Raw genomic sequence first — 72,089 nt, forward strand, 5'->3', positions numbered from 1 at the left:
ACAGCGGCCAGCCGCATTCTCTAACTCACGCGCCGTGGTGGACATGGCCTCCTTGTCCTGGCGCCGCGCGGCTTGTTCGGCCTTCAATTCAGTCGATGCCTTCTCGGCAGCCGCATTACTAAACCGGGCCTGCTCCTTGGCCCGGGCTAGCTCCGCCCGAAGGGCTTCTACGATGGCAGCACTATCTGCATTCATGCACATTCCATATAAAACTCTTTTCAGAGTCAAGCTTACATTACAAGCACATTGGTGTAAGGAATGCCCACAATACATACCTTGCGAGTCGTCAAGACGCGTGTTGATCAATGCAATGTCATCCTCCGCAGTATCCAGCTTTCGCTACAGTTCGGCCACTTCCGTACCACGGGTAGCCGCAGGAAGCGAGACAACCTGCATTCCAGGTTAAACCAAGGTCAGTACCCGAGCGTGTCTTTTTCAATCCTCCGATCGCTTCTTTTTGGAAGGCAATCCGAGTCTCAGGGGCTACTGTGTATACAACAGGTGCATTCGGTCAATAACATTCCATTGACAAAATTACATCACAAACCTCAAAATCCCTTAGAAGGCTCATGAAGGCCTCATTCAACCCGCTCTTCGCGGAGAGAACCTTTTCGACCACTGTAGCCATTAAGGCACGGTGCTCCTCTGAAACGGACGCCTGTCGCAGCATGTCTGTCAGCGTCTCCGGCACTCCTGGGTCTTCGGACACCATTGCCGGAGCATGACATTCCTTTAAAGGAATCCGCTTACCTGCCTCCAGAATCATCTCCGATTGTAAGCCGGACAGTTCGGGGCCGCCATTCTTGACCCCCGAACCTAGAGTGACAGAGGCACCACCTTCGGGTAACTCCTTCCTCGTTTCCTATGCTACTTGCCGGCGGGAGGGGCCCTCCGGGACGACACCTCAAGATTATCCGCCCTATTGGGCGAGGAGGCCGGAGAAGGCGTATCACTCTCCATCATCTCTGGAAGAAGGTCCCCCGAGGAGGAGGACGATTGAGAAACACTAGGCGTTAACCTACGAGGACGTGCACATATCGGAGAACTACTTCAGTAATAAGAAAAGAATGAGGTATGGTTAAAGTGCCCCGCTTCACTTACGGTCTGGCCGAAGGTTCGTCCTCATCATCAGGCTCTACATTCACATAGCTTGCCCAGCTCAAGCCGACCGATGATGGCATTTTTCCTTTCTTGGAAAGTTTCCCCTCCTGGCCTCCAGAAGCAGCCCACTTCTTGTCGTGGCAGGCATCTCCTTTGGGCTCCCCGCTGTCACCCCCCTCTGCAAACATCCGGTACGGTGTCGGAATTAACATCCGCGTCAGCAGGGTGGACGCGGGATCTTCGGGAAGGGGCTCCGGACTCCAGATTAATACTGCTTTCTTTATCCAGTCCTGCGTAGGGACGGATTTCTCAGTATCTTGTCAAAAGATGTTGGAATAAAAGGTGTTGAATAGTTACCGAAGTGTCCGGATGATTGCAGTCGAGGCCAACATCTTCGGTGGTGTCCGGCCATTGCTCTCGCTCCCCGAAATATAATTTCCACATTCCTTCGTGCGTAGTGCCGAAGAAGTGCTGAAGAGTCCGCCACCCTTCTGGATTAAACTCCCACATACGGATAGGCCGCCGCTGACATGGCAGGATCCGGCGGACTAGCATTACTTGAACAATGTTCACAAGCTTGATGCCTCTCTCGGTAAGGCTTCGGATGCGACTTTGCAGAGTCTGCACCTCATTAAAGGATCCCCGGTTCAATACCTTGTAGATCAATGAAGCGAGTTGAATTGGAGGGTCGGGTCGGAAAGCAGGAGTAGCCATCCACTTGGAGCCTCGCGGCTCGTTGACATAAAACCATCCCTGCTGCCATAGTTCGGAAGACTCGGCGAAAGATCCTTCAAACCAAACCGCGCTGGCAAGCTTGCTTATTGCAACGCTGCCGCACTCCGCCTGCTCCTCCTCTGTCACATGTGGTCTCACATGAAAAGTATTGAGCCACAAACCAAAGTGCAGAGGAGTCCGGAGGAAGGCCTCACACGTGACGATGAATGCTGAGATGAGAAGAATGGCGTCCGGGGCCAGATCGTGAAAGTCTAGCCCATAGTAGAACATGAGCCCCCGGACAAAGGGGCTAAGTGCAAACCCTAGACCATGAAGGAAGTGGGACACAAATACTACCCTCTCGCCAGATTTGGGGGTGGGGATAATCTGCCCCTCGGCAGGAAGCCGATGAAGGATTTCTGGGGTCAGGTACCTCGCTACGTGGAGCTTCGCAATATCCTCCTCCGTGACGGAAGAGGCCACCCACCGGCCTGAACGGCTGGGCCCGGACATGATTGGGGCAGCTGGTGATTGGAACTCGAGGGCTAGAACTCAAGGTGGCTGGGATTGAGGAAGAAGCAGGTGTAGAAGAGAAAGACAAGCCCGGGCCCCTATATAAAGGCCCAGAATATCGAGCGTCCCCTCCTGGGTCTCGAAACTTGCCTATTCTCAAAGAGTTGTACCCAGGGGACGGTTGGGTTACCCATACCAACATTATTGAAAATCCCGTGAATAAGGGGACACGATCTCTGCTTTGACAAGATGTGCCAATAAAACCGCTTCCCGAGACGTGGGGCGATAGGATAGCCAACGGTTGGAAATAATAACCGGGCAGGCGTGATGCAATGTCGTAACAATTGTCGACCGATTGGGCTCATGGAGTATTGTATTTTCTGTAATTATGTACACAGGTCCGGATACAATCATCACATCCGAAGAACTGTATTGGAGTTCGGAAGAAGGGGAACCCGCCTTGCAATGCCGAAGACAATCTGCGCGCCGGACTCCTCGTCATTGAAGCCAAGTTCAGGGGCTACCGAGGGAGTCCTGGACTAAGGGGTCCTCGGGCGTCCGGCCTGTTACTCATTGGGCCGGACTGATGGGCTGTGAAGACACGAAGACCGATGACTATACCCATGTCCGGGTTGGACTCTCCTTGGCGTGGAGGACAAGGCTGGCGACCAATTATGAAGATTCCTTCCTATGTAACCGACTCCATGTAACCCTAGGTCCCTCCGGTGTCTATATAAACCAGAGGGCGTAGTCCGGATAGGACAGATTCATTACCATATACTCATAGGCTAGACTTCTAGGGTTTAGCCATTACGATCTCGTGGTAGATCAACTCTTGTAACACTCATATTCATCAAGATCAATCAAGCAGGAAGTAGGGTATTACCTCCATAGAGAGGGCCCGAACCTGGGTAAACACCGTGTCCCCCGTCTCCTGTTACCATCGATCCTAGACGCACAGTTCGGGACCCCCTACCCGAGATCCGCCGGTTTTGATACCGACAGAAGCCTTGCTCGATGATTCTCCAAAGATTGTTGAGTTTTGACTCAAATGAGACTTGATGCAAAAAACCCAATTAGCAAAATCACCCTTAACAAGCTTAGGAAGAGGACCAAGATGGTTAATATGAGGTGTAGGAACCGGTCCTCCATAGATCGGGGGAGGGGGAACCGAGGCAAAGGTTCCTGTCCCATTCTTATTGTGAGGGGAAGAAGTTTGAGTACCTTTAGCCACTTCCTTGCCGGAATTGGCCTCCGACTCCGATGCGGTGGGATTAACCACAAGCAAAGGACCGGGAGTAGCTTTCAACCCATCAAGCAACTCTTTAAGCATGGACTTGACTTCGGTCGTCATAAGTGAAGCCATAGCTTCATTTATGTCGTCTTGTGTGACCGAAGTCAACTCCACGGCCTCAGGCACTTCCTCCCCGGTGTCAACCATACTCTTTGAATGGTGAAACCCTTAAAAAGAGATGAGGCTCTGATACCAATTGAAAGGATCGATATGGTTGACTAGAGGGGGGTGAATAGGCAACTACCAATTTTTAGCTTTTCTTCAAAAATTTGGTTAAGCAATAAATAAGTTGTCTAGAAGTGTAACTAGGTGAGTAACCTATATGATGCTAACAACAACTTCAACAAGTGCAAGCAAAGGATACAACATAATAAAGCTTTGCACAAATTAAAGGTAAGAGATAACCACAAGTGGAGCCGGTGGAGACGAGGATGTGTTACCGAAGTTCCTTCCCTTTGAAGGGAAGTACGTCTCTATTGGAGCGGTGTGGAGGCACAATGCTCCCCAAGAAGCCATTAGGGCCACCGTATTCTCCTCACTCGCTCACACAATGCGAGATGCCATGGTTCCACTAGAGGTGCCCTTGAAGGCGGCGACCGAACCTTTACAAACAAGGTTGGGGCAATCTCCACAACTTAATTGGAGGCTCCCAACAACACCACGAAGCTTCACCACAATGGAATGTGGCTCCGAGGTGACCTCAACCGTCTAGGGTGCTCAAACACCCAAGAGTAACAAGATCCGCAAGGGATTAGTGGGGGGAATCAGTTTTCTCTTGGTGGAAGTGTAGATCGGGGCCTTCTCAACCAATCCCTAGAAAATCGACAAGTTTGATTGGCTAGGAAGAGAGATCCGGCGAAAATGAGCTTTGGATCAACAATGGAGTTTGGGGGAGGAAGAGGTAAGTCTTCTTGGAGAAGAAGGCCCCCTTTTATAGTGGGGAACAAATCCAACTGTTATGCTCTTCTCAGCCCGCGCACAAGAGGTACCACCGCTCCTAGAGCGGTACTACCAATTCTTTTAGAAAGCCAAGGAGAATGAAGAAATAGGGGAGAACACAGGACTAGGGGGTAGTAGCAGCGGTGGTAGGGGCGGCACTACCGCCCACAGGCGCTACTACCGCCGCTACTACCGCTCCTGTTGGGGAACGTAGCATGCAATTTCAAAAAAATTCCTATGATCACGCAAGATCTATCTAGGAGATGCATAGCAACGAGAGGGGAGAGTGTGTCCATGTACCCTCGTAGACTGAAAGCGGAAGCGTTTACTTAACGCGGTTGATGTAGTCGAACGTCTTCTCGATTCAACCGATCAAGTACCGAACGTATGACACCTCCGAGTTTTGCACACGTTCAGCTCGATGATGTTCCTCGATCTCTTGATCCAGCAAAGTGTCGAGGGAGAGTTTCCTCAACACGACGGCGTGGTGACGGTGATGGTGAAGTGATCTGCGCAGGGCTTCGCCTAAGCACTATGACAATATGACCGGAGGAGCAAACTGTGGAGGGGGGTGCCGCACACGGCTTGGAACAACTGATGTGAGTTAGAGGCGCCCCCACCCTCGTATATAAAGGGGAGAGGGGAGGAGGCCGGTCTAGGCGCGCCCCAAGTGGGAGGAGTCCCACTTGGGCTCCTAGTCCAATACGCCCCCCCCCCTTTCCTTTTACCAGAAGGGGAAAGGGGGAAGGAGAGAGAGAAGGAGAAGGAAAGGGGGGCGCTGCCCCCTCCCCATGTCTAAATCGGACTCCTCCCTTGGGGGGCACCCCTTGTGGGCTGGCTTGCCTCCCTCCTATGGCCCATATCTTCCCCCGGGGGGATCCGGTAACCCCCCCCCCCCGGTACTCCGATATGTACCCGATACATTACGAAACACTTCCGGTGTCCGAAACTATCGTATAATATATCAATCTTTACCTCTCGTCCATTTCGAGACTCCTCGTCATGTCTGTGATCTCATCCGAGACTCCGAACAATCTTCGGTCACCAAAACACATAACTCATAATACAAATCGTCATCGAACGTTAAGCGTGCGGACCATACGGGTTCGAGAACTATGTAGGCATGACCGAGACACCTCTCCAGTCAATAACCAATAGCGGAACCTGGATGATCATATTGGCTCCTACATATTCTATGAAGATCTTTATCGGTCAAACCGTAATGACAACATACGTCATTCCCTTTGTCATCGGTATGTTACTTGCCCGAGATTCGATCGCCGGTATCTTCATACCTAGTTCAATCTCGTTAGCAGCAAGTCTCTTTACTCCTTTCATAATACATCATCCCAAAACTAACTCAATAGTCACATTGCTTGCAAGGCTTATCACGATATGCATTACCTAGAGGGCTCGGAGATACCTCTCCAATACTCTGAGTGACAAATCCTAATCTCGATCTATGCCAACCCAAAAAACACTTTCGGAGATACCTGTAGAGCATCTTTATAATCACCCAGTTATGTGTGACGTTTGATAGCACACAAGGTATTCCTCTGAGATATTCGGGAGTTGCATAATCTCATAGTCAAAGGAATATGCATAAGTCATGAAGAAAGCAATAGAAATAAAACTTAACGATCATTATGCTAAGCTAATGGATGGGTCTTGTCCATCACATCATTCTCCTAATGATGTGATCTCGTTCATCAAATAACAACACATGTCTATGGTTAGGAAACTTAACCATCTTTGACTAACGAGCTAGTCTAGTAGAGGAATACTAGGGACACTGTGTTTTGTCTATGTATTCACACATGTATCAAGTTTCTGGTTAATACAATTCTAGCATGAATAATAAACATCTATCATGATATAAGGAAATATAAATAACAACTTTATTATTGCCTCTATGGCATATTTCCTTTAGTCTCCCACTTGCACTAGAGTCAATAATCTAGATTACATTGTAATGATTCTAACACCCATGGAGTCTGGGTGATGACCATGTTTTGCTCGTGGAAGAGACTTAGTCAACGGGTCTGCCACATTCAGATCCGTATGTATTTTGCAAATCTCTATGTATCCCTCCTTGACTTGATCACGGATGGAGTTGAAGCGTCTCTTGATGTGTTTGGTTCTCTTGTGAAATCTGGATTCCTTCGCTAAGGCAATTGCTCCAGTATTGTCACAAAATATTTTCATTGGACCCGATGCACTAGGTATTACACCTAGATCGGATATGAACTCCTTCATTTGCTACTTCCGAAGCAGCTATGTACTCCGCTTCACACGTAGATCCCGCCACAATGCTTTGCTTGGAACTGCACCACCTGACAGCTCCGCCATTCAATATAAATATGTATCCGGTTTGCGACTTAGAGTTATCTGGACCAGTGTCAAAACTAGCATCGACATAACCATTTACGATGAGCTCTTTGTCACCCCCATAAACGAGAAACATATCCTTAGTCCTTTTTAGGTACTTCAGGATGTTCTTGACTGTTGTCTAGTGATCCACTCCTGGATTACTTTGGTACCTCCCTGCTAAACTTATAGCAAGGCACACATCAGGTCTGGTACACAGCATTGCATACATGATAGAACCTATGGCTGATGCATAGGGAATGACTTTCATTTTCTCTCTATCTTCTGGAGTGGTCGGGCATTGAGTCTGACTCAACTTCAGACCTTGTAACACAGGCAAGAACCCTTTCTTTGACTGATCCATTTTGAACTTCTTCAAAACTTTATCAAGGTATGTGCTTTGTGAAAGTCCAATTAAGCGTCTTGATCTATCTCTATAGATCTTGATGCCCAATATATAAGCAGCTTCACCGAGGTCTTTCATTGAAAAACTCTTATTCAAGTATCCTTTTATGATATCCAGAAATTCTATATCATTTCCAATCAATAATATGTCATCCACATATAATATTAGAAACACTACAGAGCTCCCACTCACTTTCTTGTAAATACAGGCTTCTCCAAAAGTCTATATAAAACCATATGTTTTGATCACACTATCAAAATGTTTATTCCAACTCCGAGAGGCTTGCACCAGTCCATAAATGGATCGCTAGAGCTTGCACATTTTGTTAGCTCCCTTTGGATCGACAAAACCTTCGGTTGCATCATATACAGCTCTTCTTCCAGAAATCCATTCAGGAATGCAGTTTTGACATCCATTTGCCAAATTTCATAATCATAAAATGCAGCAATTGCTAACATGATTCAGACAGACTTAAGCATCGCTACGGGTGAGAAAGTCTCATCATAGTCAACCCCTTGAACTTGTCGAAAACCTTTCGCAACAAGTCAAGCTTTGTAGACAGTAACATTACCGTCAGTGTCAGTCTTCTTCTTGAAGATCCATTAATTCTCTATGGCTTGCCGATCATCGGGCAAGTCAACCAAAGTCCATACTTTGTTCTCATACATGGATCCCATCTCAGATTTCATGGCCTCAAGCCATTTCGCAGAAGCTCGGCTCATCATTGCTTCCTCATAGTTCATAGGTTCGTCTAGTAACATGACTTCTAGAACAGGATTACCATACCACTCAGGTGCGACACGTACTCTGGTTGACCTACGAGGTTCGGTATTAACTTGATCTGAAGTTTCATGATCATCATCATTAGCTTCCTCACTAATTGGTGTAGGAGGGAATGGTTTTCTGTGATGAGCTACTTTCCAATTCAAGAGAAGGTACAATTACCTCATCAAGTTCTACTTTCCTCCCACTCACTTCTTTCGAGAGGAACTCATTCTCTAGAAAGGATCCATTCTTAGCAACAAATATCTTGCCTTCAGATATGTGATAGAAGACGCACTTCTCCTATTTGGGTTCGAGCTTATCAGGCTGAAGCTTTTTCACATAAGCATCGCAACCCCAAACTTTAAGAAACGACAGCTTAGGTTTCTTGCCAAACCATAGTTCATACGGTGTCAACGGATTTAGATGGTGCGCTATTTAACGTGAATGCAACTCTCTCTAATGCATAACCCCAAAATGATAGTGGTAAATCGGTAAGAGACATCATAGATCACACCATATCTAATAAAGTACGGTTACGACGTTCGGACACACCATTACGCTGTGGTGTTCCAGGTGGCGTGAGTTGTGAAACTATTCCACATTGTTTTAAATGAAGACCAAACTCATAACTCAAATATTCGCCTCCGCGATCAGATCGTAGAAACTTTATTTTCTTGTTACAATGATTTTCCACTTCACTCTGAAATTCTTTGAACTTTTCAAATGTTTCAGACTTGTGTTTCATTAAGTATATATACCCATATCTGCTCAAATCATCTGTGAAGGTCAGAAAATAACGATACCCGCCGCGAGCCTCAACACTCATCGAACTGCATACATCGGTATGTATTATTTCCAATAAGTCAGTGGCTCGCTTCATTGTTCCGGAGAACGGAGTCTTAGTCATCTTGCCCATGAGGCATGGTTCACAAGCATCAAATGATTCATAATCAAGTGATTCCAAAAGTCCATCCGCATGGAGTTTCTTCATGCACTTTACACCAATATGACCTAAACGGCAGTGCCACAAATATTTTGCACTATCATTATCAACTTTGCATCTTTTGGCATCAATATTATGAATATGTGTATCACCACGATCGAGATTCAACAAAAATAGACCACTCTTCAAGGGTGCATGACCATAAAAGATATTACTCATATAAATAGAACAACCATTATTCTCTGATTTAAATGAATAACCGTCTCGCATCAAACAAGATCCAGATATAATGTTTATGCTCAACGCTGGCGCCAAATAACAATTATTTAGGTCTAAAACTAATCCCGAAGGTAGATGTAGAGGTAGCGTGCCGACGGCGATCACAAGGAGCTTGGAACCATTCCCGAGACGCATCGTCACCTCGTCCTTAGCTAATCTTCGTTTAATCTGTAGCCCCTGTTTCGAGTTGCAAATATGAGCAACAGAACCAGTATCAAATACCAAAGCGCTACTACGAACATTAGTAAGGTACACATCAATAACATGTATATCACATATACCTTTGTTCATTTTGCCATCCTTCTTATCTGCCAAATACTTGGGGCAGTTCCGCTTCCAGTGACCAGTCCCTTTGTAGTAGAAGCACTCAGTTTCAGGCTTGGGTCTAGACTTGGGTTTCTTCCCGGGAGTGACAACTTACTTGCCATTCTTCTTGAAGTTCCCCTTCTTTCCCTTGCCCTGTTTCTTGAAACTAGTGGTCTTGTTAACCATCAACACTTGATGCTCTTTCTTGATTTCTACCTCCGCAGCTTTGAGCATAGCGAAGAGCTCGGGAATTGTCTTATTCATCCCTTGCATATTATAGTTCATCACGAAGCCTTTGTAGCTTGGTGGCAGTGATTGAAGAACTCTGTCAATAGCACTATCATCTGAAAGATTAACTCCCAGCTGAGTCAAGTGGTTATGGTACCCAGACATTTTGAGTATGTGTTCACTGACAGAACTGTTCTCCTCCATCTTGCAGCTATAGAACTTGTTGAAGACTTCATATCTCTCAACTCGGGCATTTGCTTGAAATATTAACTTCAACTTCTGGAACATCTCATATGGTCCATGACGTTCAAAATGTCTTTGAAGTCCCGATTCTAAGCCGTAAAGCATGGCACACTGAACTATAGAGTAGTCATCAGACCGCGTCTGCCAGACGTTCAAAGCGTCCACATTAGCGGGAGGGGGCTTTTCACCTAGCTGTTCATCAAGGACATAATTCTTATGTGCAGCAATGAGGATAATCCTCAAGTTACAGACCCAGTCCGTGTAGTTGTTACCATATCTTTCAACTTAGATTTCTCTAGGAACACATAAAATTCAAGGGAACGGTAGCACGGGCCATTGATCTACAACATAGATATACAACGGTAGTATTACTTAAGAACTCCCACTTAGATAGACATCCCTCGAGTCATCAAAATGATCACGTGATCCATATCAACTAAACCATGTCCGATCATCACGTGAGATGGAGTAGTTTTCAATGGTGAACATCTCTAGGTTGATCATATCTACTATATGATTCACGTTGGACCTTTCGGTCTTAGTATTCCGAGGCCATGTCTGTACATGCCAGGCTCGTCAAGTTTAACCCGAGTATTCCGCACGTGCAAAACTGTCTTGCACCCGTTGTATGTGAACGTAGAGCTTATCACACCCGATCATCACGTGGTGTCTCGGCATGACGAACTGTTGCAACGGTGCATACTCAGGGAGAACACTTATACCTTGAAATTTTTAGCAAGGGATCATCTTATAATGCTACCGCCGTACTAAGCAAAATAAGATGCATAAAAGATAAACATCACATGCAATCAAAATATGTGACATGATATGGCCATCATCATCTTGTGCCTTTGATCTCCATCTCCAAAGCATCGTCATGATCTCCATCGTCACCGGCTTGACACCTTGATCTCCATCGTAGCGTCATTGTCGTCTCACCAACTATTGCTTCTACAACTATCGCTAACGCATAGTGATAAAGTAAAGCAATTATATGGCGAGTGCATTTCATACAATAAAGAGACAACCATAAGGCTCCTGCCAGTTGCCGATAAATTTTACAAAAAATGATCATCTCATACATCAACGTATATCACATCATGTCTTGACCATATCACATCACAACATGCCCTGCAAAAACAAGTTAGACGTCCTCTACTTTGTTGTTGCAAGTTTTACGTGGCTGCTACGGGCTTCTAGTAAGAACCGTTCTTACCTACGCATCAAAACCACAACGATGTTTCATCAAGTTTGATGTTTTAACCTTCAACAAAGACCGGTCGTAGTCAAATTCGATTCAACTAAAGTAGGAGAAACAGACACCTGCCAGCCACCTTTATGCAAAACAAGTTGCATGTCTGTCAGTGGAACCGGTCTCATGAACGTGGTCATGTAAGGTTGGTCTGGGCCTCCTCATCCAACAATACCGCCGAATCAAAATAAGACGTTGGTGGTAAGCAGTATGACTATGATCGCCCACAACTCTTTGTGTTCTACTCGTGCATATCATCTACGCATAGACCTGGCTCGGATGCCACTATAGGGGAACGTAGCATGCAATTTCAAAAAAAATCCCACGATCACGCAAGATCTATCTAGGAGATGCATAGCAACGAGAGGGGAGAGTGTGTCCACGTACCCTTGTAGACTGAAAGCGGAAGCGTTTACTTAATGCGGTTGATGTAGTCGAACATCTTCTCGATTCAACCGATCAAGTACCAAACGTACGACACCTCCGAGTTCTGCACACGTTCAGCTCGATGACGTCCCTCGAACTCTTGATCTAGCAAAGTGTTGAGGGAGAGTTTCGTCAACACGACAGCGTGGTAACGGTGATGGTGAAGTGATCCGCACAGGGCTTCGCCTAAGCACTACGACAATATGACCGGAGGAGCAAACTGTGGAGGTGGACGCCGCACATGGCTTGGAACAACTGATGTGTTTTAGAGGCGCTCCCACCCCCGTATATAAAGGAGGGAGAGGGGAGGAGGCCGGCCTAGGCGCGCCCCAAGTGGGAGGAGTCCCACTTGGGCTCCTACTCCAGTTCGCCCCCCCCCCCTCTTTCCTTTTACCGAAAGGGAAAAGGGGCAAGGAGAGAGAGAAGGAGAAGGAAAGGGGGCGCTGCCCCCTCCCCTTGTCCAATTCGGACTCCTCCCTTGTGTGTGTGGGGGGGGGGGCGCCACCCCTTGTGGGCTGGCTTGCCTCCCTCCTATCGCCCATATGGCCCATATCTTCCCCCGGGGGGTTCCGGTAACCCCCCGGTACTCCGATATGTACCCGATACATTCTGAAACACTTCCGGTGTCCGAATATTGTCATCCAATATATCAATCTTTACCTCTTGACCATTTCGAGACTCCTCGTCATGTCCGTGATCTCATCTGGGACTCTGAACAATCTTCGGTCACCAAAACACATAACTCATAATACAAATCGTCACCAAACGTTAAGCGTGCGGACTCTACGGGTTCGAGAACTATGTAGACATGACCGAGACACCTCTCCGGTCAATAACCAATAGCGGAACCTGGATGCTCATATTGGTTCCTACATATTCCGCGAAGATCTTTATCGGTCAAACCATAATGACAACATTCGTCATTCCCTTTGTCATCGGTATGTTACTTGCCCGAGATTCGATCGTCGGTATCTTCATACCTAGTTCAATCTCGTTACCGGCAAGTCTCTTTACTCGTTCCGTAATACATCACCCCGCAACTAACTCATTAATCACATTGCTTGCAAGGCTTATCATGATGTGCATTACTGAGAGGGCCCAGAGATACCTCTCCGATACTCGGAGTGACAAATCCTAATCTCGATCTATGCCAACCGATACATCTCCAACGTATCTATAATTTATGAAGTATTCATGCTATTATATTATCCATCTTGGATGTTTTATGGGCTTTACTATGCACTTTTATATTATTTTTTGGGACTAACCTATTGACCCAGAGCCCAGTGCCAGTTCCTGTTTTTTTCCTTGGTTCAGTGTTTCGAAGAAAAGGAATATCAAACGGAGTCGAAACGGAATGAAACCTTCTGGAGAAGTTATTTTTGGAAGGAAAGCAACTTGATAGACTTGGAGTACACATCAGGAAAGAAACGAGGGAGCCACGAGGTAGGGGGCGCGCCCACCCCCGTAGGGCGCACCCTCCACCCTCGTGGGCCCCTCGTGGCTCCCCTGACGTATTTCTTCCTCCTATATATATCAATATACCCTAAAACCATCGGGGAACATAATAGATCGGGAGTTCCGCCGCCGCAAGCCTCTGTAGCCACCAAAAACCAATCGGGACCCTGTTCCGGCACCCTGCCGGAGGGGGAACCCTCACCGGTGGCCATCTTCATCATCCCGGCGCTCTCCATGATGAGGAGGGAGTAGTTCACCCTCGGGGCTGAGGGTATGTACCAGTAGCTATGTGTTTGATCTCTCTTCTCGTGTTCTTGATTTGGCACGATCTTGATGTATCGCGAGTTTTGCTATTATAGTTGGATCTTATGTTGCTTCTCCCCCTCTACTCTCTTGTAATGGATTGAGTTTTCCCTTTGAAGTAATCTTATCGGATTGAGTCTTTAATGATTTGAGAACACTTGATGTATGTCTTGCCGTGTGTATCTGTGGTGACAATGGGATATCACGTGATTCACTTGATGTATGTTTTGGTGATCAACTTGTGGGTTCTGCCCATGAACCTATGCATAGGGGTTGGCACACGTTTTCGTCTTGATTCTCCGGTAGAAACTTTGGGGCACTCTTTGAGGTTCTATGTGTTGGTTGAATAGATGAATCTGAGATTGTGTGATGCATATCGTATAATCATACCCACAGATACTTGAGGTGACATTGGAGTATCTAGGTGACATTAGGGTTTTGGTTGATTTGTGTCTTAAGGTGTTATTCTAGTACGAACTCTAGGGCTGTTTGTGACACTTATAGGAATAGCCCAACGGATTGATTGGAAAGAATAACTTTGAGGTGGTTTCGTACCCTACCATAATCTCTTCGTTTGTTCTCCACTATTAGTGACTCTTTGTTGCATGTTGAGGGATAGTTATATGATCCAATTATGTTATTATTGTTGAGAGAACTTGCACTAGTGAAAGTATGAACCCTAGGCCTTGTTTCCTAGCATTGCAATAGCATTCGTGCTCACTTTTATCATTAGTTTCCTTGCTGTTTTTATATTTTCAGATTACAAAAACCTATATCTACCATCCATATTGCACTTGTATCACCATCTCTTCGCCGAACTAGTGCACCTATACAAATTACCATTGTATTGGGTGTGTTGGGGACACAAGAGACTCTTTGTTATTTGGTTGCGGGGTTGCTTGAGAGAGACCATCTTCATCCTACGCCTCCCACGGATTGATAAACCTTAGGTCATCCACTTGAGGGGAATTTGCTACTGTCCTACAAACCTCTGCACTTGGAGGCCCAACAACGTCTACAAGAGGAAGGTTGCGTAGTAGACATCACCAACCCAACAAACACTTTCGGAGATACGTGTAGAGCATCTTTATAATCACCCAGTTACGTTGTGACGTTTGATAGCACACAAGGTATTCCTCCGATATTCGGGAGTTGCATAATCTCATAGTCAAAGGAATATACATAAGTCATGAAGAAAGCAATAGCAATAAAACTTAACGATCATTATGCTAAGCTAACGGATGGGTCTTGTCCATCACATAATTCTCCTAATGACGTGATCTCATTCATGAAATGACAACACATGTCTATGGTTAGGAAACTTAACCATCTTTGATTAACGAGCTAGTCTAGTAGAGGCATACTAGGGACACTGTGTTTTGTCTATGTATTCACACATGTATCAAGTTTCCGGTTAATACAATTCTAGCATGAATAATAAACATTTACCATAATACAAGGAAATATAAATAAAAACTTTATTATTGCCTCTAGGGCATATTTCCTTCAGCTCCTACTTTCGCTTGTCCTCCAGGGTCAAAAAGGTGGCATGGTAGAGACCCAGAGGTACTACCGTAGAACCCGACACGAAAAGTCGAGACCCTGGCCACGAGCGGTACTACGAGCGGGACTAGCAACGGTACTACCGCTGTTGCCCGCGGTACTACCGCTTGCAGCTCTTCACCACTTCTTCAGCACAAAATATGGACAACTCCAAGGAAGCGGAAAGTGGTGATGGGTGCAATATGAGTGTGTACGTGTTGATTCCACCCAAACCTTTTCGAAGCGGACCCCCTCTTGATAGTATGGTTTTCCCTACGGCTCAAGTCCACCAAAAAGAGATGCAGGAAAGAAAACCGTCTTCACTTGAAACTCCGAGGGGCACGAATCATCTTGTGCCATATGCTTGATAGTCTGAAATGCTCAATGCACACGATTAGTCCGCGAACGCATTGTCAACAATCACCAAAACCACTTAGGGAGAAATATGCCCTAACAACCATGCTCGTTCAATATCCGCCCGCCTGTCTGTCGTCATTAAACAGACTCGCCGACGGAGAAACCAACTTCGATACTCCTCAGTGACGCGTCCAGACGCTTGGCCTCACCGGCATCCGCTATTTGAAGGAGGAGACACCCGACTCACACCACACCACAACTCATCTGCTCCTCCCGTACACCACATCCACCATGACCGTGAGCGGAAACGCGTTGTGGGAGAGCCTCTCAACGGAGCAGAAGCACGAGGTGGCAGCCCTTGCGGCCGCCTGGTAGAGCCGCCGTGCCAGGCAGGTAGATGCCGACATGTTTGCCAGCTCTCCGACGATGACCCCACGATGGAGACCGACTCCGACGATGACTCCATGCCGCAGCCCACGCTAGTGCATGCCGGCTTGATGATGGAGCAAACGCAGGTGCACTTCTACATCGCCATGGCGGAGGAGAAGTCAGCGCCGATGCCTATGCCGGTGTTCCGACAGGTGCAGGAGGAGCAGCGATACAACATGTTCCTCCCTGAGAAGCACCAGCTGACGGAGGGCTAGATCTACAGTGAGCGTGCGACCGAGGAAGCCGTGGCGGCCATGGTCACAGTGAAACCCAACTTCTCACCGAGCGGCAGGCGCTCTACAAGGCCACCCGCAGACAAGCCATGGCTCGCAACGTATAGGTGGCGCAGCTGGATGCTTTGGCGATGCAGACAGACGCGTTGGCTGCGCTGGCGATCGCGAACGGAACAACGCCAGCTGCGCGTCCTATGCGCCGCCAAACAACTTTTGGCCACCCCGGTGGGTTGACGAGCATGCCATCCCCTTCATGTCCATTGTGGACCTCATGTCCATTGACGACGGGCAGGTCGCAGACTCCGACGAGGATGAGTAGGGCATGGGAGATGGCGGGGCCTCGAGTCCCAAGTGAGCCGCCCGTCTCTCATGTTCTACTCTTCCTCGCCGGCGACCACACCTTCACTGCACGGGTCTTATTGCCGCCGCTCATGGAGACGGCGAGCTGAGCCCGATGATCGTCGAAAGGGAACAAGGGGGACGGCCGCCGCCATATGCTAGGTTTAGGTTTGGTCGCTTTTTTTAATTAAAAATGACGAAAATGTAATGAATGTGTTGTGATTTAGATGAAAATCGCCTGCTTTGCATGTAATTCGTCCGGTTTGTTGAAAGCTGGTTTGAAACGTATGCGGATAGTTTTGGATGGTCGGCTCCCGCATCCGTATCCACAGACTGGTCCCCTCGCCCGTGGACGTATGCGGTGTCCGGTTTGAGAGGAGATGCCCAACTCAGCAAAATGTAGAAGTATTAAGCAAACTAGGCCTCTTTCTAAAGAATGGGCCGCACCCCTGATGTTCCGCTGCTCGCTCGGCCTGGCCTGAACGAGCCCCTGGGCGCGAGACGAGCAGGCGGCGCAAACCGCAAAGCCATTCCGACGGCTTCCCTCCAACTGTAGCACGTCGCGCGCCGCCGGCTACTCGCCCCCGACGACGGACTCGGTGGCGCGGCGCGACCGTCCACACAGCCAGCCAGTCAGCCGGCGGGAAGCATTGCGGGTGCGGCCACCGGACGCCACTCGCCAAATCCCCAATCCCGCCTCGGCCGTGCCGTGAGTTCCCCAATCTAGCTTCCAGTTCCCAGTTTCTAATCGGAGTAGAACTTGTGAATGTTCAAACCATCAGCTGGTGAGGTGATTGCTCTCTTTTCTTGCCACTTTATTTCGTGTAGGTATCAAAGATTTAGAGGTTCAGCGGGACTGTGAGAAATGAAGAAAAACATGGATTTGAAAACGTTGTGGGATAGAGCTTCCAAGAAAAGCAAGATTGCCTCCACCTCGACGCCGAAACCCGCACCGATTGGAGTTGAAAGCCGGTCTCGGAACCAAGGCAACCCTTCCCCATCAGATGGGCTGCAGGTGGTACCGAAGGATGATGAATCTGGTGACGACGAGTCCATTGCTTCAAACGCTAAACAGTTGCAGGCCGAGGCCGAGGCTCTATATCTGTCCCGTTTGAAAACTTCAGTCCAGTGCCTGAGGTTCATCTTGCAGCAAGGCTTGCCAGTCCATGGACATCTTGAAAATGAAGGTAATGCAGGGAATTTTCTTGAGCTTGTGGATTGGCTGGCAGAGAGTGTTGAAGGAGTTAAAAGGGTGGGTCTGAAGGATGCTCCGAGAAGCAGCGAGCTGTTGGACCAAAAGGCACAGGAGCAACTCATCAACGCTTGTGCCCAAGAAACTACTAGGCTCATCATTGAAGACCTTGGTGATGGTTATTTCGCGGTGCTTGTTTATGAATCTCGCGATATGGAACAACAGGAACAATTGGCCCTTTGCCTGCGTTATGTTGGTACAAAAGGAATGGCCGTGGAAAGGTTCCTCGGCATCGTCGGAGTTGAAGACACTACCCCTTTGACAATTAAAACAGCAATTCAGAATCTGCTTACGGCACACTCTTTGAGCTTTTCTAGGGTCCGTGGGCTGGGATATGATGGTGCTTGTGCCATGAAGGGTTATCATAATGCTTTGAAGAAAATAATTGTGGACGAGTCCCCTTCTGCTTATTATGTCCATTGCTTTGCCCATCAACTTCAGGTAAATATGGTTGCTGTTGCTAAGCAGAATGTTCATGGTGGTTGGTTCTTTTATCACCTTCAATATTTGATGGATTTTCTTGTGATGTGCTGTGAAAAGATAAGAATGCTTGGAGTAGCTCAAGCTGAGTATATCATCGAAACATTTGAACTGAAAGAAACTGAAGCTGAATATGGTCTTGATCGAGAGAGCCTGGGAACACCTTGTGATACTCCTCGGGGATCCCGCTATGAAAATGTGATGCATGTTATCTCTTTATATCCTGCAATTTGGGAAATTCTCTGTATGATTGGGGATGAGCATAATGGCATAAAATCACTACGAGCTCAAGAGGTGTCTTATGCATTCGAGACATTTGAGTTTGTCTTTATAGCACACTTGCTGCAAACTATATTTGAGTATACAGATGGCTTATGCAGTGCTTTGCAAAAGAGGGATCAAGATATTGTTAATGCTATCGATCTTGTTAGCGCGACAAAGAAACGGTTGCAGTTACTGCGGGAAGATGGTGAATGGGAAAGTTTTCTTCAGAAGGTCACCTCTTTTTGTGTGAAACATGACATCGAACTTGTGGACATGGATGGTTTGTATGACCCGATCGGGAGATCTCCAAAGTTCTACGAAAAGGCCACGAATCTTCATTACTACCACGTTGATATGTTTTTGGATGTAATTGATAGTCAACTTCGAGAACTTGATGGCATGTTTGATGAGGTCAACACGGAGTTACTGATTTGCATGGCAGCATTCAATCCCGCCGACTCATTTGCTGCTTATGATGAGGAAAAGCTGGTTAAGCTTGCCCACTTTTATCCCGAGGATTTTTCAGTCTGAGTTGTTGCATCTTCCCTTCCAACTTTCAAACTTCGTTGATGATCTGTGTCAAGACGAAAGGTTTAGAGAAGTGAAGACTCTTGCGGGGCTTTCTATCAAGCTTGTTGAAACAAGGAAGGACCGTGTTTATCACATTGTCTACAGGCTTCTCAGATTGGTGCTAATCCTTCCTGTAGCGACTGCAAGTGATGAGAGGGACCTGTCTTCAGTGAATTACGTGAACAATAAGGCGGTAAACAAGCTATCGGAGCAATGCACGAATGATTGCTTGGTTACGTGTCTTGAGCGTGAAACCTTTGAGCAGGTGAAGGACGATGCCATCATATCTCGCTTCCGAGCTGTGAATGACCGCTAGGATGTGTTGTGATTTTTATCTACTAGTTTGAATTCTCTCTGTATCAGTTGAACGAACGAGCCTTGAACCTTCATGTTTTCTTTACTGTTGAGTAGTCTGTGAACCTTTTATGTTACTATGAACAAGCTGTCAGCCTTCATGTGTATATCATTTTGATTATGCTTACGTGTTTTAGAATGTAACGTATCATAGAACTTTACGTGATTTTTATACTGGTATAAGATGTGGCATTCCTTCCCTGCGCTGGAAGTGGAAGTTTATAAGGTTTGTTTCCAATCAAGCCTGAAGCTTGCTGGTAAGAGGAAGACAGAAAGGATATAGAAGCAGAGGAATGTAAGAGCTGTGGCTAAGCAGCCAGCTTGTCCACCCAGAACAAACAGGATGTCTGTGTTCTTGATTGGGTACACAAGACGCCCATGTACGCAGCTCAGTAGAGATATTGTTCAGCAGATTCGAGCGTGCAGCATTAGTGTCACTCAATATCTTGCCATTGCGAGCTGCGAGCATGCCAAAATTTAAGGGCATATGCTACAAAGCAAATTGGGGAGGATCCTTCTTGTTTACTGTTGCTTGACTGGAGTTCTTTTTTGAGAACACACAGACACAGGCGAGGTCATCATGGCGCCTCGCTATCGACGGAGACACCAAAGCGTCAAATCCTTGGTGGGCTGGGGGCCTAACCATCCACAATGGACATTTAACATCCTCAAAACCACTGAGCATTTCTGCGGGGTATGATGGATGGACTCCAGCGCTGGGCAAATCATGATGGGTTTGACTGGAGGTTTTAGTTGTCATATTGTCCTTGGTGTTTAATCTGCCCCTATAGACGATCCATGGAAAGAATTTGTGTCGATGTGGTTCTTCCTCACACTGTATTTGTAAACATAATAACCAGGGATTTTTGCTTTAACATTCCCAACTTAGTGGTACACATGGTCGCAAATGCATGCACGAGTAGAAGTACTTTTTACACCATATGACGGCTTCAACAAGTACCAGGAAGATCAACAACAGTATGCGAAAGCAAAACCAAGCATCCAGTCATCAAAATGCAACAGTCATAATTGATTGTCAAAGCCATTAAATTGCAGATTGTGCATCCAAGACCCACACGTTCGATACCGAGTTCCAAATTACTCGAGGATGAAGTCTGACGATAGAGCAGGCTGTTTCAGTAAATCATCTCAGAGAACCTTGCACACACGGCTAAAACAGCTAAAGAACGTCCTATGTTCCCTGAGGGCTGAGAGCGAGCGAACCACCCCAGCACTCCAACAAAGCAAGGGACAGGGCACACACTCCACTCTCACGAACTCGAGCTCGGTGATGCCTGCCTCAGCTTGGCTTGCAGAAACATGCCCATTTCGTCTGCTATGCTCTTCTTTTTGGTCGCCATCTGCACATGAAGAATAGAGTGATCATCTGCCAAGGGGGGTTGTTGTACGACATTCAGGTTAGGTATGTGCCTTGCAGTTGAGGAATAGCTCAGACACATGAATTATAACACATAATCATATTTAGCGCCGAGTGTTAAGTTCAGTGGAGGGGGATGCGAGTCGCAGCGTAGCTCAATATAAGTTGTGCCTTCCAAATAGAGATGGTAGTTAGCAATTTATGTGGCTATCATTACGACTGACAATCAAATACTAGGTTCGTACCAGAGAATCACCAGATAAAAATTCGCCACAATAAAAAGGAGTTTGCTAACAGAGTAACACCAACTGCAAATGATAAAAGCTTCTGGCGAAATGACATTGGTGCTTTGTGCTGCTAGCCCCGAAGTTGTGTACTACATTCCACCAGACTATTGCACATTTCACACCTTGTGATTGACCAAAATATGCATAACTAATGTAAACTGGTAGACAATGTCATATTCGTAGCATGCTTAAAAGGAATAACAAAGCATTGGAAATGCTACCTATTGTGACCAGGTGCATTCTATGCCAATAATGGCGTCCCTAGATATTGCTCCATGTATTCTACAACTTAAATCAGAGAAACCCGAAGCCCTGATTTTTATTACGATACTGATAGTTTTTTTTTGTAAGAACTGATACGAATATGATGAGCAGTTGCACTAACACTAATCATATTTGAAGGCACTGAATTATACTTCCCATCAACTTGGTCAGTGACATAGTGCCTAAGGTTAATCTGGAGGCAACTGGCAACACAGATTTAACTTTTATAAAGAATGCTGTCGGTATGTCAACACAAGTCAAGACCTGAGCATATAAGATAAATTCGACCAAACCAAAAGGTCTGCATGTTACAAGCTTACAGCGCACAAGCATAGATGAATGAAAACATTTCTCCTAAAAGTTTCATCATGGGACCATGTCTACCTCACTCAAATAGAAGTTACTCAAGCTCAAAATGGCTTTATGAACTTCAGTATCTTCAGTGTTTCTACTCACATTCAGTTAGAATTTTAACAAAATACAGGCTAAAGCATTTGTCCTCCAGTTGTGCTAAAATGAGTAGCTACAAGAGCGGTCCAGTCAGTCAATATTACCTCAAGTAGTTCATCGAAGTTGGACTTCAGCAAATTAATTTTCCTTTCACAGTATTCTTTTCCTTGAGTCATAGTTTTCTGCACACAAGAAAAAAGAATCATACGACAGGCGGCAGATAAAATAAATAAATAAATAAGATGTATCATTTGAGTATAAATATGGTTTACTTAGGGTACTGCGCCGCTCACTTGGTTCTAAAGGAGTGACCTAAATTACAGGCCAGGAAAATATGCATCTCATGAGCAACAGAGCAAGTTCTAAACTATGTCTCATTCACCAAGCACCCGATGGGCCACAAATCACTGGCAGCCAGAGTTCAAGTTGGGAGACCTTCACGATTAACTTCTACTCACCAAACAAAGCTGAACTTTACATGGAACAAGACAGGCCAATCAGCGCTTGGATGATTTCGGTGCAATAACTAGTGGAACTTTCATGGCAACTTGACGTTGTGTCGCTGATCGTGTGAGTTTCCTCTGTATCAAAATGTCACCAATAACCGACCAATACTATGTTCCTTTTTCCGTATATATATCCAAAGAAGCTGATAAGCTCATGACCAATTTGTATCACCATATTGAGAGATTCGCTGAAGTAGTGGACAAACTAACGTGCTGTAAACTATTACAAACCCAATGATGTGCAAGATACCTCAATGTAGTAGCCGGTGCCAACGTCGACGAGGACCTTCTCGGAATCGTCGAGCGTGCCGGGTACATAGAGGGACGCCGTGAGCGGCACGAGCAGCTTCTTCCCTGCACACGCCGAGCCGCAAAGGAAAAGGTTAACCAAACCCCCGTGGAAAGGCCAAGAAGATGGAACGCTGTGGAGAAGAGGGAGTTAGGATTGGGTGAGCCGTGCCTTGGGGGCGGAGGGAGAGCTCGTGGAGGGCGGCCGTGGCGTTCTCGAGGCGGGTGGCGGCGGTGCGGATCTTGGATAGGCTGTCCTGGAGGAGATTGACCTCCAGATCGGTCTGCTCCTTGAGCGCCTTAAGCTGCTCCACGCTCAGCTTATCCACGTCGATGCGCGCGGGGCTCGCCATGGCTGCTTGCTGGCCGACGCCGGAGGAGGTGGGAGAGGGGGATGGGGGGAGAGGCGGCGGCGGTGGACTGGTGGGCAGGGAAGGAGAAAGAAGAGCCGAGACCGCGAGGGCGATCAGTAGACATAATCAACATCGTGGTTTAAATAAACAAATACACTTTTCATGTAATACTGGCAAATTCGCCCCTATAGCTCAGTGGTAGAGCGTCAGTCTTGTAAACTGAAGGTCTGTAGTTCGATCCTGCATGGGGGCATGGCATATTTTTTACCCAAATACTTAGAAACGCAGCTGGGCTCTCTGGATGTTCCAAGGCACTAGCCGACAAACTGCAAACGTCGCTCCCTTCCAAAAGAACAACACACCGATACATCCCTTCCGCTATCCTTATCCCGGTCCCTCGGAGCATCGATGTGGAGGCGGCGGATCAGAGGAGGGGTTTTGCTAAAATAGTTTTGCATTGTTTGTTTTCGTAATATAGTGGGATTTCTTTTGCTAGAGACAGTTGCTTTTCAATCTTGCTAGAACAGTTGTGTAGATTTTGCTAGGTTTGGGGGGAGGGTAGTAGGAGTTGCTCACAGTGTGACGTCGAGCTGCGCTCGAGGGGGGGAGGGCAGTAGGATTTTTCTTTGCACAATTTGTTGCTTCAGTTACGAGCATTTGTTTTCCTGTAATATCCAACTAAAGTTGATTTGGTTTTACTGAATTCATGGGTTTATATCCAGTGATCTTCAGTCTACCTTTTTTACAAACGTTTTATTCTTAACCACAGAATAGAGACATCACCTGCATCATCCTACTTCTGAAAAAGCAACACAAAAAAGAGGTCAGTAGTGATAGAGCAACTTCGAACCAGAATAGAGCAACTGGCCATAAATCACAAAGCATCATAAAGTAAAACTTGTTGTGATTTGGGAAGAACTATCACACAACAAAAGCAACAAAAATACACAAAAAACATACCAGAGTATGCCTACACTGTTTGGATGCCTTTTTCATGCACAATACATGAAAGATTACATAGTTGCCCACAATCAACCATACAGTTGCCTAAAAGTATGTATCGAGTTGCCCAATCCTCGTGAACAGAAACATCATCAATACCATATTTTGGCCAATATCTAAAGCTTTTAGATATCTTTCAATTTGGTTTGTGTCATAGAGATGCGTTCAGAATTTCTTCTCCTCGGGTGGGATCCCATGGTGCAATCATAAATACTTGGCGAATGATCATAGAGGGGGGGGGGGAGGGTGAAGCTGGTCATGGGACATAACTAAAACCACAAAGTGTTTGTAGGGGATTAAGTTTTTCTGTGAACCCCTCCAAAAGCGAACATGTTTATATTCTTTATCCCTTTTTGTAGGTGCCATAGTTGCCCATGATCAACTATACAGTTGTCTAAAACCATATATCCAGTTGCTTAATCCTCATGAACAGAAACATCACCAGGACCATATTTTGGCCACTATCTAAAGGTTTTAGATACATTTCAATTAAGTTTGTGTCATAGAGACGCGTCAAGAATTTTTTTCTCCTCAGGGTGGGATCCCTTGGTGTGAGAATGATCTTAGAGGAGGAGGGGTGGTGCTGGTCATGGGGACATAATGTTTTTAGGGGACTAAGCTTATCTGTGAACCCCTTCAAAAATGAACATGTGTATGTTCTTTATCCCTCTTTTTTAGGTGTCAGCTGGAGATACGAGGCACACGACTATGCGTGCGTGGGTGTGGTTGTGTGTAGTTGCCCAAGAAAAACAGTGGAGTTGTTTGAAAAACTCCACAAAGTTGCCTGCTAAATCACATCGTTGGGATCATAGGCACCAACAAAACTGGGAGGAAGTTGCTTCATTTTAAGTAGTACGTAGGACATAAAGATTTTTTTAAATCTGCATATTTTTTGCTGTTAACAAAAATAGTTCCTAATTTTGTGTGGACAAAGATTGATTGTATTTGCATTGAACAAGCTTCTTACATTTTTTTGCATGGACAAAGTTGCTTATAGCACACAAGATAGTTTCTTAAAACCAGTATGTCTTTGCTGGGAGAAGGGACACATGCCTAGTCACTTTTGATATTATGCGACCGTGTTTTTTTGGTTTTTACTTGTGTATTTAATGCACCTACATATGTGTTACTGTCACCTATATATGACATCCTCTTTGCTGTTTTTGTGGTTCTTTGTTTTTTTGCACAAAGGGTTGCCTAATATTACTGCAAGGATCTTATAGGGGCAACAACCCTTTTTTTAATGTCTGACACTAGTTGCTTCAAATTTTATCATGAGTTGCCTGAAATCACAGGCAAAGTTGTTGCATGTATTTTTTACTTTTGCATAGGAGGATGCATGATAATTTTTACTACAAGGAACTTATATGGGAGCAGACCTTTTTTACACGCCTGATAGTAATTGCTTCAAATTTTAATATGAGTTGCCTGAAAATCACTAGTAAGTTTGCCTTGTGTGGTTTTACTCTTTTTGAAAACAGCATGATCTATGGTCCATACGTGCACAAACTGTTTTAAGGCTCTATACTTGCAGTACATAGTTGCCTAGCTTTTTGGTCATTTTTTTCAAGTTCTTACAGGAAATTGTAATTTTGCCCAACGGCTTATCTGTGTGTGAAAGGAGACAAACCAAGTTTTTGTTGATCATCAACCTGTTTTTTTGGTTGTTCAAGTATCCCTGGTCATTAAAACAAGTGAAAGGGGAAGGAGGGGGAGGGGATGGAGAGGGGTGTGCGGGTTTCAACCAGTTGTTTTTTTTTCTACAATTTGATCGGTGCGTTTGAGGACGGGAGAAAGATGATCTGTTCAAAGCATCATGATTGCCAAGCTTTCTAGATCGAAAGGAGAGAGAGGATTCTGGAAACTGTTAGGTGGGAGGAGAGGAAGAAGGATGACATGCTGGGGTTGGATGCTTGGCGCTGGTAGCCAAGAAAAGGAGGAGAGGGGGACCAGGTGGGATGCGTGGTTTGGGCGGGCATGCACTGGTTCGCGGGGACGTCACAGGAGGGGACTAGGCGCACTCTGTTCTTTACTTTTGTTGAGGTATTTCCCAAAATGAACAACCAAGAATATGTATACCTAATTGAAAGGTATCGAGTTGCCCAATCCTCATGAACAGAAACGTCACCAAGACCATATTTTGGGCAATATCTAAAGGTTTTAGATACCTTTCAATTAGATTTGTGTCATAGAGATGCGTTAAGAATTTCAGAAAAATATACCAGAGTTTGCTCTGCACTGTACATGAAAGATAACATAGTTGCCCATAATCAACCATACAGTTGCCTAAAAGCATGTAACGAGTTGCCCAATCCTCATGAACAGAAACATCATTAGGACCATATTTCGATCAATATTTAATGGTTTTAGATACCTTCCAATTAGGTTTGTGTCAACAACTCAAAGCAACTCAACTAAAAGTAACTCAGTACTAAATTATCCCCATTCCGCACGAGTGATGTTGGTCTTGACTCAAGTCGGTATACTCATGATGGACGTTTATAGTGACTCCGGTATGTGATAGCGTTATCCCACCTTGCCAGTGAAACATTCAACGGCTAATACGATGAGAAGGTCGCGATAGTTACCTCTATGGTCCAGACCAATGAAGAGTTGTGATACGATGTAGTAGAAGATGTACTCGTATGACATACAAGTGGTTGCACAATCCCCATTTCCGATGAACTTGCTTGATATAGACGAGGGCCATGCGACGACGCGGTGTGCAACAGAGTGTGATGCCTTGGTTCCGAGGGGTGATGCTCGCTTCATTTTGTGGTAGTAGTGATGGTCGTCGCAAGAGGTACGGGTCTTGTGCCATAGTGATCAATGATTCATCGTGGAGGAGGTTGCAAGGGACGCGATCTAGCATGCGCCTCAAAAGGGAGGGACACGAGGGATGTAGTCTGGCATCGGGGCCGTTAGATTGGTCGGCCTGGCTCCCGGACAACGGTGCTAGTGAGCGGTACTCCAGGTGACCGGATGGATCATCTAGCGAGGTGGCGTTCGGCACGATACACTTAGGAGCACACGGACGAATCGGTTGATGAGGGTTTGGCGACCCCGGTGACACAACAAGCTAGGCAACACGAGCAGTTGCAGGCGTGTAAGAAAACGTAGCAAAGAAGCAAGCCAGCACACGCGTGTGCGAGGCATCATCGACCAACTACTTTGCCATGCACACGTAGTCACGTACTAGATGGCTTAGCTGCTGCCTGATGGATGTATGTGGATGGATGGATACATGGTGGGTAGGGTGCTGATTGCGCCTGCTAGTAACGCATGCATCACGCCGCCGTTCTATTCAAGGCACCCGTGGGGGAGGGTGCACTCGAATCAATGAGCCAGCGCAGCGGCGCTCCGTATCCGGGTCCATTTGATTCAACCTAAATACTTCACAGTGCAGCTGCGCCGGATGGACGCGGCAAGCGCACGAGCTAGATGACAAAACTAGTTTGATGTCTGTAATAAACGCGTTATCCACTGGGTAGTGTAAAGCGCATGCATGTGCCAACGTCATCTATTTATTCTGTTTCAAATTTTCAAAAAGCTACAACTTTTGAACCGAGTGTCAGAACGCAGAACCGTTTTCACTGCAGGGTTCCTCGCGACGAGCTCTTCAAAACTAGATCCCATATGAATATGTTTTGATGATTTTTTTTTCGAAAGCAACTTTGATGCTAGATGAAGCAACATTAGTGTTAAACATGAGCAACTCTGATGCTAGATGAATTGCACCGTGTGTATGACTAACTTCGCCTAGTAGCCACCTAGTTAGTTGTGTGCAACAGTGTAATAGGGGGGTCACCATGATTTCTAAGTTGCATACATTGGAAAATAAGTTGTGGATTGTTTAGTTGCCTATCATACTATGAAAATTTCTTACCGTAGAGTGGAAACTCTAACATGGCTTATAAATTGTCTACCGCAGAAACCAGGTTGCCCTTTCACTACGAAGTTGCCTACGAGTGATCCTCAATTTCTTACAATACTATGAAAGTTGTCCATCAAGGGACCTAAGTTGCCTACAATATCGAAAAGTTTTTGTGGGATTTAAGTCATCTATCATGGTTTCAAATTTTGAACTATGTGGGGATGGGTGGTATGAGATCTGTGTGTTTTCCTTTTCTAGGGGAGTCTGCCCGCCAACGCTATTAAGCACACGGATGTTGGCTAGCCAGGTCCTGACGAGCTCTTCAAAACTATACCCACATGAATACGTTTTGATGATTTTTCTTTCTTTCAGAAAGCAACTTAGACGCTAGATGAGACAACTTTAGTGCTAAACAGAAGCAACTCCACTTCAATTTAAAGTAACTAATTACCAACAATGAGCAACTAACTAGTAATAGAGAATAACCTTGAACAGAGGTAGACAACATCATATCACCTTTATGAGCAACTTTCTTTCTACGAGAGACAACTTTAGTGCAAAAAATAGGCAACTTCACTACACTTTCTCCTAATTAATTTTCTCTAACATTCTCCTAACTTCCTCACACGTACTTCTAAGTTGCATATTCTCCTAGCTTCCTCACTGGTACTTCTAAGTTGCATATTGTTGATTCTAAACGGCCTATAATACTATGAAGTCATCTACCATTGATACTCTTGTATCTGCTATTGCTAACTATAATAGGCAACTTGGTGCTCAAGTTTGGCAACTTTTAGAGTGTTTGCATGCAACTTAGAAAAACAATGGTAAACCACTTCACAATATTGTAGGCAACTATTTTTGCAAAGTTAGGCAACCGAGAAGCAATGATAGACAACTAATTACCAATAGTAGGAAACTAGGCATCAATTGGTAGGCAATTTACAATATTTATAGGCAACTGCACATCAATTGTAGGCAACTAACTATCAAACAATAGGCAAATGAGCAACCATGCATGATAGGCAAGTTGGGATAATGTTAGTAAAATTCACAGGTACACATAGTGTAGTGAAGTTGTTTTGTATGTAGCACTAAAGGGGCGTTATGTTTTGTCTGATTTTTCTTGTTTTTACGCCAACAAACCTAATAGGAAGTCCTACTAGGCCAATGAGAAGAAGTTGCTTCTCTATAGCACGATAGTTGGCTCCTTCACACCCAAAGTTGCCCTAAAAAAGTATCCAGTTGCCCACAGTCAACCATACAATTGCCTAAAACAAAGTATCCAGTTTCCCACAATCAACAAATAGTTTGCCTAAAACCATGTATCCAGTTGCCCAATCCTCACGAACAGAAATATTTTATCAAGACCATTTTTTGATAAATATCTAAATGTTTTAGATACCTGTAATTAAGTTTGGGTCATAGAGGGGGAGTCAAGATTTTCCCCTCCTCGGGTGGGATCCCTTGGTGCGACCGTAGAGGGGAGCGGGTGGAACATACCTATATATGTTGTCTCTACTAGTTGTTTTTGTGGTTTTTTTTTGCACAAGGGTTGCATGATGTTACTGCAAGGAGCTTATGGGGCAGCAACCCCTCTTTTAATGCATGACACTAGTTGCTTCAAATTTTGTAAGAGTTGTCTGAAACCATAGCAAAGTTGTTGCATTTTTTTACTTTTGCATAGGGGATGCATGCTATTTTTTACTGCAAGGAACTCATATGGGGCAGCAGACCTTTTTTACATGCCTGATAGTAGTTGGACTCATTGGATGGCTAAAAGTGTCTAGAGAGGTCGATTTCGATATTTGGGGAGTTTTGGTGATCCATGTTGGAGTTGTCTTTATGTTAGGTGATTTAGAGGTGAAACTAGTCAATTGATAGTCATGGTAACGTTTAGTCATCCAATGAGTCCAACTACTATCAGGCATGTAAAAAAGGTCTGCTGCCCCATATGAGTTCCTTGCAGTAAAAAATAGCATGCATCCCCTATGCAAAAGTAAAAAACATGCAACAACTTTGCTATGATTTCAGACAACTCTTACAAAATTTGAAGCAACTAGTGTCATGCATTAAAAGAGGGGTTGCTGCCCCATAAGCTCCTTGCAGTAACATCATGCAACCCTTGTGCAAAAAAAAGAACCACAAAAACAACTAGTAGAGACAACATATATAGGTATGTTCCACCCGCTCCCCTCTACGGTCGCACCAAGGGATCCCACCCGAGGAGGGGAAAATCTTGACTCCCCCTCTATGACCCAAACTTAATTACAGGTATCTAAAACATTTAGATATTTATCAAAAAATGGTCTTGATAAAATATTTCTGTTCGTGAGGATTGGGCAACTGGATACATGGTTTTAGGCAAACTATTTGTTGATTGTGGGCAACTGGATACTTTGTTTTAGGCAATTGTATGGTTGACTGTGGGCAACTGGATACTTTTTTAGGGCAACTTTGGGTGTGAAGGAGCCAACTATCGTGCTATAGAGAAGCAACTTCTTCTCATTGGCCTAGCAGGACTTCCTATTAGGTTTGTTGGCGTAAAAACAAGAAAAATCAGACAAAACATAACGCCCCTTTAGTGCTACATACAAAACAACTTCACTACACTATGTGTACCTGTGAATTTTACTAACACTATCCCAACTTGCCTATCATGCATGGTTGCTCATTTGCCTATTGTTTGATAGTTAGTTGCCTACAATTGATGTGCAGTTGCCTATAAATATTGTAAATTGCCTACCAATTGATGCCTAGTTTCCTACTATTGGTAATTAGTTGTCTATCATTGCTTCTCGGTTGCCTAACTTTGCAAAAATAGTTGCCTACAATATTGTGAAGTGGTTTTGCCATTGTTTTTCTAAGTTGCATGCAAACACTCTAAAAGTTGCCAAACTTGAGCACCAAGTTGCCTATTGTAGTTAGCAATAGCAGATACAAGAGTATCAATGGTAGATGACTTCATAGTATTATAGGCCGTTTAGAATCAACAATATGCAACTTAGAAGTACCAGTGAGGAAGCTAGGAGAATATGCAACTTAGAAGTACGTGTGAGGAAGTTAGGAGAATGTTAGAGAAAATTAATTAGGAGAAAGTGTAGTGAAGTTGCCTATTTTTTGCACTAAAGTTGTCTCTCGTAGAAAGAAAGTTGCTCATAAAGGTGATATGATGTTGTCTACCTCTGTTCAAGGTTATTCTCTATTACTAGTTAGTTGCTCATTGTTGGTAATTAGTTACTTTAAATTGAAGTGGAGTTGCTTCTGTTTAGCACTAAAGTTGTCTCATCTAGCGTCTAAGTTGCTTTCTGAAAGAAAGAAAAATCATCAAAACGTATTCATGTGGGTATAGTTTTGAAGAGCTCGTCAGGACCTGGCTAGCCAACATCCGTGTGCTTAATAGCGTTGACGGGCAGACTCCCCTAGAAAAGGAAAACACATAGATCTCATACCACCCATCCCCACATAGTTCAAAATTTGAAACCATGATAGATGACTTAAATCCCACATAGGCAACTTAGGTCCCTTGATGGAAAACTTTCATAGTATTGTAAGAAATTGAGGATCACTCGTAGGCAACTTCGTAGTGAAAGGGCAACCTGGTTTCTGCGGTAGACAATTTATAAGCCATGTTAGAGTTTCCACTCTACGGTAAGAAATTTTCATAGTATGATAGGCAACTAAACAATCCACAACTTATTTTCCAATGTATGCAACTTAGAAATCATGGTGACCCCCCTATTACACTGTTGCACACAACTAACTAGGTGGCTACTAGGCGAAGTTAGTCATACACACGATGCAATTCATCTAGCATCAGAGTTGCTCATGTTTAACACTACTGTTGCTTCATCTAGCATCAAAGTTGCTTTCGAAAAAAAAATCATCAAAACATATTCATATGGGATCTAGTTTTGAAGAGCTCGTCGCGAGGAACCCTGCAGTGAAAACGGTTCTGCGTTCTGACACTCGGTTCAAAAGTTGTAGCTTTTTGAAAATTTGAAACAGAATAAATAGATGACGTTGGCACATGCATGCGCTTTACACTACCCAGTGGATAACGCGTTTATTACAGACATCAAACTAGTTTTGTCATCTAGCGCGTGCGCTTGCCGCGTCCATCCGGCGCAGCTGCACTGTGAAGTATTTAGGTTGAATCAAATGGACCCGGATACGGAGCGCCGCTGCGCTGGCTCGTTGATTCGAGCGCACCCTCCCCCACGGGTGCCTTGAATAGAACGGCGGCGTGATGCATGCGTTACTAGCAGGCGCAATCAGCACCCTACCCACCATGTATCCATCCATCCACATACATCCATCAGGCAGCAGCTAAGCCATCTAGTACGTGACTACGTGTGCATGGCAAAGTAGTTGTTCGATGATGCCTCGCACACGCGTGTGCTGGCTTGCTTCTTTGCTACGTTTTCTTACACGCCTGCAACTGCTCGTGTTGCCTAGCTTGTTGTGTCACCGGGGTCGCCAAACCCTCATCAACCGATTCGTCCGTGTGCTCCTAAGTGTACCGTGCCGAACGGCACCTCGCTAGATGATCCATCCGGTCACCTGGAGTACCGCTCACTAGCACCGTTGTCCGGGAGCCAGGCCGACCAATCTAACGGCCCCGATGCCAGACTACATCCCTCGTGTCCCTCCCTTTTGAGGCGCATGCTAGATCGCGTCCCTTGCAACCTCCTCCACGATGAATCATTGATCACTATGGCACAAGACCCGTACCTCTTGCGACGACCATCACTACTACCACAAAATGAAGCGAGCATCACCCCTCGGAACCAAGGCATCACACTCTGTTGCACACCGCGTCATTGCATGGCCCTCTCTATATCAAGCAAGTTCATCGGAAATGGGGATTGTGCAACCACTTGTACATCATACGAGTACATCTTCTAGTACATCGTATCACAACTCTTCATTGGTCTGGACCATAGAGGTAAAACAGTTTTACTTTATGATGCTTTGTGATTTATGGCCAGTTGCTCTATTCTGGTTCGAAGTTGCTCTATCACTACTGACCTCTTTTTTGTGTTGCTTTTTCAGAAGTAGGATGATGCAGGTGATGTCTCTGTTCTGTGGTTAAGAATAAAACGTTTGTAAAAAAGGTAGACCGAAGATCACTGAATATAAACCCCCCATGAATTCAGTAAAACCAAATCAACTTTAGTTGAATATTACAGGAAAACAAATGCTCGTAACTGAAGCAACAAATTGTGCAAAGAAAAATCCTACTACCCTCCCCCCCTCGAGCGCAGCTTGACGTCACACTGTGAGCAACTCCTACTACCCTCCCCCCAAACCTAGCAAAATCTAGACAACTGTTCTAGCAAGATTGAAAAGCAACTGTTCTAGCAAAAGAAATCCCACTATATTACGAAAACAAACAATGCAAAACTATTCTAGCAAAACCAAGCAACAGTCCTAGAAAAACCAAGCAACTGTCCTAGCAATCGAAGCAACCGTATTACCTAAAACATAATGCAAAATTGGCCTAGAAAAAACCAAACAACTGTCCTAGCAATCGAAGCAACCACATTACCTAAAACACAATGCAAAATTGGCCTAGCAAAAACCAAACAACTGTCCTAACAAAATCAAGCAACTGCATTACAATACGAGGCAACTCTTCTAGAAATCCAAGGGACTGCTTTCTCCCCATAATTCACATAACTGCCTATCTATTGATTGCAAAATATTCACCCACTGATTCAAACACAAATGTCCATTGCTCTGCAACGAATTTGTACAAATTTGATGGGGGAAAATGGGCGCCATCCATGCTCACCTTCAGGTAGTGAGGCCCCCTTGAGCTGCAACATCATCTCCTCCCTTGCTCTTGGGGACGCTCGCTGCCAGCGTGTTCTTCCAGTAGTTGCGGATGTGTGGACATCCCACATCCCGCACCCTGGCATGAGAACACCCCTTCGATTAGTAGTGGGAATAAACACATCCAATTTATGAGGCAAAATCATATTAGGTTTATATGAAATAGTTTCGCTAGTTAATGGGTGTTTAACTGTTTATACTACTACTAGTATGCAATTGTAGACATAAGAATAGTCGCATAGCAAGTTGCACATATGACATGCATATGGACAAGGCCGCTGGTTCAAACTATGGAGACAGTTGATCGAGCATGTGGTGTGCACCCATAAAAATTTGCAAGGAATGACCATGCTCACACCTTAAAGAAGTAGCAGAATTGTAGATTGAATGGGGGGTGTCGTCATGTCCATAAAGGTGTTCTTCGGTGCAGTTCGTCGCATCACGCCGCCGGCGGGTGAGCTCCGGTCCTGCTGTCGCATGCAAACCAGGGTTGTTTTGCGCCTGATCCAAGCTCTACAGCTACCACGCACGCACACTAATGGACTATGATGCTAAGCACGAGCTACTAATAAAGCTATCTATTGTGCAATCCAGGGCTGTTGTGCGTCAATACCTAAGCACCCAAACTAATGGGATTATCCCCAAAACACATACGTCTAAACTGGAATTACCAACCCTAGATTTGGAGGCGCTACTGCGCCATTACCTCTAATTGACGGCAAAAATCGACGTCTCCATTGTCCTCCCGCTCTCTCTCTCGCGCGTGTCCCCTACCCCTCAATATGGAGACCCCGTTCACGACTCCGGCGGCGGGGTTGAGACCCTTGCAGCCAGCATGCATGAGAAGGCAAATCGCGGCGCGCGCGAAGAGGAGGTACCTTGACGGATCGACCACGACGCCGACGGCATTACTCCAGCTCTGCACTGAAAATTTGGTAGGAAGAGACGGTGGCGCTGCTATTCCCGTCCTGGCCGACCTCTTCGCCGGCTCCTCTGATCCGCCGCCTCCACATCGACGCTCCGGTGTGCTCCCGTGCTTCTTCACCTCCGTTCTGAGAGGAGGAAAGGGATCGGGATAAGGCTTTTTTTTCTGGAGAGGGACCGGGATAAGGATAGCGGAAGGGATGTATCGGTGTGCTGTTTTTTGGAAGGGAACGACGTTTGCAGTTTGTCGGCTAGTGCGTGCGCTCGGAACATCCAGAGAGCGCAGCTGCGTTTCTAAGTATTTGGGTTTTTTATGTGCTCCACTTATTTTTAAGGGTAATGTTTATACCTGGCGCACCAACCGAACACTCGGCCGGTCTCGCGTGCGTCGTGGATCCTGTGCGATCCAGCTACCCTATGCTAAGCCACGTGTTCTGCCAGGGCTCACCCATCGCTGAAGTGTTTTTCTTATCCTCTCACGCGTATTACGGAAGTGGATCTTCTAGCATCCTCAAGGTATGTCACAAAGCTATAGTCGTGGATCCTGTGCGATCCAGCTACCCTATGCTAAGCCACGTGTTCTGCCAGGCCTCACCCACCGCTGAAGCGTTTTTCTTATCCTCTCACGCATATTACGGAAGTGGATCCTCTAACATCCTCAAGGGATGTCAAGAAGCTACAGTAAAATGCGTGTGTAAAGCGAAAAAGGGATGTCAGGGTTACTGTAGCAACTATTGTGCGGATTTACTGTAGCATGTACAAAAATAAATCAAAAATAATTTTATTGCACCATAATTTTGTTTGTATGTAATTTTTGTAAATGTATAAAGTAGATTTGTAATTTGTAAAATAATTATAATCATTTTAGGCTTAACCATATGGATGTGAAGAAGGGATGTCACGGTTACTGTAATTTTTTTATGTGCTCCACTTATTTTTAAGGGTAATGTTTATACCCGGCGCACTGACCGAACACTCGGCCGGTCTCGCGTGCGTCGTGGATCCTGTGCGATCTAGCTACCCTATGCTAAGCGACGTGTTCTGCTAGGGCTCACCCACCGCTGAAGCGTTTTTCTTATCCTCTCACGCGTATTACGGAAGTGGATCCTCTAACATCCTCAAGGGATGTCACGAAGCTACAATCGTGGATCCTGTGCGATCCAGCTACCCTATGCTAAGCCACGTGTTCTGCCAGGCCTCACCCACCGCTGAAGCGTTTTTCTTATCCTCTCATGCGTATTACGGAAGTGGATCCTCTAACATCCTCAAGGGATGTCACGAAGCTACAGTAAAATGCGTGTGTAAAGCTAAAAAGGGATGTCAGGGTTACTGTAGCAACTACTGTGCGGATTTACTGTAGCATGTACAAAAATAAATCAAAAAATAATTTTATTGCACCATAATTTTGTTTGTATGTAATTTTTGTAAATGTATACAGTAGATTTGTAATTTATAAAATAATTATAATCATTTTAGGCTTAACCATATGGATGTGAAGAAGGGATGTCATGGTTACTGTAATTTTTTTATGTGCTCCACTTATTTTTACGCGTAATGTTTATACCCAGCGCACCGACCGAACACTCGGCCAGTCTCGCGTGCGTCGTGGATCCTGTGTGATCCAGCTACCCTATGCTAAGCCACGTGTTCTGCCAGGGCTCACCCACCGCTGAAGCGTTTTTTCTTATCCTCTCACGCGTATTACGGAAGTGGATCCTCTAACATCCTCAAGGGATGTCACGAAGCTACAGTCGTGAATCCTGTGTGATCCAGCTACCCTATGCTAAGCCACGTGTTCTGCCAGGCCTCCCCCACCGCTGAAGCATTTTTCTTATCCTATCACGCGTATTACGGAGGTGGATCCTCTAACATCCTCAAGGGATGTCACAAAGCTACAGTAAAATGCGTGTGTAAAGCGAAAAAGGGATGTCAGGGTTACTGTAGCAACTATTGTGCGGATTTACTGTAGCATGTACAAAAATAAATAAAAAAATAATTTTATTGCACCATAATTTTGTTTGTATGTAATTTTTGTAAATGTATACAGTAGATTTGTAATTTGTAAAATAATTATAATCATTTTAGGCTTAACCATATGGATCTGAAGAAGGGATGTCACGGTTACTGTAGCTTACGTGACATCCCTTGAGGATGTTAGAGGATCCGGTTCCGCGTATTACCATCTATCACCACTCATTTTTCCCCAATCTATCTCTGTTGCCGCATCCCAGCCCCCAACTTCTCGCCGCTGTCGAGCCGAACAACGCTCCTCCTTTAATCCTACCCCAAATCAACAATGGCTTCTAGCTGAGAGGCAAGCCAGGGGTGAGGGCGTCATGCTTGGGAGGTCGAGCGGAGCTGGGGGGGGGCATTTTCGCATGCTCGACCCCAGCCGACGCCGATGCTCTTTTTTCACCAACGCCTGGTGGCCTGCCGCCCAAGGCGACTGCGGCCACGGCGTGCTGCGTCCGACGACGCCAAATGCTGGGACTGGCGGCATGAAATGCTTCAACCATCGTTTTTTGCAGATGCTGGAACAGACCTCATAGCGACTGGGCGACCGGCGAAGGAGACAGTGGTTTTTTCGGCTGGAACTAGATTGTTTTTGCTGGAAACAACTCCAAAATTTGCTTCCACCATGTCATGTTTTTGCTGGATCCAGCCAACTTTTTTGCTACCACCATCCTTGTTTGCTGGAACCAGTGCTCTTTTTTTCTTCCACCGTGTTCTGTTTTTGCTGGATCCAGCCAACTCTTTTGCTATCATCATCCTTTGTTTGTTGGAACCGGGCATCATCTTTGTTTCCACCGTGTTCTGTTTTTTCTGGATCCAATATTTTTGCTACCACCATCCGCGTCGAAGGCGTGGTTTTTGCTGCAATCGGCATTGATTTTTGCTGGATTTGTTGTTTGTTTTTGCTGGAACCAGCAATGTTGGGTGGCGAGATGCTCAGGTGAGGGTTTGCTGGGACCGGCGGCGGCTTTTTGCTTCGACCAACAGCGTTCTTTTGCTTGATCAAAAATTTTGTTTTGCTGCAACGGTCGTTAGAGGAGCTACATCTAAACGGCGGCGGGAGCGGAGCCAGCAATGGTGGAGCTGTGGCCAGCATAACTCTGCAGCACACCGGCGGAGTGGCGGGCATGCGGTGGGGGAGGGGGTGAAGGAAATATGCCCTAGAGGCAATAATAAAGTTATTATTTTATTTCCTTATATCATGATAAATGTTTATTATTCATGCTAGAATTGTATTAACCGGAAACTTGATACATGTGTGAATACATAGACAAACAGAGTGTCCCTAGTATGCCTCTACTTGACTAGCTCGTTAATCAAAGATGGTTAATTTTCCTAGCCATAGACATGTGTTGTCATTTGATGAACGGGATCACATCATTAGAGAATGATGTGATGGACAAGACCCATCCGTTAGCTTAGCACTATGATCGTTTAGTTTATTGCTATTGCTTTCTTCATGACTTATACATGTTCCTCTGACTATGAGATTATGCAACTCCCAAATACCGGAGGAACACCTTGTGTGCTATCAAACATCACAACGCAACTGGGTGATTATAAAGATGCTCTACAGGTGTCTCCGATGGTGTTTGTTGAGTTGGCATAGATCGAGATTAGGATTTGTCACTCCGAGTATCGGAGAGGTATCTCTGGGCCCTCTCGGTAATGATTATCACTATAAGCCTTGCAAGCAATGTGACTAATGAGTTAGTTGCGGGATGATGCATTACGGAATGAGTAAAGAGACTTGCCGGTAATGAGATTGAACTAGGTATGATGATACCGATGATCGAATCTCGGGCAAGTAACATACCGATGACAAAGGGAACAACGTATGTTGTTATGCGGTTTGACCGATAAAGATCTTCGTAGAATATGTAGGAGCCAATATAAGCATCCAGGTTCCGCTATTGGTTATTGACCGGAGATGTGTCTCAGTCATGTCTACATAGTTCTCGAACCCGTAGGGTCCGCACGCTTAACGTTCGATGACGATTTGTATTATGAGTTATGTGATTTGATGTACCGAAGTTTGTTTGGAGTCCCGGATGAGATCACGGACATGACGAGGAGTCTCGAAATGGTCGAGAGGTAAAGATTCATATAATGGAAGGTGCATTCAGACATCAGAATGGTTCCGAGTGATTCGGGCATTTTTCCGGAGTACCAGGAGGTTACCGGAACCCCCCGGGGAAAGATATGGGCCTTATGGGCCATAGGAGGGAGGCTAATCAGCCCACAAGGGGCTGGTGCGCCCCCACAAGGGAGGATGCCGAATTGGACTTGGGAAGGGGGCGCCACCCCCTTTCCTTCTCCTACTCCCTCTCCTTCCCCTTTTCCCCCTCCGGTAGAAGGAAAAAAGGGTGGGGCCGAATCCTACTCGGACTGGAGTCCTAGTAGGACTCCCCTCTCCCTGGCGCACCCCTTGTTGGACGGCCTCCTCCTCCCCTCCTTTATATACGGGGGCAGGGGCACCCCAAAGGCACAACAGACAATCTCTTAGCCATGTGCGGTGCCCCCCCTCCACAGTTCAACACCTCGGTCATATCGTTGTAGTGCTTAGGCGAAGCCCTGCGTCGGTAACTTCATCATCACCGCACCATGCCGTCATGCTGACGAAACTCTCCCTTGGCCTCAGCTGGATCAAGAGTTCGAGGGACGTCACCGAGCTGAACGTGTGCAGATCGCGGAGGTGCCGTGCGTTCGGCGGTACTGTTGGATGAAGCGGCCCAGACCAACATTACATGACCGCGTTCATGAGGCTGGTTCTACCGCCGTGCTTCGCACATAGGTGGCTAGTGGGTGGCTGTTTCTCCAACTTTAGTTGAATCGTGTATGACTACGCCCGGTCCTTGTTGAAGGTTAAAAAAGCACACTTGACGAAAAATCGTTGTGGTTTTGATGCGTAGGTGAGAATGGTTCTTGCTAAGCCCGTAGCAGCCACGTAAAATTTGCAACAACAAAGTAGAGGATGTCTAACTTGTTTTTGCAGGGCTTGTTGTGATGTGATATGGTCAAGACGTGATGATATATAAATTGTTGTATGAGATGATCATGTTTTGTAAAAGTTATCGGCAACTGGCAGGAGCCTTATGGTTGTCGCTTTATTGTATGAAATGAAATCGCCATGTAATTGCTTTACTTTGTCACTAAGCGGTAGCGATAGTCGTAGAAGCAATAGTTGGCGAGACGACAACGATGCTTCGATGGAGATCAAGGTGTCAAGCCGGTGACGATGGTGATCATGACTTTGCTTTGGAGATGGAGATCAAATGCACAAGATGATGATGGCCATATCATATCACTTATATTGATTGCATGTGATGTTTATCCTTTATGCATCTTATTTTTCTTAGTTCGACGGTAGCATTATAAGATGATCTCTCACTAAATTTCAAGGTACAAGTGTTCTCCCTGAGTATGCACCGTTGCGACAGTTCATCGTGCCGAGACACCATGTGAAGATCGGGTGTGATAAGCTCTACGTTCACATACAACGGGTGCAAGCTAGTTTTGCACACGCAGAATACTCGGGTTAAACTTGACGAGCCTAGCATATGCAGATATGGCCTCGGAACACTGAGATCAAAAGGTCGAGCGTGAATCATATAGTAGATATGATCAACATAGTGATGTTCACCATTGAAAACTACTCCATCTCACGTGATGATTGGACATGGTTTAGTTGATTTGGATCACGTGATCACTTAGATGTTTAGAGGGATGTCTATCTAAGTGGGAGTTCTTAAGTAATATGATTAATTAAACTTTAATTTATCATGAACTTAGTCCTGATAGTATTTGCATAACCATGTTGTAGATCAATAGCTCGCGATGTAGCTCCCCGTTTATTTTTGATATGTTCCTAGAGAAAAATAAGTTGAAAGATGATAGTATCAATGATGCGGACTTGGTCCGTGATCTGAGGATTATCCTCATTGCTGCATAGAAGAATTATGTCCTTGATGCACCGCTAGGTGACAGACCTATTGCAGGAGCAGATGCAGACGTTATGAACGTTTGACAAAGCTTGGTATGATGACTACTTGATAGTTTAGTGCACCATGCTTTACGGCTTAGAACCGGGACTTCAGAAACGTTTTGAACACCACGGAGCATATGAGATGTTCCAAGAGATGAAATTGATATTTCAGTCTCATGCCCATGTCGAGAGGTATGAGACCTCTGACAAATACTTTGCCTACAAGATGGAGGAGAATAGTTCAACGAGTGAGCATGTGCTCAGAATGTCTGAGTACTACAATCACTTGAATCAAGTGGGAGTTAATCTTCCCGATAAGATAGTGATTGACAGAGTTCTCTAGTCACTATCTCCAAGTTACTAGAACTTCGTGATGAACTATAATATGCAAGGGATAACAGAAACGATTCCCAAGCTCTTCGCGATGCTGAAAATCAAGAAAAAGCATCAAGTGTTGATGGTTTACAAGACCACTAGTTTCAAGATAAAGGGCAAGGGAAAGAAAGGGAAACTTCCAAAGGAATGACAAGAAAGTTGCCACTCCCATGAAGAAGCCCAAAGCTAGACCCAAGCCTGAAACTGAGTGCTTCTACTGCAAAGGAAATGGTCACTAGAAGTGGAACTGCCCTAGATACTTGGCGGATAGGAAGGATGGCAAAGTGAACAAAAGTATATTTGATATACATCTTATTGATGTGTACTTTACTAGTGTTTATAGCAACCCCTCGGTATTTGATACTGGTTCAGTTGCCAAGAGTAGTAACTCAAAACGGGAGTTGCAAAATAAACAGAGACTAGTTAAGGGCGAGGATATGATGTGTGTTGGAAGTGATTCCAAGGTTGATAAGATCACCATCGCACACTCCCTTTACCTTTGGGATTAGTGTTGAACCTAAAATAAATGTTATTTGGTGTTTGCGTTGAGCATGAATATGATTGGATCATGTTTATTGCAATACGGTTATTCATTTAAGTCAAAGAATGATTGTTGTTCTATTTACATGAATAAAACCTTCTATGGTCATACACTCAATATAAATGGTTTATTGAATCTCGATCGTAGTGATACACATATTCATAATATTGATGCCAAAAGATACAAAGTTAACAATGATAGTGCAACTTATTTATGGCACTGCCGTTTAGGTCATATTGGTATAAAGCGCATGAAGAAACTCCATGCTGATGGGCTTTTGGAATCACTTGATTATGAATCACTTGATGCTTGCGAACCATGCCTCATGGGCAAGATGACTAAAACTCCGTTCTCCGGAACAATGGAGCGAGCAAATGACTTATTGGAAATAATACATACTGATGTATGCGGTATGATGAGTATTGAGGCTCGCGGCGGGTATCGTTATTTTCTAACCTTCACAGATGATTTGAGCAGATATGGGTATATCTACTTGATGAAACACAAGTCTGAAACATTTGAAAAGTTCAAAGAATTTCAGAGTGAAGTAGAGAATCATCGTAACAAGAAAACAAAGTTTCTATGATCTGATCGCAGAGGTGAATATTTGAGTTACGAGTTTGGCCTTCAATTAAAAAAATGTGGAATAGTTTCACAAACTCATGCCACCTGGAACACCACAACATAATGGTGTGTCCGATCGTCATAACTGTACTTTATTGGATATAGTTCAATCTATGATGTCTCTTACCGATTTACCACTATCGTTTTGGGGTTATGCATTAGAGACAGCTACATTCACGTTAAATAGGGCACCATCTAAATCCGTTGAGACTACACCGTATGAACTATGGTTTGGCAAGAAACCTAAGCTGTCGTTTCTTAAAGTTTGGGGTTGCGATGCTTATGTGAAAAAGTTTCAACCTGATAAGCTTGAACCCAAATCGGAGAAGTGTGTCTTCATAGGATACCCAAAATGTTGGGTACACCTTCTATCACAGATCCGAAGGCAAGATCTTTGTTGCTAAGAATGGATCCTTTCTAGAGAAGGATTTTCTCTCGAAAGAAGTGAGTGGGAGGAAAGTAGAACTTGATGAGGTAATAGTACCTGCTCCCGAATTGGAAAGTAATTCATCACAGAAATCAGTTCCTGTGATTCCTACACCAGTTAGTGAGGAAGCTAATGATGATGATCATGAAACTTCAGATCAAGTTACTACCAAACCTTGTAGGTCAACCAGAGTAAGGTACCGCACCAGAGTGGTATGGTAATCCTGTTCTGGAGGTCATGTTACTTGACCATGACGAACCTACGAACTATGAGGAAGCGATGATGAGCCCAGATTCCGCAAAATGGATTGAGGCCATGAAATCTGAGATAGGATCCATGTATGAGAACAAAGTATGGACTTTGGTTGACTTGCCCAATGATCGGCAAGCCATAGAGAATAAAATGGATCGTCAAGAGGAAGACGGACGCTGATAGTAGTGTTACTATCTACAAAGCTCGAATTGTCGCATAAATGTTTTTGACAAGTTCAAGGTGTTGACTACAATGAGATTTTCTCACTTGTATCGATGCTTAAAAGTCTGTCCGAATCATGTTAGCAATTGCCACATTTTATGAAAATTGGCAAATGCATGTCAAACCTGCATTCCTTAATGGATTTCTTAAAGAAGAGTTGTATATGATGCAACCAGAAGGTTTTGTCGATCCTAAAGGTGCTAATAAAGTGTGCAAAGCTCCAGCGATCCATCTATGGACCGGCGCAAGCATCTCGGAGTTGGAATATACGCTTTGATGAGTTGATCAAAGCATATAGTTTTATACAGACTTGCCGTGAAGCCTGTATTTACAAGAGAGTGAGTGGGAGCACTACAACCTTTCTGATAAGTATATGTGAATGACATATTGTTGATCAGAAATGATGTAGAATTTTATGGAAAGCATAAAGGAGTGTTTGAAAGGAGTTTTTCAAAGAAAGACCTCGGTGAAGCTGCTTACATATTAAGCACCAAGATCTATAGAGATAGATCAAGACGCTTGATAAGTTGTTTCAATGAGTACATACATTGACAAGATTTTGAAGTAGTTCAAAATGGAACAGTCAAAGAAGGAGTTCTTGCCTGTGTTGCAAGGTGTGAAGTTGAGTAAGACTCAAAGCCCGACCACGGCAGAAGATAGAGAGAGAATGAAAGTCATTCCCTATGCCTCAGCCATAGGTTCTATGAAGTATGCTATGCTGTGTACCAGACCTATTGTGAACCTCACCATGAGTTTGGCAAGAGGGTACAATAGTGATCCAGGAGTGGATCACTAGACAACGGTAAAAATTATCCTTAGTGGAATAAGGAAATATTTCTCGATTATGGAGGTGATAAAGAGTTTGTCGTAAAGACTTACGTTGACGCACGCTTTGACACCGATCTGTATGACTTTGAGTCTCGATCTGGATACATATTGAAAGTGGGAGCATTTAGTTAGAGTAGCTCTGTGCAGAGCTTTGTAGACATAGAAATTTGCAAAATACATACGGATCTAAATGTGGCAGACCCATTGACTAAACCTCTCTCACAAGCAAAACATGATCACACCTTAGTACTCTTTGGGTGTTAATCACATGGCGATGTGAACTAGATTATTGACTCTAGTAAACCCTTTGGGTATTGGTCACATGGCGATGTGAACTATAGAGTGTTAAATCACATGGCGATGTGAACTATTGGTGTTAAATCACATGGCGATGTGAACTAGATTATTGACTCTAGTGCAAGTGGGAGACTGAAGGAAATATGCCCTAGAGGCAATAATAAAGTTATTATTTTATTTCCTTATATCATGATAAATGTTTATTATTCATGCTAGAATTGTATTAACCGGAAACTTGATACATGTGTGAATACATAGACAAACATAGTGTCCCTAGTATGCCTCTACTTGACTAGCTCGTTAATCAAAGATGGTTAAGTTTCCTAGCCATAGACATGTGTTGTCATTTGATGAACGGGATCACATCATTAGAGAATGATGTGATGGACAAGACCCATCCGTTAGCTTAGCTATATGATCGTTTAGTTTATTGCTATTGCTTTCTTCATGACTTATACATGTTCCTCTGACTATGAGATTATGCAACTCCCAAATACCAGAGGAACACCTTGTGTGCTATCAAACGTCACAACGCAACTGGGTGATTATAAAGATGCTCTACAGGTGTCTCCGATGGTGTTTGTTGAGTTGGCATAGATCGAGATTAGGATTTTTCACTCCGAGTATCGGAGAGGTATCTCTGGGCCCTCTCGGTAATGATTATCACTATAAGCCTTGCAAGCAATGTGACTAATGAGTTAGTTGCGTGATGATGCATTACGGAATGAGTAAAGAGACTTTCCGGTAACGAGATTGAACTAGGTATGATGATACCGACGATCGAATCTCGGGCAAGTAACATACCGATGACAAAGGGAACAACGTATATTGTTATGCGGTTTGACCGATAAAGATCTTCGTAGAATATGTAGGAGCCAATATGAGCATCCAGGTTCCGCTATTGGTTATTGACCGGAGATGTGTCTCGGTCATGTCTACATAGTTCTCGAACCCGTAGGGTCCGCACGCTTAACGTTCGATGACGATTTGTATTATGAGTTATGTGATTTGATGTACCGAAGTTTGTTCGGAGTCCCGGATGAGACCACGGACATGACAAGGAGTATCGAAATGGTCGAGAGGTAAAGATTCATATATTGGAAGGTTGCATTCGGACATCGGAATGGTTTCGAGTGGTTCGGGCAATTTTCTGGAGTACTAGGAGGTTACCGGAACCCCCGGGGAAAGATATGGGCCTTATGGGCCATAGGAGGGTGGCTAACCAGCCCAGAAGGGATTGGTGCGCCCCTCACAAGGGAGGAGGCCGAATTGGACTTGGGAAGGGGGCGCCACCCCCCTTTCCTTCTCCTACTCTCTCTCCTTCCCCTTTTCCCCCTCCGGTAGAAGGAAAAAAGGGTGGGGCCGAATCCTACTAGGAGTCCTAGTAGGACTCCCCTCTCCCTAGCGCGCCCCTTGTGGGCCAGCCTCCTCCTCCCCTCCTTTATATATGGGGGCAGGGGCACCCCAAAGGCACAACAGACAATCTCTTAGCCGTGTGCGGTGCCCCCTCCACAGTTCAACACCTCGGTCATATCGTCGTAGTGCTTAGGTGAAGTCCTGCGCCGGTAACTTCATCATCACCGTCACCATGCCGTCGTGCTGACGAAACTCTCCCTCGGCCTCAACTGGATCAAGAGTTCAAGGGACGTCACCGAGCTAAATGTGTGCAGATCGCGGAGGTGCCGTGCGTTCGGTACTTGGATCACAAAGACGTTTGACTACATCAACCGCGTTACTAAACGCTTCCGCTTTTGGTCTACGAGGGTACGTAGACACACTCTCCCCGCTCGTTGCTATGCTTCTCCTAGATAGATCTTGCGTGATCATTGGCAAATTTTTTGAAATACTACGTTCCCCAACAGGGGGAGTGGCGAGCTGGGTGCACTGTGAGATGCGACACGGCGGGGGGATTATTCTAGCGAGATTTGTGAGGTTGAAGATGCTTAGAGGGCGAATCAGAGGGTTGACAATAATTGCATCGTACAGCTGCGGGTCGACAGGCCCAATTTGGGGCGGTCGACCGGCGCCTATGAATCGCCTATTTTTAATGGACTAGACAATTTGGCATTCACTTTGAGCTCGGCAATGATTTGTGATTTTTTTTATATTCATAGCTGAAAATATATGTTGAGAGGAGTTTTCAGTCTTCTAAAGTTTTTTTAATGGTCATTGGGGGAGCGAGTCCCCATCTGAATATTTTCATTCATACCTACGTAGCTTTACAACCTCTTGTATATTCTTTGATCATAGCCTTTCTGTTCACTTGTCATTCCCACAATTTATCTTATTTGCTGCTTGACCTACTCTACTTATTGCATGTCATAGGCATATGTGACCTGCTTCAACTGTGGGGAACCAGGACACCACAAAGATAAGTGCACTAAACCACAGTGTTGCTTCATCTATAAGATGGTCAATCAAAAGGTTGGAGTTTGTCAAGTCAGAAGGAATCCACACTCCTCTGCAAAGTTTGTGGGGAGTGCTACTCAGGGTTTAGGGTTCTACCATCTAGATGTTCCAGATGTGAATGCACAACACTTGGGATGGTTGAAGAATGTAGGGATAGTGTTTGTTGAGTCAGGAGAGGTCTCAAAGGAGGAGTTGGCCAAAGAATTTGCAAGTATCTATAAGACCAACTGGCCTTGGCCAATTAACACTCTTGATGAATGGACTTTTCTGGTTAAGTTCCCACCAGAGATTGATGTCGACCAAGTAGTTGGCTACCCTTGTTTTGGGCTGTCCAAGGAAAACACCATTATCAAAGTGGAAACTTGGCTGGGGAATGTGTCAGCTGAAGATGATCTGCAAGAAGTCTGGCTAACATTAAGGAAGATCAATCCAAAATGGTGTGAGTGGACTCTGTTAGATCAGATTACCTCAACTTTTGGGGTGCTGCTAGATGTAGACTGGCAGCACAACTTTCAGAGCGTTTATGAGACTGTCAGGGTCAAGATTTCCTGCAAGGATTACAACAGAATTCCTCGGGAAAGAGTGTTTGGCATTCAGGGGAAGCTTTATAGGATCCTGGTAGAAGTTGAACCACCACAGGTTGATGAGGTGGTGGTGGTGCAAAACCCACAATCCACCAATACACAGGTCCCTAGAACCATGGAAAAAGGAGACAATGGGCCACCAAAAGATGCTGGGTCACAGAAAGGCTCTAAAAATGGCTCTAATAAAGGATATAATATTGGCTCTGGCTCTGGTGGAGGAAACACAAAAAATTCTGCCCAGGGTCTTAGCAATGAAGCTATGGAACCTCCCACCCCTACATCTCTCCTGAAAAACCAAGCACGAGAGAATTTGCAGCAGGTCGGAAAGAGTGTTCTAGACTCCTAGATGGGCAAAGATATCAATGATGATGATGGGTTTCGGTTGCTGAGGGAGATGGAAAATTGGGATGAGGATGATGTTAATACTGAAGAAGATTGGGATGGGATCCAAAGGGACATGCATACCAAAATGCCTGAGTTTGTTGGAGAGCACAACATATCTGAAGAGCAATATGAAGCTGATTTCCCACTCCTCCAGAAAAAGGGTGCCAATAAGCAGAATTGGGGCCCCATCGAAGCCCCTAGGGCATGCACCAGGCTTGCTGGAGATACAAGGACTATTCTACAAAAAGCTCGATAGCTTAAGGAAGCTCAAGATATGAATGTTCAGAAGAACCAAGGTATGATATCCCCCTCCCCACTCTCTTTGTTCAACAATCCTGATTTTATTTCAGTAGCTTCAAAAATAGGTGTAAATGTAGACTTTAGGAACACTTATGTAGGTAGCTCTCCCCTGGAGAATGCCCAGAGCTCTGACAGAACTGTTGGTTCTGAGTTACTCCTCACCACCCCCTAGGATAGATAATGATGGTGAAACTAGGATTAATTCTGAAGACTTATGATACCTAGTCTGCATGAATAAATGGGGCAAGCACCCTAGGGTTAAGAGAATCTCATGAATGCCATTTTTTGGAATGTCAGAGGGATCTCTGCCCCTGGGAGGAAAACACTCATTGTAGATACTATCAATAAGACCCATCCTTCCATCCCGGGCTTTCAGGAAACAAAGAAAGAGAGTTTTTCTGACTCATACTTAAAATCCCTGGTGGGGGGGGGGGGGGTAAGAACTTCTCTTGGAACCACCTCCCATCTAAAGTCCATGCTGGTTGCTACCTCTTGAGCTTGCGTTGGTTTTTCCCTTGAAGAGGAAAGGGTGATGTAGAAAAATAGAGTAAGTACTGCCCTCAGTTTGAGAACCAAGGTATCAATCCAGTAGGAGAAAACGCACAAGTCACCGAATACCTGCACAATCAATCAAACAACTTGCACCCATTGCGGTAAAGGGGTTGTCAATCCCTTCACGATTACTTGCAAAGGTGAGATCTAATAGAGATAGATAAACGGTAAAGTAAATATTTTTAGTATTTTTACTTTATAGATCGGAAAGTAAAAGATTGCAAAATAGTAGATCAGAAACTTATATGATGGAACATAGACCTGGGGGCCATAGGTTTCACTAGAGGCTTCTCTCAAGATAGAAAATAATACGGTGGGTGAACAAATTACTGCCGAGCAATTGATAGAAAAGCGCAAAGTTATGACGATATCTAAGGCAATGATCATGAATATAGGCATCACGTCCGTGTCAAGTAGACCCAAATGATTCTGCATCTACTACTTTACTGTTGGGGAATGTAGCATGCAATTTCAAAAAAATTCCTACGATCACGCAAGATCTATCTAGGAGATGCATAGCAACGAGAGGGGGAGAGTGTGTCCACGTACCCTCGTAGGCCGAAAGCGGAAGCGTTAGGTTAAAACGGTTGATGTAGTCGAACATCTTCGCGATCCAACCGATCTAGTACCGAATGCACGACACCTCCGAGTTCAGCACACGTTCAGCTCGATGATGTCCCTTGAACTCTTGATCCAGCAGAGGGTCGAGGGAGAGTTTCGTCAGCATGACGACGTGGTGATGGTGATGGTGATGTGATCCGTGCAAGGCTTTGCCTAAGCACTGCGACGCTATGACCGAAGGAGTAAACTGTGGAGGGGTGCACCGCACACGGCTAAGAGAATAACTGTTGTGTCTTTGGATTGCCCCCTGCCCCCGTATATAAAGGAGGGGAGGAGGAGGCCGGCCACCAAGGGGCGCGCCAAGGGGGGGGTCCTACTAGGACTCCACCCGTAGTAGGATTCGCCCCCCTTTTTTCCTTCTCGTGGAGGGGGAAAGAGGGAAGGAGAGGGAGAATGGGGAAAGGAAAGGGGGGGTCGCGCCCCCTTCCCCTTGTCCAATTTGGACAACCCATGGGGGGGGGGCGCCACCCCTTGTGGGCTCTCCTCTCTCTCCCCTATGGCCCATGTTGGCCATTACGTCCCCGGGGTGTGATGACCCACAAGTATAGGGGATCTATCGTAGTCCTTTCGATAAGTAAGAGTGTCGAACCCACTTATTTGGACCGGTGCTTGGGTGCTGTCCTTACTTGGACAAGCATCCCACTTATGATTAACTCCTATTGCAAGCATCTGCAACTACAAAAGAAGTATTAAGGTAAACCTAACCATAGCATGAAACATATGGATCCAAATCAGCCCCTTACGAAGCAACGCATAAACTAGGGTTTAAGCTTCTGTCACTCTAGCAACCCATCATCTACTTATTACTTCCCAATGCCTTCCTCTAGGCCCAAACAATGGTGAAGTGTCATGTAGTCGATGTTCACATAACACCACTAGAGGAAAGACAACATACATCTCATCAAAATATCGAACGAATACCAAATTCACATGACTACTTATAGCAAGACTTCTCCCATGTCCTCAGGAACAAATGTAACTACTCACAAATCATATTCATGTTCATAATCAGAGGAGTATTAATATGCATAATGGATCTGAACATATGACCTTTTACCAAGTAAACCAACTAGCATCAACTACAAGGAGTAATCAACACTACTAGCAACCTACAGGTACCAATCTGAGACTTTGGGACAAAGATTGGATACAAGAGATGAACTAGGGTTTGAGAGGAGATGGTGCTGGTGAAGATGTTGATGGAGATTGACCCCCTTCCGATGAGAGGATCGTTGGTGATGACGATGGCGATGATTTCCCCCTCCCGGAGGGAAGTTTCCCCGGTATAACAGCTCTGCCGGAGCCCTAGATTGGTTCCGCCAAGGTTCCGCCTCGTTGCGGCGGAGTTTCTTCCCGAAAGCTTGATTATTATTTTTTTCTTGGATGAAAGACTTCATATAGCAGAAGATAGACACCGGAGGCCTGCCAGGGGTCCTACGAGGCAGGGGGGCGCGCCCAGGGGGTAGGGCGCGCCTCCCACCCTCGTGGCGAGGGTGTGGCCCCCTCTGGTAGTTTCTTCGCTCAGTGTTTTTTATTAATTCCAAAAATGACTTTCGTGAAGTTTCAGGACTTTTGGAGTTGTGCAGAATAGGTCTATAATATTTGCTCCTTTTACAGCCTAGAATTCCAGCTGCCGCCATTCTCCCTCTTCATGTAAACCTTGTAAAATAAGAGAGAATAGGCATAAGTATTGTGACATAACGTGTAATAACAGCCCATAATGCAATAAATAACGATATAAAAGCATGACGCAAAATGGACATATCAACTCCCCCAAGCTTAGACCTCGCTTGTCCTCAAGCGGAAGCCGATAACGATAAATATGTCCACATATTTAGAGATAGAGGTGTCGATAAAATAAAATACGGACATGAGGCCATCATGATCATTCTTATAACAGCAACATATATGAATATTGTCATATTATTTCTTATGCTCGAGTAATTATCTATTCACAACGTCAAGTATGAATCAGAAACTTCATTGAGAACCAACAAACTATAATCTCAGTCATGGAAGCAATTGCAATTTATCATAACATTGGAAAGAGTCAATGTAAGAGCTTTTTAGCAAGTCCACATACTCAACTATCATTTAGTCTTTCACAATTGCTAACACTCACGCAATACTTATGGGTATGGAGTTTTAATCGGACACAGAGAAAGATAGGGGCTTATAGTTCCGCCTCCCAACCTTTTACCTCGTGGGTAATGTCAACATAATAATTCATGCTAATTTACATCCAATTGGATATATATATATATCAGGATCTTTCCAACACAATGTGCTTGCCAAAGGATAAAATGTAAAAAGGAAAGGTGAAGATCACCATGACTCTTGCGTAAGGGTAGAAGATAAAAGTAAAAGATAGGCCCTTCGCAGGAAGCAGAGGTTGTCATGTGCTTTTGGGGTTAGATGCACGAAATCTTAATGCGAAAGAACATCACTTTATATTGCCACTTGTGATATGGACCTTTATTATGCAGTCCGCCGCTTTTATTTCTTCCACATCACAAGATCGTATAAAGCTTATTTTCTCCACACTAATAAGTCATACATATTTAGAGAGCAATTTTTATTGCATGCAACAATGATAACTTACTTGAAGGATCTTACTCAATCCATAGGTAGATATGGTGGACTCTCATGGCAAAACTAGGTTTAAGGGTAATTGGAAGCACAAGTAGTATCTCTACTTGGTGCAAAGAATTGGCTAGCATGAGGGGGAAAGACAAGCTCAACATGTTGGATGATCCATGACAATATACTTTATTTCAGATATAAGAAAACATAACCTATTACGTTGTCTTCCTTGTCCAACATCAACTCTTTAGCATGTCATATTTTAATGAGTGCTCACAATCATAAAAGATGTCCAAGATAGTATATTTATATGTGAAAACCTCTCTTTCTTTATTACTTCCTATTAATTGCAACGATGACCAAAATTATGTTTGTCAACTCTCAACAACTTTTAATCATCATACTCTTTATATGTGAAGTCATTACTCTCCATAAGATTAATATGATCTCCTTATTTCTTTTTATTCTTTATTTTTCTTTTATTCACTCAAGATCATAGCAAGATAATCAAGCCCTTGACTCAACACCAATCTTTTTTATATGGCTCACGTACTCGATTACATACAGGGATCAAGAAGCAAAACTCAATACTAGATCATACTAAAACTTTATTCTACTAGATCAAGATATTACCAAAAGGATCGAACTAAGAAAAACGGTAAAGATAGGAGTGTGATGGTGATACGATACCGGGGCACCTCCCCCAAGCTTGGCAGTTGCCAAGGGGAGTGCCCATACCCATGTGATTATGTCTCTTTCTTCGGAGGTGGGGGTGTGATATTCTTGGCGATGATACTCCTCAGGATACGATTGTCTTCCTTGAGCTTATTGAGTTGCTGCTTGAGATCCATTATCTCCTTACAGAGCTTACCCGTGATGGTTAAAGCTCCTTGCACCCATGGATGTTGCATAGCTGCGGGAGAACAAGTAACACTCTTCTTCATATTTTCATAAGAAAGAAATCTAACATTGGAAGGGATAACCGAGTTTGGAATAGCCTAGCTCTGTAGTTCCCCCATCATGAATCCGGCCCGGTAGCGAGAAGTGACTTCTTGATCCTCCTCCATGGCATCTATCCTTTTCAAATCGGTATCCATCTCTTCCTCCATTGTTGGCCCAAAGTGGTCAGCATCGTTGTTTGTTCCTAGTCCCGGTGTCGGATGAGACACCCGACTCTCCCCGACCGACTCTTGAGAAGACATCTTGCTCTAATCGCTGCAGAAACAGCTCGAAACGAAAACAGAGGATATTTGCGTGATACGAGAGTCAAAACCTTCGGGAGTTTATATAATGAATTTTTACCGACCGAAAGAAGTATCATGCAATAAAACGGAGTCCGGAGAGCGCACGAGGTGCCCACGAGGCAGGGGGCGCGCCCAGGGGGTAGGGTGCGCCTCCCACCCTCGTGGCAGCCTCGTGTCCTTCCCGGACTGCTTCTTAATTTCCTATTTTCTTAAATATTCCAAAACGGAGAAAAATTGCCATTAGAACTGTTTTGGAGTCGGTTTACTTACTGTACCACATACCTATTCCTTTTCGGAGTCTGAAACATTCTGGAAAGTGTCCCTTATGTATTCCTCCGGGGTTACGGTTTCAATGATATTAGTTTCAACATTTATGGGATTACCTGAGATATAATGTTTGATTCTTTGACCGTTCACCACCTTTGGATTTGTGCCTTCGAAGTTGTTGATTTTTATGGCACCAGAACGATAGACCTCCTCGATAACGTAAGGACCCTCCCATTTAGAGAGAAGTTTTCCTACAAAAAAATCTTAAACGAGAGTTGAATAGTAACACATAATCACCTACATTAAACACACGCTTTTGTATCCTTTTGTCATGCCATCTTTTGACTTTTTCTTTAAACAGCTTGTCATTCTCATAGGCTTGGGTTCTCCATTCATCAATTGAGCTAATGTCAAATAGCCTCTTCTCACCGGCAAGTTCGAAATCATAACTGAGCTCTTTAATGGCCCAATATGCCTTATGTTCTAGCTCGAGAGGTAAGTGACATGCTTTTCCATAAACCATTTTATACGGAGACATACCCATAGGATTTTTATATGCAGTTTTATAGGCCCATAATGCATCATCAAGTTTCTTGGACCAATTCTTTCTAGATCTATTAACAGTCTTTTGCAAAATTAATTTGAGCTCTCTATTGCTCAATTCTACTTGACCACTAGACTGCGGATGATAAGGGGATGCAATTCTATGATTAACATCATACTCAGCAAGCATTTTACGAAAAGCACCATGAATAAAATGTGAACCACCATCAGTCATTAAATATCTACGGACTCCAAACCTCAGAAAAATAACTTCTTTAAGCATCTTAATAGAAGTGTTGTGATCAGCACTACCAGTTGGAATAGCTTCTACCCACTTAGTAACGTAATCAAAAGCAACTAAAATATGTGTATACCCATTAGAGGAAGGAAACGGTCCCATATAATCAAAGCCCCAAACATCAAATGGTTCAATAACAAGTGAATAATTCATAGGCATTTCTTGACGTCTACTAATATTACCAATCCTTTGACATTCATCACAAGATAAGACAAACTTACGAGCATCTTTGAAGAGAGTAGGCCAATAAAAAATGGATTGCAATACCTTATGTGCAGTTCTATGTCCAGCGTGGTGTCCTCCATAAGCTTCGGAGTGACACTTGCGTAGGATCTGTTCCTGTTCATGCTCAGGTATACAACGTCTAATAACACCATCCACTCCTTCTTTATAAAGATGTGGGTCATCCCAGAAGTAATGTCTTAAATCATAGAAAAACTTTTTCTTTTGCTGGTATGTGAAACTAGGTGGTATAAATTTAGCAACAATGTAATTAGTATAATCAGCATACCATGGAGCAGTACGAGAAGCATTTATGACATTTAATTGTTCATCAGGAAAGCTATCATCAGGCAGTGGGTCATCAAGAACATTTTCTAACCTAGACAAGTTGTCTGCGACGGGGTTCTTAGCTCCCTTTCTATCAATAATATGCAAATCAAATTCTTGTAGCAAGAGAACCCATCTAATAAGTCTAGGTTTGGCATCTTTCTTTTCCATAAGATACTTAATAGCAGCATGATCAGTGTGAATAGTTACTTTAGAATCAACAATATAAGGTCTGAACTTATCACAAGCAAATACAACTGCTAAGAATTCTTTTTCGGTAGTAGCATAATTTCTCTAGGCACTATCTAGAGTTTTACTAGCATATTGGATAACATTCAATTTCTTATCAACTCTTTGCCCTAGAACAGCACCTACAGCATAATCGCTAGCATCACACATAATTTCAAAGGGTAAATTCCAATCAGGTGGCTGAACGATAGGTGCAGAAATCAAAGTTTTCTTAAGTATTTCAAATGCTTCTACACAATCATCATCAAAGACAAAAGGTATATCTTTTTTGTAATAGATTAGTCAGAGGTCGAGAAATTTTTGAGAAGTCCTTAATGAACCTCTTATAAAAACCGTCATGACCAACGAAACTTCTTATACCTTTGATGTCCTTAGGACACGACATCTTTTCAATAGCATCAACTTTAGCTTTATCAACTTCAATACCTCTTTCAGAAATTTTATGCCCCAAGACAATGCCTTCATTAACCATAAAGTGGCATTTCTCCCAATCAAGACAAGATTAGTTTCTTCGCATCTCTGCAAAACTCGATCAAGGTTGCTCAAGCAATTATCAAAAGAGGATCCATAAACGGAGAAATCGTCCATGAAAACCTCATAAATCTTTTCACAAAAGTCAGAGAATATAGCCATCATGCATCTTTGAAAGGTAGCAGGTGCATTACATAAACCAAAAGGCATACGTCTATAAGCAAAAGTACCGAAAGGGCAAGTAAAAGTGGTCTTTTCTTGATCCTCAGCTGACACAGGTATTTGAGAGAAACCAGAGTAACCATCTAGAAAGCAAAAATGTGTATGTTTGGATAGTCTTTCTAGCATTTGATCAATAAAAGGCAAAGGGTAATGATCCTTTTTAGTAGCTTTATTTAATTTACGGAAATCAATTAGCATCCTATAACCTATAATAATTCTTTGCGGGATCAATTCATCTTTATCATTAGGAACGACAGTAATACCTCCCTTCTTAGGGACACAATGGACAAGACTTACCCACTGACTATCAGCAACGGGATAAATTATACCTGCCTCAAGGAGTTTTAATATTTCCTTTCTTACCACTTCTTTCATCTTAGGATTTAGCCGTCGTTGGTGATCAATAACTGGTTTGGCGTCTTTCTCCAAATTTATTTTGTGTTGACATAGAGTGGGACTAATGCCCTTAAGGTCATCAAGAGTATATCCAATAGCAGCACGGTGCTTCTTCAGAGTTTTCAATAATTTCTCTTCTTCATGCTCTGAAAGGTTAGCACTAATAATAATAGGATATATCTTCTTTTCATCAAGATAAGCATATTTAAGAGTATGGGGTAATGGTTTAAGCTCAAACACGGGATCACCCTTAGGTGGAGGGGGATCCCCTAGGATTTCAACAGGCAAGTTGTGTTTCAGAATAGGTCCCTGTTTAAAGAAGGCTTCATCTATTTCCCTTCTTTCATTCATAAACATATCATTTTCATGGTCAAGCAAATATTGTTCTAAAGGATCATTAGGAGGCATGGCAATAGAAGCAAGACCAATAATTTCGTCTTTACTAGGCAATTCCTCATCACGGGGTTGTCTACGAAATTTAGAAAAATTAAACTCATGAGACATATCACCCAAACCAATAGTAACAACATCCTTTTCGCAGTCTATCCTAGCATTAACAGTGTTCAAGAAGGGTCTACCAAATATAATGGGACAAAAACTATCTTGTGAGGAACCAAGAACAAGAAAATCAGCAGGATATTTAACCTTCCCACACAAGACTTCAACGTCTCTAAAAATCCCAATCGGTGAAATAGTATCTCTATTGGCAAGCTTAATGGTAACATCGATATCTTCTATCTCAGCAGGTGCAATATCATGCATAATTTCTTCGTATAAAGAATGAGGTATTGCACTAGCACTATCACCCATATCACATAAGCCATGATAACAATGATCCCCTATTTTAACAGAAATAACAGGCATGCCTACAACAGGCCTATGTTTATCTTTAGCAGCAGGTTTAGCAATTCTAGCAGTTTCCTCACAGAAATAAATAACATGCCCATCAATATTATTAGCCAAGAGATCTTTAACCATAGCAATATTGGGTTCAACTTTAACTTGCTCAGGGGGTTTGTGTGTCCTAATATTACTTTTGTTGACTACAGTTGAAGCTTTAGCATGATCCTTTGTTCTAACAGGGAAAGGTGGTTTCTCAACATAAGCAGTAGGAACAATAGGATCATTATAAGTGATAGTATTTTCTTCAACTTTAATAGGTGAAACTACTTATACTTCAATGGGAGGATTATATTTAAACCAGTTCTCCTTAGGGAGATCAACATGAGTAGCAAAGGATTCACAGAAAGAAGCTACTATCTCAGAGTCAAGTCCATATTTAGTGCTAAATTCACGGAAAGCATCGGTATCCATAAAAGATTTAACACAATCAAACTTAGGTGTTATACCTGACTCTTTACCTTCGTCGAGGTCCCAATCTTCAGAGTTGCGTTTAATTCTTTCCAATAAATCCCATTTGAATTCAATAGTCTTCATCATAAAAGAGCCAGTACAAGAAGTATCGAGCATGGAGCGATTATGGAGAGAAAACCGAGAATAAAATCTTTGAATAATCATTTCTCTTGAGAGCTCATGATTGGGGCATGAATATAACATTGACTTAAGCCTCCCCCAAGCTTGAGCGATGTTTTCTCCTTCGCGAGGCCAAAAATTATATATATAATTACGATCACGATGAACAAGATGCATAGGATAAAACTTCTGATGAAATTCCAGTTTCAATCGTTTGTAGTTCCATGATCCCATATCATCAGATAGCATATACCATGTCAATGCCTCTCCCTTCAAAGATAAAGGGAAGACCTTCTTCTTGATAACATCATCGGGCATACCTGCAAGCTTAAATAATACACAAACTTCATCCACATAGATTAAGTGTAAATTGGGATGCAATGTTCCATCACCTGTGAAAGGATTAGCCAGCAGTTTGTCTATCATACCCGAAGGAATTTCAAAGTAAACATTTTTAGTAGGTTCAGTAGGTTGAGGAGCAACTATTTGCTCTACCGGTCGGGGTGAAGATACCCCGAACAAGCCCCTCAAAGGATTACTTTCCATAGTAACAAGTGACAGTAAATTTCAGCACACTATATAAAATTTTCCTTACCAAATTCCACTTACCAAAGGCGCTTCACTCCCCGGCAACGGCGCCAGAAAAGAGTCTTGATGACCCACAAGTATAGGGGATCTATCGTAGTCCTTTTGATAACTAAGAGTGTCGAACCCAACGAGGAGCAGAAGGAAATGACAAGCGGTTTTTAGTAAGGTATTCTCTGCAAGCACTGAAATTATCGGTAAAAGATAGTTTTGTGATAAGGTAATTTGTAACGAGTAGCAAGTAACAAGTGTAAATAAAGTGCAGCAAGGGGGCCCAATCCTTTTTGTGGAAAAGGACAAGCCTGGACAATTTCTTATATGAAGGAAAAGCGCTCCCGAGTACACATGGGAATTATCGTCAAGCTAGTTTTTATCACGCTCATATGATTCGCGTTCGTTACTTTGATAATTTGGTATGTGGGTGGACCGGTGCTTGGGTGCTGTCCTTACTTGGACAAGCATCCCACTTATGACTAACTCCTAGTGCAAGCATCTACAACTACAAAAGAAGTATTAAGGTAAACCTAACCATAGCATGAAACATATGGATCCAAATCAGCCCCTTACGAAGCAACGCATAAAGTAGGGTTTAAGCTTCTGTCACTCTAGCAACCCATCATCTACTTATTACTTCCCAATGCCTTCCTCTAGGCCCAAACAATGGTGAAGTGTCATGTAGTCGACGTTCACATAACACCACTAGAGGAAAGACAACATACATCTCATCAAAATATCGAACGAATACCAAATTCACATGACTACTTATAGCAAGACTTCTCCCATGTCCTCAGGAACAAACGTAACTACTCACAAATCATATTCATGTTCATAATCAGAGGAGTATTAATATGCATAATGGATCTGAACATATGACCTTTCACCAAGTAAACCAACTAGCATCAACTACAAGGAGTAATCAACACTACTAGCAACCTATAGGTACCAATATGAGGCTTTGGGACAAAGATTGGATACAAGAGATGAACTAGGGTTTGAGAGGAGATGGTGCTGGTGAAGATGTTGATGGAGATTGACCCCCTCCCGATGAGAGGATCGTTGGCGATGACGATGGCGATGATTTCCCCCTCCTGGAGGGAAGTTTCCCCGGTAGAACAGCTCTGCCGGAGCCCTAGATTGGTTCCGCCTCGTGGCGGCGGAGTTTCTTCCCGAAAGCTTGCTTATTATTTGTTTCTCGGATGAAAGACTTCATATAGCAGAAGATAGGCACCGGAGGCCTGCCAGGGGGCCCACGAGGCAGGGGGCGTGCCCAGGGGGGTAGGGCGCGCCTCCCACCCTCGTGGCCAGGGTGTGGCCCCCCTCTGGTAGTTTCTTCGCTCAGTGTTTTTTATTAATTCCAAAAATGACTTCCGTGAAGTTTCAGGACTTTTGGGACTGTGCAGAATAGGTCTCTAATATTTGCTCCTTTTCCAGCCCAGAATTCCAGCTGCCGACATTCTCCCTCTTCATGTAAACCTTGTAAAATAAGAGAGAATATGCATAAGTATTGTGACATAACGTGTAATAACAGCCCATAATGCAATAAATAACGATATAAAAGCATGATGCAAAATGGACGTATCAGGGGGTTCCGGTAACCCCTCGGTACTCCGATAAATATCTGAAACGTCCCAAAATCATTCCGGTGTCCAAATACTATCATCCAATATATCAATCTTTACCTCTCGACCATTTGGAGACTCCTCGTCATGTCCGTGATCTCATCCGGGACTCCGAACAGTCTTTGGTCACCAAAACACATAACTCATAATACAAATCGTCATCGAACGTTAAGCGTGCGGACCCTACGGGTTCGAGAACTATGTAGACATGACCGAGACACATCTCCGATCAATAACCAACAGCGGAACCTGGATGCTCATATTGGTTCCTACATATTCTACGAAGATCTTTATCGGTCAAACCGCAATAACAACATACGTTATTCTCTTTGTCATCGGTATGTTACTTGCCCGAGATTCAATCGTCGGTATCTTCATACCTAGTTCAATCTCGTTACTGGCAAGTCTCTTTACTCGTTCCGTAATGAGTCATCCCGTAACTAACTCATTAGTCACATTGCTTGCAAGGCTTATAGTGATGTGCATTACCGAGAGGGTTCAGAGATACCTCTCCGATACTCGGAGTGACAAATCCTAATCTTGATCTATGCCAACCCAACAAACACCTTCGGATACACCTGTAGAGCATCTTTATAATCACCCAGTTACGTTGTGACGTTTGATAGCACACAAGGTGTTCCTCCGGTATTCGGGAGTTGCATAATCTCATAGTCAGAGGAATATGTATAAGTCATGAAGAAAGCAATAGCAATAAAACTTAATGATCATTATGCTAAGCTAACGGATGGGTCTTGCCCATCACATCATTCTCCTAATGATGTGATCCCATTCATCAAATGACAACACATGTCTAGGGTTAGGAAATTTAACTATCTTTGATTAACGAGCTAGTCTAGTAGAGGCTTACTAGGGACATGGTGTTTTGTCTATGTATCCACACATGTATCAAGTTTCCGGTTAATACAATTCTAGCATGAATAATAAAAATTTATCATGGTATAAGGAAATATAAAATAACAACTTTATTATTGCCTCTAGGGCATATTTCCTTCAGTCTCCCACTTGCACTAGAGTCAATAATCTAGTTCACATCTCCATGTGATTTAACACCAATAGTTCACATCTTTATGTGATTAACACCCATAGTTCACATCGCCATATGACCAACACCCAAAGGGTTTACTAGAGTCAATAATATAGTTAACATTGCTATGTGATTAACACCCAAAGAGTACTAAGGTGTGATCATGTTTTGCTTGTGAGAGAAGTTTAGTCAACGGGTCTGCCACATTCATATCCGTATGTATTTTGCAAACTTCTATGTCTACAATGCTTTGCACGGAGCTACTCTAGCTAATTGCTCCTACTTTCAATATGTATCCAGATTGAGACTCAGAGTCATCCAGATCAGTGTCAAAGCTTGCATCGACGTAACCCTTTACGACGAACTCTTTGTCACCTCCATAACCGAGAAACATTTCCTTAGTCCTTTTTAGGTACCTAAGGGTAATTTTGACCGTTGTCCAGTGATCTACTCCTGGATCACTATTGTACTCCCTTTCCAAACTCATGGCAAGGTACACAATAGGTCTGGTATACAACATGGCATACTTTATAGAACCTATGGCTGAGGCATAGGGAATGACTTTTGATTTTCTCTCTATCTTCTGTTGTGGTCGGGTTTTGAGTCTTACTCAACTTTATACCTTACAACTCAGGCAAGAACTCCTTCTTTGACTGATCCATTTTGAACTCCTTCAAAATCTTATTAAGGTATGTACTCATCAAAAGTCTTATCAAGCATCTTGATCTATCTCTATAGATCTTGATGCCTAATATGTAAGCAGCTTCACCGAGGTATTTCTCTGAAAAACTCCTTTAAAACACTCCTTTATGCTTTCCAGAAAATTCTACATCATTTCCGATCAACAATATGTCATTCACATATACTTTTCAGAATGGATGTAGTGCTCCCACTCACTTTCTTGTAAATACATGCTTCACCATAAGTCTGTATAAAACCATATGCTTTGATCACCTTATCAAAGTGTATATTCCAACTCCGAGATGCTTGCACCAGTCCATAAAAGGATCGCTGGAGTTTGCACACTTTGTTAGCACCTTTAGGATTTACAAAACCTTTTGGTTGCATCATATACAACTCTTCTTTAAGAAATCCATTAAGGAATGCAGGTTTTGACGTCCATTTGCCAGATTTCATAAATGCGGCAATTTCTACATGATTCAGACAGACTTAAGCATCGCTTCGAGTGAGAAAATCTCATCGTAGTCAACACATTGAACTTGTCGAAAAACTTTTTTGCGACAAGTCGAGCTTTGTAGATAGTAACACTACCATCAGTGTCCGTCTTCCTCTTGAAGATCCATTTATTCTCAATGGCTTGCCGATCATTGGGCAAGTCCACCAAAGTCCACACTTTGTTCTTATACATGGATCCTATCTCAGATTTCATAGCCTCAAGCCATCTGTCGGCATCTGGGCCCATCATCGCTTCCTCATAGTTCGTAGGTTCGTCATGGTCTAGTAACATGACTTCCAGAACAGGATTACCATACCACTCTTGTGCGGAATGTGCTCTGGTTGACCTACGAGATTCGGTAGTAACTTGATCTAAAGTTTCATGATCATTATCATTAGCTTCCTCTCTAGTTGCTGTAGGCATCACGGGAACATTTTTCTGTGATGAGCTACTTTCCAATTCGAGAGAAGGTACAATTACCTCATCAAGTTCTACTTTCCTCCCACTGACTTCTTTCGAGATAAACTCCTTCTCTAGAAAGGATCCATTCTTAGCAACAAATATCTTGCCTTCGGATCTGTGATAGAAGGTGTACCCAACAGTTTCTTTTGGGTATCCTATGAAGAAGTACTTCTTCGATTTGGGTTCGAGCTTATCAGGCTGAAGATTTTTCACATAAGCATCGCAACCCCAAACTTTAAGAAACGACAGCTTAGGTCTCTTGCCAAACCACAGTTCATACGGTGTCATCTCAACGGATTTAGATGGTGCCCTATTTAACGTGAATGCAGCTGTCTCTAATGCATAACCCCAAAACGATAGTGGTAAATCATTAAGAGACATCATAGATCGCACCATATCTAATAAATTACGGTTACGACGTTCGGACACACAATTACGCTGTGGTGTTCCAGGTGGCGTGAGTTGTGAAACTATTCCACATTGTTTTAAATGAAGGTCAAACTCGTAACTCAAATATTCGTCTCCGTGATCAGATCGTAGAAACTTTATTTTCTTGTTACGATGATTCTCCACTTCACTCTGAAATTCTTTGAACTTTTCAAATGTTCCAGACTTGTGTTTCATTAAGTAGATATACCCATATCTGCTCAAATCATCTGTGAAGGTCAGAAAATAATGATACCCGCCACGAGCCTCAACACTCATCGGACCGCATACATCGGTATGTATTATTTCCAATAAGTCATTGGCTCGCTCCATTGTTCCGAAGAACGGAGTTTTAGTCATCTTGCCCATGAGGCATGGTTTGCAAGTATCAAATGATTCATAATCAAGTGATTCCAAAAAATCCATCCATATGGAGCTTGTTCATGCGCTTTACACCAATATGACCTAAACGGCAGTGCCATAAATATGTTGCACTATCATTATCAACTTTGCATCTTTTGGCATCAATATTATGAATATGTGTATCACTACGATCGAGATTCAATAAACAATTCACATTGGGTGTATGACCATTGAAGGTTTTATTCATGTAAACAGAATAACAATTATTCTCCGACTTAAATGAATAACCATATTGCAATAAACATGATGTAATCATATTCATGCTCAACGCAAACACAAAATAACATTTATTTAGGTCCAACACTAATCCCGAAGGTAGAGGGAGTGTGCGATGGTGATCGTATCAACCTTGGAATCACTTCCAACACACATCGTCACTTCGCCCATAACTAGTCTCTGTTCATTCTGCAACTCCTGTTTTGAGTTACTAATCTTAGCAACTGAAACGGTATCAAATACCCAGGGGTTACTATGAACACTAGTAAAGTACACATCAATAACATGTATATCACATATACTTTTGTTCACTTTGCCATCCTTCTTATCTACCAAGTATTTGGGGTAGTTCCGCTTCCAGTGACCATTTCCTTTGCAGTAGAAGCACTCAGTTTCAGGCTTGGGTTCAGCTTTGGGCTTCTTCACGGGAGTGGAAACTTGCTTGCCATTCTTCTTGAAGTTCCCTTTCTTTCCCTTTGCTCTTTTTCTTGAAACTAGTGGTCTTGTTAACCATCAACACTTGATGCTCTTTCTTGATTTCTACCTTCGCTGATTTCAACATCGCGAAGAGCTCGGGAATCGTTTTCGTCATCCCTTGCATATTATAGTTCATCACGAAGTTCTAGTAACTTGGTGATAGTGACTAGACAACTCTGTCAATCACTATCTTATCTGGAAGATTTATTCCCACTTGATTCAAGTGATTGTAGTACTCAGACATTCTGAGCACATGCTCACTAGTTGAGCTATTCTCCTCCATCTTGTAGGCAAAGTACTTGTTAGAGGTCTCATACCTCTCGACACGGGCATGAGACTGAAATACCAATTTCATCTCTTGGAACATCTCATATGCTTCATGGCGTTCAGAACGTTTTTGAAGTCCTGGTTCTAAGCTTTAAAGCATGGTGCACTAAACTATCAAGTAGTCATCATACCGAGCTTTGTCAAATGTTCATAACGTCTGCATCTGCTCCTGCAATAGGTCTGTCACCTAGTGGTGCATCAAGGACATAATTCTTCTGTGCAGCAATGAGGATAATCCTCAGATCACAGACCAAGTCCGCATCATTTCTACCATCATCTTTCAACTTATTTTTCTCTAGGAACATATCAAAAATAAATGGGGAGCTACATCATGAACTATTGATCTACAAGATAATCTGCAAATACTATCAAGACTAAGTTCATGATAAATTAAAGTTCAATTATCACTACATAAGAACTCCCACTTAGATAGACATCCCTCTAGTCATCTAAATGATCACGTGATCCATATCAACTAAACCACGTCCGATCATCACGTGAGATGGAGTACTTTTCAATGGTGAACATCTCTATGTTGATCATATCTACTATATGATTCACGTTCGACCTTTCGGTCTCAGTGTTCCGAGGCCATATCTGCATAGTCTAGGCTCGTCAAGTTTAACCCGAGTATTCTACATGTGCAAAACTTTCTTGCACCCGTTGTGTGTGAACGTAAAGCTTATCACAGCCGATCATCACGTGGTGTCTCGGCACGACGAACTGTCGCAACGGTGCATACTCAGGGAGAACACTTATACCTTGAAATTTAGTGAGGGATCATCTTATAATGCTACCGCCGTACTAAGCAAAATAAGATGCATAAAAGATAAACATCACATGCAATCAAATAATGTGACATGATATGGCCATCATCATCTTGTGCCTTTGATTTCCATCTCCAAAGCACCGTCACGATCTCCATTGTCACCGGCTTGACACCTTGATCTCCATCGTAGCGTCGTTGTCGTCTCGCCAACTATTGCTTCTACAACTATTGCTACCGCATAGTGATAAAGTAAAGCAATTACATGGTGATTGCATTTAATACAATAAAGTGACAACCATAAGGCTCCTGCCGGTTGCCGATAACTTTTACAAAACATGATCACCTCATATAATAACTTATATCACATCATGTCTCGACCATATCACATCACAACATGCCCTGCAAAAACAAGTTAGACGTCCTCTACTTTGTTGTTACAAGTTTTACGTGGCTGCTACGGGCTTCTAGCAAGAACCGTTCTTACCTATGCATTAAAACCACAACGAATTTTCATAAGTGTGCTATTTTAACCTTCAACAAGGACTGGCCGTAGTCAAATTCGATTCAACTAAAGTTGGAGAAACAGACACCCGCCAGCCACCTTTATGCAAAACAAGTTCCATGTCTGTCGGTGGAACCGGTCTCATGAACGTGGTCATGTAAGGTTGGTCCGGGCCGCTTTATCCAACAATACCGCCGAATCAAAATAAGACGTTGGTGGTAAGCAGTATGACTATTTTCGCCCACAACTCTTTGTGTTCTACTCGTGCATATCATCTACGCATAGACCTGGCTCGGATGCTACTGCTGGGGAACGTAGCATGCAATTTCAAAAAAATTCATACGATCACGCAAGATCTATCTAGGAGATGCATAGCAATGAGAGGGGGAGAGTGTGTCCGTATACCCTCGTAGATCGAAAGCGGAAGCGTTAGGTTAATGCGGTTGATGTAGTCGAACGTCTTCTCGATCCAACCGATCTAGTTCCGAACGTACGACACCTCCGAGTTTAGCACACGTTCAGCTTGATGACATCCCTCGAACTCTTGATCCAGCAGAGGGTCGAGGGAGAGTTTCGTCAGCACGACGGCGTGCTGACGGTGATGATTATGTGATCCGCGCAGGGCTTTGCCTAAGCACTACGACACTATGACCGGAGGAGTAAACTGTGGAGGGGGGCACCGCACACGGCTAAGAGAATAACTGTTGTGTCTTTGGGGTACCCCCTGCCCCTGTATATAAAGGAGGGGAGGAGGAGGCCGGCCACCTAGGGGCGCGCCAAGGGGTGGAGTCCTACTAGGACTCCACTCCTAGTAGGATTCGCCCCCTTTTTTCCTTCCCATGGAGGGGGAACGAAGGAAGGAGAGGGAGAGGGGGAAAGGAAAGGGGGGCCGCGCCCCCTTCCCCTTGTCCAATTCAGACAGTCCATGGGGGGGAACCCCTTGTGGGCTCTCCTCTCTCTCCCCTATGGCCCATGTTGGCCCATTACTTCCCCGGGGGGTTCCGGTAACCCCTCGGTACTCCGATAAATATCCGAAACGTGTCGAAATCATTCCGGTGTCCAAATACTATCATCCAATATATTAATCTTTACCTCTCAACCATTTCGAGACTCCTCATCATGTCCGTGATCTCATCCTGGACTCCGAACAATCTTCGGTCACCAAAACACATAACTCATAATACAAATCGTCATCGAACGTTAAGCGTGCGGACCCTACCAGTTTGAGAACTATGTAGACATGACCGAGACACATCTCCGATCAATAACTAACAGCGGAACCTGGATGCCCATATTGGTTCCTACATATTCTACTAAGATCTTTATCGGTCAGACCGCAATAACAACAAACGTTATTCCCTTTATCATCGGTATGTTACTTGCCCGAGATTCGATCATCGGTATCATCATACCTAGTTCAATCTTGTTACCGGCAAGTCTCTTTACTTGTCCCGTAATGCATCATCCCATAACTAACTCATTAGTCACATTTATTGCAAGGCTTATAGTGATGTGCATTACCAAGAGGGCCCAGAGATACCTCTCCGATATTCGGAGTGACAAATCCTAATCTTGATCAATGCCAACCCAACAAACACCTTTGGAGACACCTATAGAGCATCTTTATAATCACCCAGTTATGTTGTGACGTTTGATAATACACAAGGTGTTCCTCCGGTATTCGGGAGTTGCATAATCTCATAGTCAGAGGAATATGTATAAGTCACGAAGGAAGCAATAGCAATAAAACTTAACGATCATTATGCTAAGCTAACGATGGGTCTTTTCCATCACATCATTCTCCTAATGATGTGATCCCGTTCATCAAATGACAACACATGTCTATGGTTAGGAAATTTAACCATCTTTGATTAACGAGCTAGTCTAGTAGAGGCTTACTAGGGACACGGTGTTTTGTCTATGTATCCACACATGTATCAAGTTTCCGGTTAATACAATTCTAGCATGAATAATAAACATTTATCATGATATAAGGAAATATAAAATAAAAACTTTATTATTGCCTCTAGGGCATATTTCCTTCAATTACTCGACACATCGACCGCTATCCAGCATGCATCTAGAGTATTAAGTTCATAAAGAACGGAGTAACGCATTAAGCAATATGCACTGGTGCACGTCGGTCCTAAACAAACGGTTTAAAACCCCTTTCCGCGATGGCATTTGGAACCGTCGCCAAGTGAGTGTGGGCGATAGGGGGGTCCTTCCCACACGACCCAGAAATCATCAGCGATAGGCCCTCGTGGGACCCAGGCTGGGGCCTGATACGTCTGCAACGTATCTATAATTTTTGATTGTTCCATGCTATATTATATTCTGTTTTGGATGTTTAATGGGATTTATTATACACTTTTATATTATTTTGGGACTAACCTATTAACCGGAGGCCTAGCCCAAATTGCTGTTTTTTTTGCCTATTTCAGTGTTTCGAAGGAAAAGAATATCAAACAGAGTCCAAACAGAATGAAACCTTCGGGAACGTGATTTTCGGAACAAACGTGATCCATAGGAATTGGAGTCTACGTAAAGCAATCAACAAGGAAGGCACGAGGTAGGGGGGCGCGCCTACCCCCTGGGCGCGCCCTCCACCCTCGTGGGGCCCTCGTTGCTCCACCGACGTACTTCTTCCTCCTATATATACCCATTACCCTGGAAACATCAGATATGGAGCCAAAACCCAATTTCCACCGCCGCAATCTTCTGTACCCGTGGGATCCCATCTTGGGGCCTTTTTCGGCACTCTGCCGGAGGGGGCATTGATCATGGAGGGCTTCTACATCAACACCATAGCCTCTCCGATGATGTGTGAGTAGTTTACCTCAGACCTTCGGGTCCATAGTTATTAGCTAGATGGCTTCTTCTCTCTCTTTGGATCTCAATACAAAGTTCTCCTCGATCTTCTTGGAGATCTATTCGATGTAATCTTCTTTTGCGGTGTGTTTCTCGAGATCCGATGAATTGTGGGTTTATGATCAAGATTATCTATGAACAATATTTGAATCTCCTGTGAATTCTTTTATGTATGATTGGTTATCTTTGCAAGTCTCTTCGAATTATCAGTTTGGTTTGGCCTACTAGATTGATCTTTCTTGCAATGGGAGAAGTGCTTAGCTTTGGGTTCAATCTTGCGGTGCTCGATCCCAGTGACAGAAAGGGAAACAACACGTATTGTATTGTTGCCATCGAGGATAAAAAGATGGGGTTTATATCATATTGCATGAGTTTATCCCTCTACATCATGTCATCTTACTTAAAGCATTACTCTGTTCTTATGAACTTAATACTCTAGATGCATGCTGGATAGCGGTCGATGTGTGGAGTAATAGTAGTAGATGCAGAATCGTTTCGGTCTACTTGTCACGGACGTGATGCCTATATACATGATCATACCTAGATATTCTCATAACTATGCTCAATTCTATCAATTGCTCGACAGTAATTCGTTTTCCCATCGTAATACTTATGCTATCTTGAGAGAAGCCACTAGTGAAACCTATGGCCCCCAGGTCTATTTTCCATCATATTAATCTTCCAACACTTAGCTATTTCTATTGCTGTTTATTTTACTTTGCATCTTTATTTCTCTTTATCATAAAAATACCAAAATATTATCTTATCATATCATATCAGATCTCACTCTCGTAAGTGACCGTGAAGGGATTGACAACCCCTTTATCGCATTGGTTGCGAGGTTCTTATTTGTTTGTGTAGGTGCGTGGGACTCGCGCGTGGTCTCCTACTGGATTGATACCTTGGTTCTCAAAAACTGAGGGAAATACTTATGCTACTTTACTGCATCACCCTTTCCTCTTCAAGGGAAAACCAACGCAGTGCTCAAGAGGTAGCAGGGCCGTGTGCGATCGGGCGAGGCATGGAAACCCAATCATTTCCGTAGATATGTACATCCCACATGGTGAATCCCAGAAATCATTTCCATAGGTATGTACATCCCACACGGTGAATCCCAGAATCATTTCCGTAGGTATGTACATCCCACACGGTGAATCCCAGAAATCATTTCCGTAGGTATGTACATCCCACACGGTGAATCCCAGAAATCATTTCCGTAGGTATGTTCATCCCACACGGTGAATCCCTGAAATCATTTCCATAGGTATGTACATCCCACACGGTGAATCCCAGAAAATCATTTCCGTAGGTATGTACATCCCACACAGTTCTTTGTGTGGAAACGTGTGTGCAAGGTGGCCTAACGCAAACAGTTCGTTACCGGAAGCCGTGTGTGATTGTTAGTTGATCGAACATGCCTACTTTCTAGAAACCGTGCGGGTTGTTTGAGTTCATCTCCCACGGTGCTGTCTGAGTAACCGTTTGCAATAGAAAACCCCAATAAGCAGGGTAATTAGCCTATTATTGATAATCCATGTACTAATAAAACTGATATTTCTTATAAAATACGCCAGATATTTCATATCCCTATAAAAGCAACCAGGATTTCATAATCGAATTACATCAGATAGCTTCGGCACTCAGTTACGCCATTACACAACAGCACCAAGTTTCACATGCAACATCAAAAACCTTTGGAAAGAAGCATCATACACGGTAAATAGACAGATGAATCTCATCTCGGAAACTGCAGAAGCGGAAGCCAAATATTGAGCCTTCAGTGATGTTGAATGTCCTTGCAACTTTAGGCCAGTGGCTATGAATAATTGCCCGCCCAACCTTCGTCCTCTTCAGCAAGACTTCAATATTGTACCGTGGGTGTTGAATGAATACCTTCCTTGCCTCTTGACCATGCAGGTGGTTTGAGAGGTAATCATCGGTGAACTGCTTTGAAAAGTACTGAAAACAAAGTTATGCATAAATCGCTGTTGTAAATTTTGAAATGGCGCAAGGGGTAAAAACAAGGTAAAAGAGTTGGCACCATCCTATAGTTGACTGATGTCTTCTTCATTGTGCAAACAAAGATCTTGCTATTATTCGTCGCAAGTTTCTTCATCCTAACAACCTTTCTGAGTTTCTTGACTTGACTGATATTCATGGACATCTCATTTCCCCATATGCAAAATGGGTCGAACAGTGAGTCTAAGCCTCTGACAGTAGGACCTACATGTGCAAGACCAAATTGTAAGAAACCTAAATATTAGAATGATTTCTGCAGCTGCACAATAATGTGCTATTAGCCAAAGGACCCTGCTTGAACAAACCTCGATGGTAAACCGCAGTGTCTCCCATTGTTTCCCTGCAACACACAAAAGGAAGATCTTGATCAGGTTAACTGAGAGTTGCCATACTATCAGTAGAATATGTATTGAGTACAGCCAAATTCGATTGGTGTCACATGCATAACAATACAAAATTGTACCCACAGCAAATGAAAATCAAATTGCAGAACTGAACCAAACAGTTAAATGGACAGCAGACAAAATGAACCAAAATAATTAACTGAGCACGACATTGCAGAATAGAAACATGTACTAGAAGATAAGACAGTTAACAAAACAAAGAATGCTTGAGAACAGTACTACGAAATGTAGCAATTGTTGGACCAAAGTGTTAACTGAACATTACATTTCAGAGGACCAAACTGTTAACTGAACATCAGATTGCATATTAACATTACAGAGGAGAAATCACTAGAAGGCACTGGCGGTGGCCTCGAGAAAACATCACGAACTGTATTTTAAAGTAGACAACCGCGCGGCGGTGTCGACGGTGGCCTCGAAGACGAGGTGCTCCTCCAAGATCTGGCGGTCGACACGCATGTCAGCCATAGCGACCTTGTTCGCGCGTGCGGCAGCATGCTACTCAGCTCCATGTTATACTGAGTGTAAAATTGTTGTGGGCGGCGCTTAATTGGAGGAGGGGGCAGTGATTTCGGTGGAAGGTGTCTCTCCGTCAGTCAGGGCATGTGGGATAGGAAAGGAGGAGGATGGTGTGGGTGGGGTGTGGATTACCTGACCATATCGACGAGGCCGTGTAGCAAGAAGAAGGGTCGACGGCGAGGAGGCCGCGCAGCAAGAAGAAGGGTCACCGACGAGGAGGCGGCGCTGCAAGAAGAAGGGTCACCGGTGAGGAGGCGGCGTTGCAAGAAGAAGGGTCGCCGGTGAGGAGGCGGCGCTGCAAGAAGAAGGGTCGCCGGCAAGGAGGCTGAGCTGCCAGTAAGCAGCAGTGAAGGTTTGCACTTGGAAAGCAAGGAGGAACAGTGGAAATGTGGCTTTTGGTAGGAGGGAGGGGGTGGGGAGATAGATATTTCCGCGGTGGCAAAACAATTTGCTCGGTGCCGCGAGAAACTAGCGCGCAAGTGTGGTTCAAACGGGGGTGGTGCACTGTAGACGACGAAGCTTCCTGCGTAAGCCAGACAAGATGGTGCGCCAAGATATTTTATATCGCATCCCACATGATTCTTTCTAGTAAACTGTTTGTGGTATACCTGATTTTTTCATTATGTTTTGAAAGACTAAATGGTGTTACGGAGGGAAAGGATGGTGTTTGAATTGCTAGAACATTTACGTACAGTGAACATGCAACTAGTACATGAGTGTCGTGTTTACATTTGGAATTATTCCGGGTTCGTTTGGCATTTTTATGCATTAATTGAGTTTTTGGGCATCTAATATGCATAATTCAAATTTGAACTACAAGCACATGCTCCAATGCACCAAAGTTTGCTGAAAAATCACATGTGTGTCTTTGGCTGAATTTATAGGTCCCATGCAAGAAATGGGAATAAAGTTTAAACATCTGGGTGTCGTGGCTCAGCCGGAATGATTCAGAAACTTGGTTTTTTAATTCCTGTAAATCCAAAACACGGCTGAAAATCATGAAACTTGGCATGGTGTC

General features: G+C 43.9%; 2 protein-coding genes and 1 non-coding gene across 3 annotated transcripts; 2 read left to right on the top strand and 1 right to left on the bottom strand.

The window, feature by feature from the left end:
• Positions 1 to 16,875: 16,875 nt before the first annotated feature.
• LOC109772938 (uncharacterized) lies at positions 16,876 to 19,464 on the top strand. Its single transcript, XM_020331651.4, has 2 exons — positions 16,876 to 17,146; positions 17,266 to 19,464. Exon 2 carries the CDS (start codon positions 17,303 to 17,305, stop codon positions 18,962 to 18,964), a length of 1,662 nt encoding a protein of 553 aa, XP_020187240.1. The 5' UTR covers positions 16,876 to 17,146; positions 17,266 to 17,302; the 3' UTR covers positions 18,965 to 19,464.
• An 899-nt stretch (positions 19,465 to 20,363) lies between these two features.
• LOC109772939 (prefoldin subunit 5) lies at positions 20,364 to 23,005 on the bottom strand. The gene is made up of 4 exons (XM_020331653.4): positions 22,703 to 23,005; positions 22,493 to 22,596; positions 21,841 to 21,918; positions 20,364 to 20,718 (listed from the first exon to the last, which is right to left on the bottom strand). Exons 1-4 carry the CDS (start codon positions 22,881 to 22,883, stop codon positions 20,629 to 20,631), a joined length of 453 nt encoding a protein of 150 aa, XP_020187242.1. The 5' UTR covers positions 22,884 to 23,005; the 3' UTR covers positions 20,364 to 20,628.
• A 59-nt stretch (positions 23,006 to 23,064) lies between these two features.
• On the top strand, positions 23,065 to 23,136 carry TRNAT-UGU (transfer RNA threonine (anticodon UGU)). Its single transcript has one exon. It is a non-coding gene; the product is annotated as a tRNA-Thr (tRNA).
• The last annotated feature ends 48,953 nt before the right edge of the window (positions 23,137 to 72,089 follow it).

Source organism: Aegilops tauschii, chromosome 1 (assembly GCF_002575655.3).
Source record: "Aegilops tauschii subsp. strangulata cultivar AL8/78 chromosome 1, Aet v6.0, whole genome shotgun sequence".
Classification (NCBI taxonomy): Eukaryota; Viridiplantae; Streptophyta; class Magnoliopsida; order Poales; family Poaceae; genus Aegilops; species Aegilops tauschii.

Excerpts from the sequence above, each read along its gene's own strand:
- LOC109772938 (XM_020331651.4), top strand. The coding sequence starts at position 17,303 with ATGAAGAAAAACATGGATTTGAAAACGTTGTGGGATAGAGCTTCCAAG.
- LOC109772939 (XM_020331653.4), bottom strand. The coding sequence starts at position 22,883 with ATGGCGAGCCCCGCGCGCATCGACGTGGATAAGCTGAGCGTGGAGCAG. Across the intron at positions 21,919-22,492 it reads GCACCGGCTACTACATTGAG|AAAACTATGACTCAAGGAAA; the intron begins GTATCTTGCACA and ends TCTTGTGTGCAG. Across the intron at positions 20,719-21,840 it reads ACTTCGATGAACTACTTGAG|ATGGCGACCAAAAAGAAGAG; the intron begins GTAATATTGACT and ends CTTCATGTGCAG.